The sequence below is a fragment of the Lissotriton helveticus genome, chromosome 2_1 (genome assembly GCF_964261635.1).
Source record: "Lissotriton helveticus chromosome 2_1, aLisHel1.1, whole genome shotgun sequence".
NCBI classification, from domain to species: domain Eukaryota; kingdom Metazoa; phylum Chordata; class Amphibia; order Caudata; family Salamandridae; genus Lissotriton; species Lissotriton helveticus.
In genome coordinates this window covers 2034975761-2035047849 of record NC_136059.1, presented here as the reverse complement: position 1 = coordinate 2035047849, position 72089 = coordinate 2034975761, and positions in this window count along the sequence as shown.

Sequence of the window (72089 nt, the reverse complement as noted above, 5' to 3'; positions counted from 1 at the left end):
GTAAGAAACTAGATAAAAGGCACCTTGCAAACTTACTGAAATGAGGTTGCATTTGAGAAACGGAACTCCATTTGCTTATGACTTTCAAAGCACCTCTTTGGTGAGTCTTCTGTGTCACCTCAAGCAGCTTTCCACAGCCCTCTGAGAAGACGTGGAAGGCAATGCCATGCTGCGATGGAAGCACAACTGGGGTGACATTGACACTGGGGAGGCCCATGTTCTGGCGTAACGAAAAGTGAGGGGCCCCCCCTGCGCGGTACTTAGAGGGGCCCCCTCCGGCTCAATCAGGAGCTCTACGGCCACAGTGCAGTGCCTAGGGGGCCCCTTGGAGCTAGAGGCCCCCCAGCACTGCGGGGGCTGCGTGGGCCTGTGTTACGCCCCGATGTTGCACCTGCGCTGGTCAGTCTACATATGGAAAGACTGCACGTGAGGGCGTGGTGGGCTAACGAGCCCCACAGTGCCTCATGTAGCACCTCCAAGAAGCATTGAAGTGGGGTTGTAGAGTTGTTTGGGGGAACCCTCCTTTGCCATTGGATGCTTCTGATTCTGGGCAACCCCATATATATTTAGTTGTACCACTGAAATGGCAACATGCCTGTGAAGAGGAACAGCTCTATACATGATGGAGTTATAAAACAGCAAAGATCAGAAATGTTAATGGCACACTGAAAAAAACAATGTACAAAGACAGATGTGCTATTGCCCTCCTCTCACTTGTGTGTATTAAAGGTAAAAAAAAAAAGAAAACCTCTGGGAAGCCGGAAATCTAATGGAAATACGGGAGGACATGGCCTGGCAGTTCGGGCTGGACTGTTCTCATTGGGCGCAGAGTCAAGACTGATTTACATATGGCTGGGTCCAGACTCAAATGGCATGGTGAGCAAAAAAACAATGGATTTAGGCCCAGATCTCTGTACTGGGGTGAATGTATGACAATGTTCTGCATTCTGTCCATTCATTGTTCTTTTTGCATTTGTCATCCCGAGTGGGACGGGTATGCCCAGACGTGGTTCCCGTGCTCTCCATACCACTGGAGTAAAGCTATCCTGGCTGATGAGGGCTGAAAGCCCAAAACGGTCCTAGGATGCTTTTTTCCAGTCCAGGGAAGACCTGGCCAGGCAGTTTGGCTGGACTGTTCCCATTGGGCGCAGGGTCAAGACTGATTTGAATATGGCTGGGTCCAAACTGGAATGGCATAGTGAGCAAAGAAACAATGGATTTATGCCCCTGTACTGGGATGAATGTATGACACTGTTCGGCATTCTGTCCATCAATCTTTTTGCATTTCGATATATTACAGCTGCTGGGAGCATGTGTCAAATAGCAAAACCTAGAGAAATGTACTTGGGCACAAGTCACGTTGAATAACATAGTTATGGTCACCATGAGCATAACAGTGTGAAGGCAGCCACTGAAAAGTTAGTATATATATATATATATATATATATATATATATATATATATATATATATATATATATATATATATATATTCACAGAAAAAACCATAGGTTATAGACCATATATAGTTAGGAATTAGCATTTACAAAACCTTGAAAATTCACTGAAAAAACCATAGGTTATAGACCATATATAGTTAGGAATTAGCATTTAGAAAACCTTATTTTACTCACACAAAACCATTGAAATTCCATATATAGTTAGTTGCACTAACTATATATCGCGCACCCGCAATCCACTGCTGATGATGTCACATATTACATCATTCATGACATGGTCAGTGACATCACTGATGACATCACTGATGACATCTCAAATGACATCACTGATGACAACATCCAGTGACTGTATGTTTCTGTAAAGTTAAAATATGTCTTAGATATTGAAGAATGAGTGGATGTATAAGTGTCTGGATGAAGGATTTAGTAGGTGCGTGACTGACTGTATGAGTGAGTGATTAAATGTGTCTCACTGAATGCATGGGTTAGTGACTAAACTGTCTTAATTTGTGCATCATTATGTCTGTTGTGATGTAAACTGCTGCATGTGTTGATCATTAGCTATACGAGAGGCTATATGTGTTATTAATTGGTTGCCCAAGTATTTCTATGGGAGATTGAGTTTGTGTGGGGGTGGCTGGAAGGTGTGTGACTCTGTGCATAGATGTGTGAGCAGTTTATTCACTAGGTGTATGAGTTCAAGAGTGCATGTGGAAACAGCTACATGGGCAGTTGACTGTGTGCATGAGTGTATTGATGAGTGAATGGATATCTCAATGCTACATGTCATAGTAAGTACATATGTAAAACACAGTACATGTGAGAGTTGGCATATATAAATAACTGTGCATGAGAGCCACTGAGTGAGTGGTTGTATCGATCATTGTGAACTTGTATCAGGGATTGTATAAGAGAGTAAATATGTGTTAGTATATGTTTCAATAAGTAAGGTGTGTATAACTGTATAGTTGAAGAAATGGAGGTGAGATTGTTTCTTTGCATGACTGACTGGGTGTGTGAGTAACTCCATGGATGAGTGGCAGTGTGTGAGTGTCTGTATACACTGAGTGTATCTAAGGTTATATTAGAGTCTGAAGAGGTTTATCGTATTAGCACAAGAATGATGCCAAATGAGACGTCATCAGTGATGTCATCAGTGATGTCATTTGAGATGTCATCAGTGATGTCATCAGTGATGTCACTGACCATGTCATGAATGATGTAATATGTGACATCATCAGCAGTGGATTGCGGGTGCGCGATATATAGTTAGTGCAACTAACTATATATGGAATTTCAATGGTTTTGTGTGAGTAAAATAAGGTTTTCTAAATGCTAATTCCTAACTATATATGGTCTATAACCTATGGTTTTTTCAGTGAATTTTCAAGGTTTTGTAAATGCTAATTCCTAACTATATATGGTCTATAACCTATGGTTTTTTCTGTGAATTTCATTGGTTTTTTAACAGCTAATATCTGTAGCTGTAAAATGTATTCTTCTTTAAATCCAAAAATATATTTTATATGTTTATGAATAATTTTTTTTTTAAATATTTTTTTTTCTTCGTTCCCGCTTCGCGAATCGGGAAGCTTCCCGTTAGCTGACCTTGATGCCGCGAAATAGACCGCGAGCCGGTAAACGTTTCTTTGCCGCGTTAGAAAACAACATCGTGACGCCTCCCGTCCGCATGACGTTTCACGTTGTCGCGTGATACGTCATATGACGTGCTACGTTAGCGAACTGGTACGCGAAGCGAGTCGCAAAGCGCAGGTTTCTGGAAGCAAACCGGGAGGCCCTGCAAAGCGCTTAACGTAAACACAGCAAGTCATGTGACTTGGTAATAACACTTTTCATTGGTTCATTTCACTTTTGGTTTCCTAATGATGTAAGACTAGGTCATATAATCTAAAATGAACACTTTTGATTGGTTGAGAACTCTTGTTTTTCCCAAATGATGAAAATCCCTCCTTCTTTCCTCACTCTGACTTTCATCATTGTGAGAGAAAGACCCTTTGTGATCACTGAGCAATGGCTTCTTTAGTAGCTTCAGCTGGTGCTTCCCCACCACCTCCACCACATCCAAGGAAGAGTGGACCACCTGCTCAAGTTGTAATTCAACAAGAAGAAGAAGAAGAGGAACAGGAGGACGAGCACGAAGAGAGGCAGTTTTTGCCTGAGCAGCCCAGGACGTCTCACCGGAAAGAAAACTTCATTTGGCAATTTTTTAAAATTCCCAAAGGTCAGAAAAAAGTAAATGCAAGATACGTAACTTGCCTTATATGTCAAGATAGACTGTCCAGAGGGACCGACAAAAAATACAGTTTCGGAAACTACACAATGCATCGCCATATGACTAGATGGCATCCTAACAACTACAGTGCTGCACAGTTTCGGAACGACCTAGATAATCTCCCTATTATGGCCAGAAGATCTGTTGTACCGGAAGTAACGGGACCAGAGGGCAGGGAGATGGTGCCAAATATACAAATGAGATTCGGTGATGTAAAACACATCTGCGCATTTTGCGATGGATTCATTTCCTACGGAGAAAAAAGCATCACTCTGATCAACAGAGCTATTGACTATCATATGCAAGTTTGTCCGAAACGCCCAAAATAATAAATACTTCTTTTTTTTGTTTTGTTGCTCCTGTTGAGCCCTTTACAATGAATCGTTTTCATTGCCCCCTCCAAGAAAAACCCCAAAAAATATAAAACTGTTCCGAAAAATTCAAAAACAGTAAAAAAATGTTCAGAAAAATAAAAAAAAAAGTTCTTTTCAGAACTACCTCCCCGTTATTAAAAAATTGGTACAATATTTGGAACTGTGCCAACCTCTATTTCTCTTAGTTCGCTTCCTAGTTCGCTCGCCGGTACGCGAACCGGAAGCGAACCAAAAACAGTAAGTATAAGGGAAGGAAACAGACACTTATGTTAAAAGAAACACAGCTATAAGGGAGTAAACTAGAGATACCATTACCCGTAATCCACTGCTGATGATGTCACATATTACATCATTCATGACATGCTCAGTGACATCATCAGCAGAGGATTGCGGGTTTTTTGGCAACATGCCTTATCCACGGTTTAATAACGCTGCCTTTTGCTTTATATAAGTTTTCAAATTGTATGAAATATATACCAATAGGTCGTTATGAACCTTTAGGTAGTGCTTTTCTTCATGAGGTCTGGTCGCTTCCATACACATACAGATGTTTCAAAGATGATCAAGAAGTTTATCTGAATGGAGAGGAATGCACTGAGACGCCAGATCATTCACTAATGTGTAGGCACATACAGTTACACGGTTCATGCAACAAACACCGACCAAATATGGCTTGCGTGTTGCAAGGCACGCCAGTTCCTGCTATCATCCCCACGTTCAAGTTGTTGGAAAATGGTAGTTATTTGATGCTCAATAATGAAGATTGTTCTGAGTTAATTAAAAGTATTCCTTTTATCGTAACAGTAAGTGAACGGGTTATTTGCTGCAGAAATGTTCTATTTCCTCCCACACATGAACATAGGGAGTTTTCAATCTGGCCACAAATACCAACCTTGGGACACGTTTCAACGGCATGGCAAGAATAAGAGCTCTTTTGTCTCAGAGAGAGGTGGCCTTGAGTTCGGCCCGTGAAACTTTCGTACTTCACATAGCGAACACCCATACAGAGGTGCACACCCTTTTCAATTAAGATTTGCCTTTCAATTTCAGCAACATGTTTCCGACTATCTTTAACGCATCCTCCACAAAGTCCCTGGCACACTTTTTTAAAGTTGTTACCAGTGGTCTCGTGACTTCATTTGAGAAAATCTTTGGAGTCATCCCTGCTTCCTTTCATTGTATTTTCTGCACTCTGGTTCGTAGATTGGCATTTTTACTTGCATTACCAGCGGACGCTCTTGTGCTTTTTTACATTTTTAAATATGGATGTCCCTCCTATGCAACCTCCGACCCTGCAGCTGCTGACACTGTTCCGCAATCGCATGCTAGAATATTATGGCACAATGCCGTTGGCGATATTAAGCACGGCATATGGATTATCTTTTCGGTTCTCCTACTTCACCTGTGTCCAGCCTGTATTTCACTGCCTGACCTGTGATTTCGATTGGGCCATTGATTTGTGTCTCTGCGGACCGGTTTCTCCTGACGTCGACTTTAATCAGCTGATGACTCCTATCATTACTCACGAGTTGGTTTGTCCTGGCGAAAGGATTATGGCTGTGGCATTGATGCATGGACTACTTGGTCCCTGGAATTTACTGGCGGCAGCACAGTCTTTCTTGGAACAGAGCTTTCTTGAAAACCCACCGAGCTGTCCTCTGATGGTGATAGAGGATCCGGTGCTGGGAGAGCACGTATGTTCTTTTCCGCTTTTAAATTGGATGGCTGAACTGTTTTCGGATGAAGACGGTGACTTCCTATTGGAGGCTGTTGCAGCTTATTTTGCATACACAGTTATGTCATAGACCTTTTTCATGTTTGATATGCTGAGTACTAGCATTTCATTGACAATTCATTGACTTATTTGTCAAGTTTTTATTATTTACCTTGCCTATTGGCTTAAGACTCGATAAAGTACTTGGCTGTTTTATTTTTCTTTAGCATTAAATTTTCCTAGTTTTTAATGCTTTACCTTGCGTACCGTCCACATATAAACTTGCAATCTGCTCTCATGAGATGGCACTTCTATTATCTTATTCAGTTCGTTTCCGGATCATGAGGAGGTGTCATCTAGGTCCTGGATATCTTTACACCGTGTTAAGTTAGCATGGGCTCATTACCGGTTTAAACGCCATTTTTCCTTTTTTGCAACTTCTGCACACAACACTTAGTTGTTGCTTTAGCTTTCCACCTAGTAGTTCATCGTGGTTTACATGAGAATAATATGTTATTGGTCTACTATCTGCTTTACTTGTTAAACTATATCTGTACAGCGAGTGCTAAAGTTTCAAGAACAACACGATACAGAATTGTTATGAGGTCTGATCTCCACGACTTCATACTCATAACATAAGTGCAACTTCTGCCAATTCTGGGCATGAGGCGGGTTTTATATTGCTTTGCCGAACACACATACACAACAGTTGATGCGGTTCACATGAAGAGAGAGCTGGTGTATGCTGATGTGATTCCTTCAAATCTAAGACACTAAAGTATGGGCACGCCCTAAACCAACACAAAGAGACCTTCTTAGCAAATAATATAATATGTGTATTAGGGAGGGTGAGATATAAGCAGCCGCGGGCCGTGGAGGGAGTTACGATGGGGCAGGGAGGCGGGGAGGGGGAGAAGCAGGGTGGAGCCCTCTCTACCTTGCCCCTCCCCCTCCCCGCCTCCCTGCCCCACCGTAACTCCCTCCACGGCCCGCGGCTGCTTATAAGTGTTGCTAACTCTTATTCATTTACAGCATGTTAACATACTGTCACCATTCGCTTTTTATGTACTAGTAACTATGCTGGTAATTTTGCTACTGATAATATGTGTACTTGTATTCTCCACCCTGCTTCTCCCCCTCCCCGCCTCCCTGCCTCACCGTAACTCCCTCCACGGCCCGCGGCTGCTTATAAGTGTTGCTAACTCTTATTCATTTACAGCATGTTAACATACTATCACCATTCACTTTTTATGTACTAGTAACTATGCTGGTAATTTTGCTACTGATAATATGTGTACTTTTATTATCTAAGGTACTACGCCTGAGAAGACGGCATTAGTAAATAAACATTTCAAATACACATCTGTTCTTCTTAACTCCATGTTCTGGTTTCTAAGAAATCTATAACGACCGACTGTTCATGAGTTCCACGTATCCTGAGGTACTATAAGTTCATATTCTGGATTGTCTAAACATTGAGAGTTTGTTATATCCAATGTGACACTGTACCTAGCTTGCTAAGGAGTTTTTGATTACTAACGTGAGTTTTGGGACACCCTAATTCGCCGAGGTTCCAATCCTCTGTCCACAGTTCTGTGTGAGAACAGAAACCCTGCGACAGGGGCACCCCCGACCCTTGCTGGAGCTTCATCACACTTGCGATACAACTCCAGCAATGCGCCACCTTTACGGCACAGATACATCACGCATCTGTGCTGTTTTTGCCCCATGATGCGCCGCATTGTAAATGCAGCACACCATAGGTGACGGAACAGCGGCACAGAATGACTAACACATCCCTGGTGATGCGCCAGTCATCATAAATGTATCCCTATGCTTCTTATCTTGTTAGAGATGAACCGCCATATGTATCATCAAAGTTATTTGCATTTCCTAAATAGCGAACTTTAAGGAATAAATAGCGATTCTTTACCATTCCTAGTTTGCGATGAGCTATTTGCTAATTAGCCGAATGTAGCCCAATGAAGCCCAATGTAGCCCAATGTAGCCCAAAGATGGCCGCCAGACACACAAAAAAACAAATGTAGCCCAAATATCAGCCAGATGTAGCCCAACTATAGCCCAGTGACAGAATGACCAATCAGCTTCGCAAACCTCCGTTACGCGAGGCGGAGCGCTGTTACAGATATATATCTTTTTTTGAACGTTAATTTCTCAAAATCCACTGGAGCACATATATTGAGACCTAGCAAAGGCACATCGGGCTACCAGTCCCTAATATTTTGCCAAGTTTCGTGCAAATCCATTCAGCCGTTCAATTATTATTATTATTATTTTTTTTTGCCCCGCGGGGCCCTTTTAAAACCTCCACATCAAACCTAGGGGGTCAGCGAGGATCTACTATGCCCCCTTATAGTTATTTCCCCCTTTGTTTTGACCTCCTCTTGTCTCTCGATCCTACCGAGAGACAAGATGGCGGCCGCTACGGACTGTTTGGAATGTTGACAGACGCCGGAGAACCAATCAGCTTCGCTTCACAAAGCTCCGTTGCGCGAAAAGTCCGCGAACCAGTGCGCTGCCCGGTCCGCTGTTACAGATATATATCTTTTTTTAAACGTTAATTTCTCAAAATCCACTGGAGCACATATATTGAGACCTACAAAAGGCACATCGGGCTACCAGTCCCTACAATTTTGCCAAGTTTCGTGCAAATCCATTCAGCCGTTCGGGCTAAAAGTGAGGCCAACCGCCCTATGGAAAACTCAATGTTAAAAACACGTTTTGGGACCCCCCTTTTTTCTCGGCCCCCACTGGACGAACCCCCCCCAAATTTTCAAGGGCTGCTCAGAAACAAAATGTGCCATTTTCCTGAAAATTTCAGCCAATTCCGTCCACAAACGCCAAAGTTATTAGACATAGAATTTTCAAAAAACCCATAGAGAAAAAATCCTAACTATATATACCTACTGGCGACCGCCAGTAGGTAATATATATATATATATATATATATATATATATATATATATATATATATATATATATATATATATATATTATAAATATATTTTATATTCATCCAATCATGTTTACCACCATGCAAACACAGGCACCGACTCCGTGGGATGAGTTTTCAAGGATAATCTTTATTCCATACGATTAGACGCGTTTCGGCGGACACAGCCGCCTTGGTCACTTCATCTACCTTCACCGAGGTCAAGAACCTTTTTATAGTGATGGGTTTATACACGTGGCACAATGAAAACGAAAAAAAATTGGAAAGTGTTGTCATAGTGACGGGCAGGTTAGTTATGGACATAGTAAAGTTAATTACAATAAGAAATGCAAGTCATCTAACTAAAAATGTATAAGTTGAATCACTTATAGCACAGAACAGCCTGTAAATAAAATACATTCATTGATGGTCATTGTTTTCAGACATCCATGAGTACTTTACAATTATTTGCACTTGTTGCTCGATTTACGATGTTAGTAGGTCATATGCAGCTCCCTTCATTTGGTAGCTCAAAGAACATGGAGGAAATACTCAGTTTTCGTGATTACAAAGGTATGCTTTGCGTGCGCATTCTGTAATCACGGAAGTGTTGTGAAGCGCGCCTTAGCCTGTGTGTCTGTTCGGCATATGGGCTATTCATGGTTTAGCTGCCTGTTTCCAAGTTATGTCTCCTTTGTGCTTCTTGAAGTACATGTAAGTACGGACCCGGTTGGGGTTGTGTTTGTGCAGCTGGGTCAGTTGCAGACATGTCATGCAGTCCTTCTTTGAGTTAAATTAAAATGCCAAGTTCTTAATCTTCCTGTTGTACCCCAGTGGGCGGACGTTAACTCACATCGTTCCTGGACCTTTCTAATCTGTTTGGCCCGAGAATTGGGAAAGGGATCATGTCATTAAGGTTTAACCGGCCTGAAAAGTCATTGATTGGTGGGGGCGCGCCATGTGAACTATCATCTCCAAGAGTAGGTGCAGGAATCGGGGATTAAAAGATGACTTGCATGTAATTTAGTACATCGTTGTGTACAATGTATACATTATTATGTGTAGTTTGTCATTATGTGTGCAAAGTGTAATTGTGTGCGTATTTACAAGGGATGGTGAGTGAAGATGTTTGAAGAGGGGTGGGATCATTTTACTGGAGCACGAGAAGGTTGCAGTTTCCGTGTATATTATAGTTACATGGTATTTGTTAGAGATGGACGCTCAGCGCTTCATCTGCGTTCAGCCCGTTTGGTATCTTACAGTTTAGCATTAATATACATTTAGATTCCAGTCTCCTCAGGGTTAGCAGTCGGTTACCTCCTCTGGGGTGTTTTTTGACACTGTCTATAACGAAGTAACTGAGTTCCTCCGCCTTGCTATTGTGATGCATGTTTATGTGACGTGCCACCGGGTATGAGCGGTCGTCGTTTGAAATGGCTCTTAGGTGTTGCAGAATTCTTACATACATGGGTGCAGTGTGCTTCCCACGTACAGTTTGTTGCATATACATCGTAACACGTAAACTGTGAAATCTGTCTTGCAGTTGTAGTGGTCTTTTATTAGGAATGGGCTTTTCCTGAGTGGTGTATTGACTACTTTTGTGTTAGTTGCATGTTTGCAAGCTTTGCATCTTGTGCATTTGAAGGATCCTGCCTGCGCTTTTAGCCAATTCCCCCCTCTGTTCTGTGCTGGTGCATTGTTGACCAGTACCTCCCTCATTGATTTTGCCCGCCTGAAAGTTAGTTGCGGTAGTTTGGCACAAGTGGGGCCTAGAGTAGGGTCACTGCGGATAATCGGCCAGTGCCGGTACAGGATTTTGCGGAGGTTGTTGTGGTACTTATTAAACCCTGTGATGAGTCTGGGGGTATTAGTGCTCTCCTGCTTGGATACTATTTTGCTGGATGTGTTGGTTTTGAGTAGGTCATGTCTGGTGTGCAGTTCGCTTTTTCTTCTGGCCTTTTCTAGTGTGGTGTTTTTGTAACCTCTCTGACTCAATCTGTTAAAGAGGCTGGATGTGCATGCTTGTAGGTCGTTGTTGGTACTGCAGTTTTTCTTCATTCTTAGGCACTCTGCATAGGGAATGCTTTCTATCAGACTGGTTGGGTGAAAGCTTTGTGCATGCAGGATGGCATTTCCTGCTGTTTCCTTCCTATGTGTGCGTGTTTGGACTCTGGTGTTGTGTTGGTAAATTACTAGATCTAAGAATACAATTTTCTCCTTGCTGGTGGTGCATATACATTTTAGATTAAGTGTGTTCCTGTTGATGCTGTTTGTGAAGTCCAACGCACTCTGTTCAGAGCCGCGCCAGAGGATAAAGATGTCGTCTATGTAGCGACGGTAGATCACCACACTGTCTGACATCTCGGCCTAGTGTTGTGTCATGAGTATTTGCTCCTCCCACCAGCCCATATGCAAATTAGCATAGCTGGGGGCGAAGCAAGTACCCATGGCTGTGCCTTGAGTCTGTTTGTAAAGGAGTTTGTCGAATAGGAAGGTGTTGTTTTCCAAGCACCATTCTGTCATGTGCAAGTGCATCATGGTGTTGGTGGAGTTTGATGTCTCTTGTGCCTAGATAGTGTTGTAATGCCATATGCTTGTGTATAAACTCTGCACATCCAGTGTTACAAATACATAGTCATTTTGCCGCATGCACTCAGAAATAAACGATAAGAAATGTCCAGTATCTCTTGTGAAAGCAGGTAAGGATTTGACAAAAGGTTGGAGGAAATGATCTACAAATCTGCTAGTGTTCTCAAACAAGCTGCCGATGGCCGATATTATGGGTCTGCCTGGTGGGCATTTGATGTCCTTGTGTATCTTTGGGATCAAATATAGTTGAGGGATCACTGGGTAGTCATTCCTTAGAAAATCCATTTCAATTTTTGTGATCAGGCCTTGTCCTCTCCATTCGTAGAGGCTTGCGTGATGTCTCTCCTGAATGTTGGTTATGTTTGTGAATTGGTCCTTATGTAACAGTCTTTGTCCTGTAGCTGGGTCATGGCTTCCCTGTTGTACATGCCCAAAGGCCAGAGTACCACGTTACCACGTTTCCAACCTTGTCCGCACAGCGCACTACGATGTCTGGTCTCAATTTGATTTTTTAGAATATTTCAATTTCTGATTCTGTGATCCTGTGTTGAAATCCTTACTGCTAGTTTGTGCTAGGATTTTGAGGTCTTGTATAACTTTGTCCGAAAAAATGTCTATGTTGTCCTTACTTAGGCATGAGTGGGTTGAAAACTGATTTGGGTTTGAAAGGTGTTTTAATAGTGGCAGTGATGGATATTTCTGACATAGCTGCTGCCTGGGTGTTACTAATAGTCTCTTTTTCAATTGCTTCGTCCAATTCTGTAATTTTCCTTAGGAAGTCCAGGTCTGCCACACACAGAGTGTCGGTTCCTGCTCTGGTCATCGTTACCTGTTGTTCATTGTGTGCTTTTTCTTTTATGTTCGAAATGTATTTGTGCAGTTTTAATTTTAGGGTGAAGTGGTACAGATCAATCCTTGTTTCAGTGTAATTAAAATTGTCTCTTTGCAGAATGATAAGCCAAGGGCTAGTGTCTTTTGTTCCTCATTAGTTAGTGCCATATTGGTTAGGTTAATGACTGTGTTGGATGTTTCTTTTGTGTCTTTCACCTCCTCTTGTTCCTTTTGTATGTTGGCTTTGGTCTTTGAGCTCTTTCTGCACCATCGTCTGTTTTTCCTCCTTCTGGTCTTTGAGGTTGTGTGTTCCATGGCATTTGATCTTGCCTTGGCGTTCTTGACCGGAGACTCATGAGGCGCTCCACCCGTAAAAAAGCAAATTCGTCCACTGGTGTTGGTATTTTTGGTCGTTGGTCACCACTTCTCCCTATGTCTGGCTCAGATTCTGCTCCTGAGCTGATTTCGGATTCGCTCAGTTCTGGGGGCATGGGAGTGTATTTTTGTTGAGGATAGTTGCTGGCGGCGGATGTTTTCAAATTTACGCGAGAATGTGTAGATTTTTGCCTGGAGGTAGTCGTTTCTGTCTCGCTGGAATTTTCCCGCCTTCCTTTCTTTGATTGTTTGTTCGTGTTTTTGTACCCTTAGTTTGATATCAGCTATGCCTTTCTACACGGAATCTTGGTCTATTATTTTCTCCAATTCTTTTAGTAGCTGATCAATTTTTTCAAGTAGTTTTTCTCTGTTAGAAGTTGCGAATTGGACCAGTATTCTGAGCATGTTCCCTCCGGACTCAGCACTGTTGTCTGCCTACGCCTGCAGCATGGCCGGATCCAGGTTCTCATATGTGGGTGCCACGAGAATTCTCAAGCCTCTAGGTATATATATATATATATATATATATATATATATATATAGGACAGAGGCAACACATGCGGGCTCCCTCAAAAAGTTAAATCGTCCACACACACCTGCTCCTAAAAATAAATGATAATTTCAATGCCACCCTCTGAAAAGTCCAGACCATTAAAACTGTTCTGACCTCGACTTTTCCCAAAGTCCCCTTGACATCCTAGTCATCTTGTAATATGAAAATAATGAATGATATGAAAAATTCTAGGATATTAATTATCAAACAATGCCTGTATACAGTGCTTAATTTTGAGCTGGTAATGCATGTTTTTCCAACCAGCACTTATTTTTCTGGACTGGCACTTATTTTTCCTCACCAGACTTTCAACTAGAGCAAGAAAGAGAAAAACATGTGAATGGTAAAGAAAGAAGAAGACAGGAAAAATGGGATAAAGGGAGAAATCAATGATGGAAAAGAATCTGATAGAGTGAGATAAAGGGACATAGATCGTCTGGTGGTGGATTAAAGAAGTATGAGGTGGAATCGAGACTGTGAAGCCTTGGTATTCTGCACACTGATATTCGTACCAAGTTTAGGCACCAGCACTATTATTTTTTTTACAAATTAAACACTGCAAATGTGCATTCAGCATTAGACTTTAATCTATTCAGTTTTACTGTATTGCAGTAAACAAAATACAGTGTCCGTGCAAGACAGAAAAGTGGGGAAATAAAATAAATGTTATCTGTTACATTCCTTTAAGACACCAGAGACATTTTCCAGGGTTGTTCAGATTTTATTTAGTCATGTACAGCTGAGAACAATCAGGAAATTCCAGCCCATGAATATTAAGCAGGGCATCTCAATTTTTCTACAACTACTTGCGGCATACTTAAGAAATGGTCCTGCTGGCTCTCCTTTGCACCTCTCGGTGCACTATGCTGGGAACAGATTACCTCTGTCAATGCTCATAATTTCCTACTTTTTAGAATATCCATTCAGCCTACTTGTAGATGATTCAAAAATGATATGTACAGGTTGTATAGAACCTAAATGAGATGTAGTTTTACAGAGTTAACTTTACCAAAGACAGTCCTCTGGGTGCACATTATCTTTGGTCAATAGCTCCTTCAGATTCCAGAACCGTGTCAATTATTTAGTGCACAGATTCTCAGAAGTAAACTTATAAGGAGACAGGTTTCTCTGGAAAACCATGCCTCAATGCCTTTGTGCACCCATATCCTTTCCCCTAGCACTGGTGCTGTTTTGGCAGTCGAGCTCCAATGCAGGCATCCTTGCACCGTGGCTCATAGAAAGAGGAAAATACTAGGAGAAATAAACCTATTTCTCCTCATTATGCCTCTCCCAGAGAGGCCTATCTTTTTGGCGCATTCCCAGGTTTACCAGCTTTAGTAGTTCTGGAAATGCATCAAGAACCATGGGAGTAGCAGAGGAACACTCATACAAATGCCCTTGGAATGCCTGCCTGGTGCAGAGTAATGCAACGCAGTGATTTGCACGGCATTGCATTACTCAGAGTTATGAAGTAATTTAAAGCTATGCAGAGTGGCACCGTGTGGCCTCATAAATTCGACTTAGATGTTTGAGGCACGCATGTACCATGTTGCATGGTGCAAGCATGGCGCAAACCTCTCATAAATATGCCCCTAGGTTTATCTAAATCCTGTTTTGAATGAATTAACTTGATACCGCTCACAAATCACCCCAACCGGGGTTTCACGGCACAGTCAGTACAAAAAGGCAAAAGCTAAATTTAAAGCAGTACCGTTATCAGTGCTTTTCTAAATTTGCTATAGTCAGTACAAGTTCTAACAGAAAATGGCTATTTGTTCCAGTGGGTGGGTGCCAAACAGGAGCAAGATCTTCCGCCATATCTAGCTCATCGAATTTGAGGGATTGTCAGTAACTCCTTCTCACTGGAACACAAATTCCTTGCAGGATGATATCGTTAAATTCTCTGACACAGATACTCAGGACCTTTGCCCAGCTTGGCTTTGTGGGTTAAGCAGTACATTTTGAATACTATCCTATTCTTTACTGGCAACCAGTGAAGCGATTTTAAAAGGGGAGCAGAGGCTGTTCTAGGTGGTCGATTGCAAATCAGTCGTTCTGATGTGTTTTGCACAACATGCAATTTCGACAATAATGACTAATTGGTCGGGGTCAATAGTGCATTGCTGTAATCCATTCAGCTCACAAAAAGAGCCTGTACCAAGGTCTTCCTGGCAGGTAAGGAAGAAATGGTAATGCTTTTTTTAGTAAATTTAGCATTTGAAAGCAAGTGTGCGGTGTACAAATAATTTGCAGGAACCAATCTTGTAAGAAGGTAAGATCAAGTTCATTACAAGTCACTTCATCCAACGGTGAGTCACATCCAAATGCCGTCACTATCAGCTCAACAAACCTCCCTATCATTCCTTTCCAAAGATTCCGTGGCTGACCTCATACTGACGAGGCTCAATGCTACACTTCTCCCCCCATATAAACAAAAGAATGAAGATGAAAACAAAACCCTAAATTCAATCCTGGTGATAAATACAAAGTCAAAGAACTACAAGAGCAAAAAACAGAGGAAAAACAAGGTACCAAAAGGTGAGAACACGCCTGAAAAAACCGCACGTCAAACAACAAAATCATTAACATAATCAGGCTTCCTGATCACTCTAGTACTCCTCCTGTGAGTTGCAGGAGAACAGCCAAAATCAACCTTTGGGTCAGGACTGCCAAACCCACTTCCAACCAAATGTGAATTAGGGGAGACAGAAAGTAAGGGTGAAAGTGGCTGCTTAAAAACAGCAACCCTGGACTTGTTCCATATGCGACCATCATGGGTTTTTACAGCATTGTTTAAACATTTGATCACTTGCAACTTTCTTGTGAACCTAGGCCAATTTGAGCACCCTTTTGGTGCTCTAAATTTCACAAAATCACCCATCTTAACCACAACATTTCTCAGGTGTTTGCTATTGTCAAAATACGCTTTTCTCTTATGTTGAGCCAAAATCTCTTTCTCTCTCTCCATTCACCTGGCATATTATCAACACAGCCTTTGTTCCAGAACATCCAACCAAGACACATGCGCGTTGAGGGTGTATTTCCTTTGAATAATTCAAAATGAGATTTACCAGTGGAACCGTGCGGAGCAAACCAATAGCCAGCCAACCTCTTGGACAATTCTTTCTTCCAATCTAGATTATTAAGTCTCGCCAGCTGTATACCTTCTTTCAATGTCTTAGTCACCCTCTCAATGGCACCATTGGATACAGGACGATACAAAGCAGCCTTTTTATGCACAATTCCACACTACTACAGGTAGGATTCAGTCTCATGCAAGCAAAATTGAACACCATTATCAGTGAGTAGATCCCTGGGAAAACTCTCTCTCTTGAACACTCCCTCGAGGAATCTGATCACTGCAGAAGAAGAAATGTCTTGTACACATGGTACCTCCAACCACCAGGATTACAAGTCCATTAAAACCATACTAAAGGGAGTGGCATGTTTGCCCTTAATGAATCCCAAAATGTCCATCGCGACCTCCTTTCAGGGGTATTTCGGAAGAACACTACAAACCATGGGTAACTGATTAGTTTTGAGACCTTTGTCACAAGTAACACATTCTATACAATCTCTTACCATACACTTAGTGTTATGATCATCAGACGGCCACCAGAAGTCTCTCCGAAAGCCTTGCTTTGGTTTTCACAATGCCCATGTGACTCTCATGAGCAAGTTGTAAAACTCTCTTTCCTAAATTACTGGGCGGAATTAACCTTGTGCCTTTCAACAAAAATCCTCTGTCAACAGTTAGTTCCTCAAGAATTTTTTCCCACCTACCCAAACTCACAAACCTCATAACTTGGGTCAACTCTTCATCCGGAAGCAACTTGTACAACCACTGTTTTTCAGAAATAGTTCCATCAGAAACCTCACATACACACTCACAACTTCATCTTCATCTGAGTCATCTCTCTTGCACACATCAGAAATGGTGCCATTCACCAATCTGGACAAACGATCAGGAGAGTTAATTCTCGCACCTCTAACATACAGTACATTGAAACTGAACTCTTACAAGCTGACTACCCATCTCCTGATACGTGCGGAGATGGAGTTAAGTCCTTTCTTTGAGAATATCTCAAATAAAGACTTGTGGTCAGTATGGACAGTAAATCTGGTACTCCACAGAAATAGTTTGAACCTGTCAGCAGCCCAATGAACTGCCAGAGATTCCCTCTCAATGACAGAATAGTTGCATTCTGCATCTCTCAATGTACGTGACATGCAGGCTATCAAATTCTCCTTACCATCCTTGACTTGAATCAATAGAGCCCTCAAAGCCTTGGAACTGGCAGCACACACTATACGTGTGCCACCCAGGGCATCATAGGCTTGCAAACAAGGAGCATCACTTAACTCTCGTTTCACAACAGAGAACTCTTGGCATACTGAGAGTCCCACATAAATTCCACATGTTTCCTTAACAATTTCCTCTTACAAAATGTCTTGCTTTTAAAATCTGTAATACATTTGCTGTAATATTCAACCATCCCAAGGAAAGAAGCCAACTCTTCCCTTGACTTAGGAGCCTCTAACAATTTAATAGTCTCTACAAGTTCCGAACATGGTTTATTGCCAGACTCTGAGATTTTGCTTCCCAGATAGCCGACCTCTGAAATGCAAAATCTGCACTTTTCGGCCTTGAGGGTTAAACCAGCTTCCTGCAACTTCCCCAAAACATTTCTGACACAGTGATCATGTTCAACCACAGATGCCCCAAAAATGATAATGTCATCCTGATAACATTTGACTCAAGGTAAATCTTTCAGAACCCTTCCCATAATCCTTCGAAACACTGCTGCGGCTGAAATCAGTCCAAAAGGCATCCTTTTGAACCTATAAGTTCCAGAATGGGTAATAGACCCTGTAGGATTTTGAGAATCTTCATGAAGTTCAATCTGGTGGTAGGCTTACACTAAATCAAGGGATGTGAATATCCGTGCTCCGATGAAAGTGGATACCATTTCCTCAATGTTGGGTAAAGGAAACTTATCAACAATAACTTACTTTTTGAGAGTTTGCAAGTCCACACAAAGGTTAATGTCACAGTTGTTCTTGCGTGCCAAAACAATGGGAGCCAACCACTCAGTTGCTTCCACTGGTTCAATCACACCACAGTCACACAACCTCCCCAATTCTTCTACAACGGCTGCTTGCATGTGGAGGGGAACTCTCCAAACTTTAGCCACAGTGGAGCAAGCATCTGTTCTAAGCTTGAATTTATGTTTATAACCCAGAAAATTCCCTAAGCTGTTCTGAAATAGACTACCACAATCCTTTACAAATTTATCATTGCCAGCACAAACTTCACCAATTTGAACCTGGGTAACTCTGTTAGGATGCAAACCTATTCCCAGTTCACTCTGGTAATCCTCCCCAAAAGGTTATCACCATGACCTGAGACATATATCTTGCCTGGTATTACTTTGGTAATAAGACTAATGTGAGCCTCAATATATCCAAGCATCTCTATCCTAGAACCTCCAAAACCTCCAGGCTGTTTGTCCATTGGTAATAAATCCTTACCTCCTTCAATCACGTCAAACAAAGTTTGGAGCCCATTAGGATCGCAGACGGACTTGAGTCTGTCCGCGACCCTTGATGAGGAGGGAACGTCCGCATGGGCTGCGGCGTTCCCTCCTCTGCAATTAGGATGTGACCACCACCCTGGCGGTCACATCCTCTATTTTTAACATTGCGACGGGTGCGGCTTCAAGCTGCACCCGCCGCAATGGTAAAAAAGCACGCATTGTTTTCACATGCAGAAAGCTGCAGGCACCGCGCGGTGCTTGCTGCTGTCTGCATGTAAATGCAGGGGGGTACCATAAACCCCCCATGTGCACCCCCCACCCCCCCTTCACCCAGGGGGCCCGCAACGGGCCCCCAAAGTGCACATCCGTATGCTTTTCCACGGCGGAGAACCCGCAGCGGAAAAGCATATCTGACACGCAATCCTAATATGGCTGGCGGTGTCTGAGAGACACCGCCACCATATAAGAGCTTTTCCGCCGCGGTTGTAAGCCGACCGCGGCGGAAAAGCGGCGGACATAAACCAAGACCCACCAGCCATCCTAATTTGGCGGTGGGTCTTTGGAGGCTCCGCTGCGGTTTTTCCGCATCCTCTGGGCTGGCGGTGGCTTCCGCCGGCCCGGAGGATGCGGGAAAACCACGATCGTAATGTGCCCCATTGTTTGGAGTTATTGGTAATACGAGAACAAGAGTCGAACTTCATGTACAAGCAAAGTTCAGTACAACTTTCCCTTCAATATGCAGAACAGTGTCACAAGTAAACAAAAAAAATGAAGAGCCACAAAGCTATACTGTGTGCTGAGCCATAACAGGAATGTGCAAGTATAGAAGAGCGAGAATAACGTTCCTCTGTAAAACCACACAAATGTTCATGAACAAGGTGTGATCAGAGACAGAAGGGCAAAATGTTCTGTTCCGCCGTGAATCGCACACCATCAAATGAGCCATAATGTTGAGCATGAAAAGGCACAGGCTGACGGTCTAGTTGATGCAAATCACAACCGTAAGATTCAGCACATGCGCACTGCAAGGAAAGTCATGAGCACTAGAGAGAGAAAGGATGTTCCTCTAAACTCCAGCAAGCACTCGGTCAACACAACACGGCAATAGGTGCTAGAGCGCAAAGAAGACGTTCCTCTGAGCACCAGCCCAAGCACTAGCCCACTGCACTGATATACCTTGAAAAAGATGTGCACTCAAACACCCATAATCAACTCACTGTATACGCTGCACACTTCCACGAATCTCAAACGATTTCCGAAGAAGTTTACGGCGGAGCCCGCCAATATGGCTTCATTGATGAATCAGTAAACACTAAGAAAACGACATTGGGTTACACACCGGTTCGAGCTACATGCCTTGTTGAGGTGAAATCAGAGAGATCCCATCCTCGTCACCAAAATTTGGTGTACAAATAATTTGGAGGAACCACTCTTGTAAGAAGGTAAGATCAAGTTTATTACAAGTCACCTCATCCAAAGGTTAGTCATATCCAACTGCTGTCGCTATCGGATCAACAAACCTCCCAAACATTCCTTCCGAAAGATTCCGTGGCTGACCTCATACTCACCAGGCTTAATGCCACATAGTGCCCATTGTAGATAGGACTTGGTCTTTCACATTAAGAGCCTATCTTGACAACTAGATTTTTTACTACCTGGCTGTGGATAGGTCTAAGAGCAAGAGCATGACATGTGTACAAATGTCCAGGCAGCACCTAATGATGTCTGTCACTGCAAACAAGGCAATTTGGTGCTATGCTCTGCTCTAAAACCGAATTTGAAGGATCCAATATTCTATTAACTTCAAGGTAATCAGTTAGTTGTTTGTTAATAAGGCCTTTCAGCAGCTTGCCCCAAAGTAGTAGTAATGAGGTGGGTCTGTAGTTTGAGAGAGTAGAAGGATCCAAATTGCTCTTTTTGTGGATAGCCATGACCTGTACCTTTTTCCAGGCTGAGGGGATCTTGCCTCACTCAATAGATAAGTTGAATGACGATCTTACTTTAGGTTTAGTTTGGTTAGCCAATAGATCTACAATCCTGAGTGGACAAGGGTCAATTGAAGAACCAGATTTTGCCTAAGGGTGGGCGTAGTTCGCGAAGTAGCGCTAAGCGAAGGCACTTCGCACTACGCGAATTTCACGTAGCACTACGCGAGCTGCGTAGTAGCATGTTCGCACTGTGCAAGATGCGTTTTCAATGATTGCACAGTGCGGACAAGCATCCAGCACTTTGCAAGCATTGAAAGCGGCATCTTGCACAGTGCGAGCTGTAGTCTTCTGGTGCTCGAGTAGATTATTACTCGAGCAGCAGCTTTCTCAACGCGAACAGGTAGTTTCTCATTGAGAGCGGTCACGAGCATGCGCAACCACTCACAATGAGAATCCTGACCTCCTCGCGTTGAGAATCTCGCCGGGATGTCATTTTGCTTGCTCGCGGTCGCGAACATGACGTTCAGGACTGCGAACAAGCAAAAAATGACCGCTGCACTACGCTATGCTGCACTACGCATGTTCGCACTGTGCTACATGCAGCTCGCGTAGTGCGAAGTTGCGAAAACTTCGCAAACTCCGCGAGCATAGCGTAGTGCTTCGCCCAGGGTTAATTTTGCCCTTTCAAGCCTCTTGTTGATTTTGCTTCAGAGTAAGGGTTTGGAGATTATCCATCCTGTATGCCCTAGAAAAAGAAGAAGGAGTGCACATTAAATCTTCACTGGATTGATGCAACTTATTTGTAAAGTTTTTACAGTTCATCTTAAACCTGTCTTCAAAGTAGTCAGCAAGAGAATGACATAATTCTTGAGTGGCCTGAAGTGGCTGTGTGCAAGCAGGAGGATGGGTAAAGAATATAAGAATTTTAAAAAGTTTCTTAGAGGAGTTGTCCGCTTGATCGATTTGGTTGAAAATGAACATTTTGTGGGCCTTTCTGATGTTGTAATGATATACAGAAAGTGCCTTCTTGAAGGCGACTTTGTCATCTAAATCATATTTGCGACACCAGCATCTCTCTAACTTCTTGCAAAGCTCTTTCCCAGCTTTTGGCTCTGCTGTATACCAGGGTGCAAAAGATTGCAGTGAGATATTAGACCAAATTCTTAATGGCGCAAAGCTATCAAAGGCAAAATTCATGACAGATTAGAATTCTGGCAACATTTGATTTACATCAGGGTCTTGCCTGATGGTGGGAGAATCAAAAATCTCTGAGAAGGAGTATGGAGAGACACGGTGCCAGCGTCTTGTATGACATTGTTGTCTATTTTTCTCGAGTTGGCAGTCTGGAAACCAATCAAATAATGATCGGTCCATGTGAGAGGAAGGGGAGCTCGCTGTGTGAATCTTTAGAATTTGTAAAAATCAGGTCTGGATGCGGCCAGCTGTGTGAGTGGGACCTATTATTTTTAATGGAGACCCAAAGTCTCTAAGTCAGCTAAAAGCCTGAATGTATCTGCGTCCGAAAGATCGTCAAAGTGGTAATTAAAATCACCTAATAATATAAAAGTTTGAGAAAACAGCACATGGGTGGCAATGTTTTCAATTAGATAATTACGGAAATATTTTTTTTAAGCTCCGGGGGCGAATAGAGCAAAGCACTTTCCAGTGATTGTTCAGGAAAAATTCTATTTTGAAGACACACATTTCTACCCACTCCATATTAAGGGAGTATATGAGAGAAACTTTCATCGTATCTATGAATAGAATGGCGATGTCACCGCCGGTCTCCCATCTCTGTCTACTTTAAACATTCGATAATTATCTTTGGGAGCCTGTGAAATAACAGGAATGGAGCTGCGGCTCAGAAGCCCCACATCAAGCCTAAGTTAAGAAAGGAGCTCACAACATTAAGTGGCATGTTTAGGTAGGGATCTTACATTGCATAAAAAAAATGAAAGCAAGTGTAAGACAATGAGGCCGAGATAACTTCGGTATACATAAGGGGCAGGTCCTCTCAGTTGAATGGGTATGGGTGTTAACAGACACTGTGTCTTTTTACCTTCTGTCCAGTAGATCATTGAGCTTACAACAATATTTACACATGAGGCAGCTCATGGGACCCCCTAACATTTAGGGGAAACAATTAGCACAACTTTGTAACAATAACTTTAAATGGGTGCATCATTTGTGTATGTTAATAAGAGTTTTAGTGGAATTGGTCATCCTAGCGAGACTAACCTTTGAGGACAAAGGAGCAGGAGTCCCGGCTCCTGGCGACAGTCGGGCGTGGGCAGGCGCAGACAGGCTTGCCGTTTGCTGTGTGTCCGGCAGGTCATCTGTTTTTAAAGCAGGAGGTGCAGCGCACTAGACTGCTACCCCCCTGATGACGGTATACAAGTGGAAGGGAGGACAATTAATTTGACTTCCTCCGCTCAGTCAGGCCAATCACGGCGGACCGGGAAGTGAGGCACCCGAACAAAGATTTGTTTTATACTAAAATTGGCAGTTAAAAGTAGCAATCTCCGCGTTGTGAATCCCTGTGGGGAAAAAGTTTTGGGGTAAATGTTGTTTACCATCCCGAATTTGTGTTGAAATCCCGCAGCCTTTTTCCCCGCAGGGAATCACAACGCAGTTGTTACAACAACTGCGTTGTGATTCCGCATACCATTACTCCGCAAGTCGGAACAGCGACTTGTGGAGGGGTGGTGCTGGATGTTGGAATAGAATAATTTACTATTCCAACTCCAGTCTGTGTGGACACTAGGAAAAGTGTTGGATTTTAAATCTGCAAGTCATTGTTCTGAATTGCGGAGAAATGGTATGCGGATTCACAACGCGGTCGTTATAACGACCGTGTTGTGAATCCCTGCGGGGAAAAAGTTTTGGACTAAACATTGTTTAACGCCACTGCTGACTTGGGATAGTGTTCTATGTATAGCTTTCTGGCACTCTTGAGCCTTTCATCTGCTATACAAAATAACCCCATAAATTGTGACAGTAATGTTAATGGTTTATAAAGTGCAAAGGTTATCCCAAGGATGTTGAAAAGTTTTCTAGATTTTCTGGAAATACAGATTTTGTTTTTCAAACCCCTTGGCACCAGTGACTCTGTCAGTGTGCCAACCCGAATCACAAAAAAAAGTTCTACTCCAACGACTTCACAACCCAATGAGCATTAGTTGAGTGAGAACTGCTTCAGAAATAGCTATTTCTCCCAAATAAATAAATGATTACAACGCTCATAGCATCAGTTACCAACTTTAACTGACTGCTGTGCACCCAGTCCACCATCTGTTTTTAAAGAAGGAGGTGCAGCCAACTAGATTGCTAACCCCTGATCAGGGTATGCATCTGGAAATGAGGACAATTAATTTGCCTTCCTTTGCCCAATCGGGCCAACCAGCCAGCGGCAGCCCAGAAAGTCAGGCAACCAAAAAAAGATACGTTTCCTTTTAAAATTGGCAGGTAAAAAGTAACGAATCTATGACAAAATATCGAAATTAAAAAAATCAACATACAAAATTATCGTGTAGTAAATATCGATGACAAATACATCGACTCTCTATATTTATCTAAGAAACAACATAAATATCGAGGAAACAATATCGTTAAACAGAAACATCGACCACACAAAAATTGTAAGCACACATATCGAAATCAAAAACATCGTCAATCTTAAATAAACATAGCACATATCAAAAATATCGTAAACAAAAATATAGACATCAATATTGTCGACAATACCTAAATATCGACAGCTCAAAAATACAAATAAATTCTTAGTTTACACACTATAATTAACATTTTTAAAATATACACTCATGAAAAATGTCATATACATAACAAACACAACTAAAACGATACATTCTAAATAAAAATAATTACCCATACTAAATAAACGAAAACATTTTAAACAAACACACTAAAAAATTATAAACAATATTATACTTTTTATAAAACAATATACCTTCAAAATACCCTTCATAAAATGAGAAAAACACAGGTCGACGTTAGAATTTCACATACAGGTAACATAATTAACAAACTTAAAAAAATTCAAACTAACCAATAGAAACACATTTAAATATAACTAACCAATAAACAACAAACAACAACTAATTAAATACTCAATCTATAAAGAAGTAAACTGAAAACTCTCACACCTTCAAGGAAAAATCAGCAACTAGAAACTCTACCAAATTTACTACAACTTTAAACACTAATCTGAAAAAAAACAACTACAAATAACAAAAAGTAAGTAAATAAAACTTTTTAAATAAACTGTCAAATTAAATGTAACCTCCCTTTTATCATCAAAACACAACCGATCCAACTATAACAAAAAAAGAACATTCTCTACCTACAAAAACAATAAACCAAAAAAGGAAGTATACTATTGTAATTTTTTAACACTAAGTAAAAGACAACTAAACAGCTAAAATGTTCTAACCATCAAACAAACTCCATTCTCACTTTTAATGTTTTCTAAAATTGTTAACACATTTTTTAAACACAGATAATATAAACATAAGGGCCCATTATGATGTCGGGCGGATTGCCCCCGCCAGGCTGGCGGTAGCCACAGCCAGCCTGGCGTCGGCAATCCACCAGACATCCACACTCGTTTTCCCCACCGCCATATTAGTATGGCGGGGGGGACCTCGGAGGACGGAAAGACCGCCCGACGCTTTTCCGCTCTGGTCGCCTTGCGGCCAGGGCGGAAAAGGAACAATATGGTGGCGGTGTCTATCAGACACCTTGTCAATTAAGAATTCCCTTTTGGGTACAACTTTTTATACTACACACACTATCTGATCATACAACCCGTTCATACAAGAGCAAAAAGGAATAATAATAATTAAAAAAGACAATTTATTGAATCACAAATTAAAAGATGCTTATCTTCTCTTGACATCAAATACACTAAAATATTGAACAAATTATTTCATCAACAATAATTAATACATATTAAAAATCCTAACAGTACACAAGTGGGAAACAATGGCCAAAGGAATTGATTGATCCAATTGGCATGAGATAAGTACAATAGTGACATATATACTCATACTCTGATATTCAATTTGATTTTCCACCAGAGTTGTTATTGTTAACACTTTAGGTACTTAAACTCAAACACAAAAATCAGACACCGCCAGCCATATTATGATGGGCGTCTGTAGGTGCCTTTCCGCGGCAGCCATGCCACCACGGAAAGGCATGCGGTCTTCACTCTGGGGGCCCCCTGCGGGCCCCCAGAGTGAAGGAGAGGTGGAGGGTGCACACGGGGGGGTACTCATTTGCATAAACAAAACGGCAGGCACCGCGCGGTGCCTGCCGCTTTGTTTAAGCAAATGCATCAATGCATTTTTAGCATTGTGGCGGGCGGTGCAGAGAGCACCGCCCGCCACAATGCTAAAAATGCAGGATGGGCCCGCCACTGTGGCGGGCACATCCTAATACCCCCACGGGACCCCCGCTCTTATGGCGGGCAGTCCCAAATTCCCGTCACCCTAATGAGCCCCATAGTCTTTAAAAAAAGCCAAATTCACATATAAAGAAAACTCATTTCATAAAATACACTTTACTTTCTTTCCACAGCCAACTTAATAAAGAAAAGCAGCAAAATATTGAAAGAACATCAACCTTGTACTGCAAAAAAACAACACTTGGTAAGTATATAATAAAAAACACATGTACTAATATTAAAGTTTACTATTTAAAAATGTCCAAAGTTAACTTCATTAAATAACTTTTCTATTTTTTAAATACTTGTATTAAATGCTTATAAAATAAATGTAATATGTTAGTCATAAAACGTTGTATCATACAAAATGCTAACACCAAATATACATTTAAACATGCACTAAAATGTAATTCACTTTTATTCCACAGACCACTAAAATACAAAACAGCATCGACCAAACAACACCAAAACTACATCCAAATTCTACTAAATTATAATTGGTAAGTATATATTAAAAATGCATAAATTATTACTGATGCCTAAAATATAAAAAAAATTCTTATAATGTTTTATACATTTTTTCTAGAATTAGGAAATCCACAATGACTGAAGATGCAAAATGTATTACATCTCAAAAAGGGAAATTTCTGTTGTGCTATATGGGGTATATTTATACTCAAGAGAAACAAAAAGACCTTAAAGTAAACTGGAAATGTTCAAAGTATTACTCTAACAAATGTTATGGGCGTTCAACAACCAGGGAAACAAGTGTAATAAATACAACTAAACACAACCATCCATCTAATCTCTCAGAAATAGAGGTTAAATCGATTCTAGAAAATATTAAAGAATTAAGCAGCACCTCAGCACTACCAACAAGTGCAATACTTAAAGAAATACTACCTAAAGTACCTAGAGAAGCTAGAGGTCAACTACCAACAATAGCCTATAGAACTAGAACTAAAAAATCTACAAGACCAACAATACCAACACCTAAAGCATTTGAAGAGGTAATAATTCCCCCTGACCTTACCATAACTCATAATGATGAACCTTTTATCTTCTATGATAACAACAATAAAGATAAAAGAATAATTATGTTTTCTACAGTAAACAATATAAAAAAAATTAAAGAAAGCCAAACATGGATGATGGATGGCACTTTTAGTATATGTCCTAAACCATTCTACCAAATATATATTTTACATTGACAATATCATAAAACTTGCATTCCGTTTATCTATTGTTTTGTTACCAAACAAACAAACTTCAACATACACAGAAATGTTAAACAAAATAAAAGAAGAAACAACAGAATTCTTTCCCCTAAAAATAGTCATTGACTTTGAACAAGCCGTTATAAATACCATCCTTAAAATATACCCTCACACATCCATAAAGGGATGTTACTTCCACTTCAACCAATGTCTATGGAGACATTTACAAAAATCAACACTAAGGGGCCCATTATGATGTCGGGCGGATTGCCCCTGCCAGGCTGGCGGTGGCCACCGCCAGCCTGGCGGTGGCAATCCGCCCGACATCCACAGTCGTTTTCCCCCGGGCCTCGGAGGACGGAAAGACCGTCCACCGCTTTTCCGTCCCGGTCGCCTTGCGGCCGGGGCGGAAAAGGAATAATATGGTGGCGGTGTCTATCAGACACCGCCAGCCATATTATGATGGGCATTTTCCAATGCCGCCACGAAAGGCATGCGGAGACTCCCTGAGAGGGCCCGTTGCGGGCCCCATGGGAGTCCGGGGGGTGGGGGGTGCACATGGGGGTACCTATGTTACCTTCCCCACATTTCAAAGTGCAACATGGCAGGCACCGCGCGGTGCCTGTCATGTTGAGCTTTGAAATGCCCAACGTGCATTTTTACCATTGCGGCCGGCGGCGTTTTCTGCACCGCCCGCCGCAATGGTAAAAATACAGGATGATCCCACCACTGTGGCGGGCGCATCCTAATTGTCAAGGCGGGACCGCCGCACCTGTTACACCGGGATGGCGGGCGGACTAAGTCCGCCCGCCATCCTAATGGACCCCTAAGTGTTGAATATGCAACCAACATAACATTTGCATACCAAATAAAACACCTAGTAGCCCTAGTATACGTGCCAGTCACAGACGTCGCTGAGCACTACAACATTTTAATAGAGACTCCATTCTACACCAAAAATGAAAAAAAACTAGCTCCCTTTTATACTATTTCGAGGACACCCGGGTGGGGAGACTATACAGATCAGGCCATAGACGACAACCAAAATTCCAAATCCCTTGGTGGAACGTATATCTATCAACCCTAAACCAAGAAGTCAAAACAAACAATGCAGTTGAGGGTCGGCATAATGCCTTCCGGTCTTCAACAGGTCGAATTACTCCTACCCTACACAAACTCCTAATAGCAATCCAAAAACAACAACGTTTTCAAGAACTAAGAATGGACAAATCTGTCTTACAATTAAAACCTAAACTATCACGACAAACTGCCCAAATGTACCAATATTTACAACAACAAGTACAACTTTATCCAACAACAAAAGGACTAGAATACTTAAAAATGATTGCCAAAACCCTAATCTAAATATAAAAACTATATAAACTAAAAACAAGCCAAAATATCTCTAAAATACAAACAAACACTTTTCCTTTAAAAAAATAAATAATTATTTTGTCTAATATATATAACATTTTTTTAAATATATAGACAAAATAATTATATAAAAAACAACAACAATCTAAAAATAACACATTTCCACACCCACAATTAAATATATTTAAAAACAAATACCTTTTGCAGAGATGTAAATCGACAATCCAACTTCTCCAAAATAATCCAGGTAATTATAAATCCATATTAAATAAAAATAAATCCCAACAAAATGCAAAAATATAACTGTTCCAAATCCATCGAAGATCCAGAAAAAAATCGATAACCCACAATCCATCAAAAACCCGAAAACGTAAAAAAATAATAAAAAACGCTCCAGGAAACACGAATAATGAATGAAGTGTAAAAAAACATTAGTTGAAACAACTAAAATACACTTCCTTTTACAAAAAAAACACAAAAACTTCCAGAAACTAAAACGCTTTCTCCAAAAACCAAGAATAGAAAAACAAACATTCCCACCCACATAAAATGTAAAACTAAACATTTTAAAACACCATTACATACATCATTAACACAAAAAGTAACTAAATACATACAAACACAATGATACTAACTACGCTGTAAATCCCAAAAACGCCAATAAAAATGAACACCTAAATAAACGACTACAAACATCACAACTTCTAAAACATAACTCCACACACCCTAAATATAAAACTACTACCTTCCAAACACACTTAAAAAATTAAAATATAAAGAAAATAACTCTTACCTTCTCAGACGCGAAGCAGCTTCCAACCGAGAGCATGAATCTTCCCAAATGACCCAAAAAGACAAAGAGAGGTTATAAAATAAAAGACCCAAATAATAATATCAACCCAAAAATAGTTAAATAAATGACTAAATAATTAATTTAACATAAAGTAATAATTTAAAAATTATAAAAACATTGTTCCAATTTTTTCAAATTGTATATGATGTATTAAAAAATGTTTTATTATCTTCATATATTGTAAAATTATAAAATTAAATATTATTACATTTTCATATTTAATATTATAATTATAAAAAAAATTATGTAAAAGAAAATGAGAAAACAATGTACACATTGGATTTATTTCAAAATACGTAACTTTGCAAACATTTACAAATTATTATTATTAATACAGCAATATTAATATTAATAATATTTAAAAATGTAATTCATATTAAAATACTAAAATGTTACTATGTAAAAACTGTATAGTATAATTTTTACAATATTTGATATAATTAATTTTCTTTAAATGTATATTAACATGTATACCATAATTTCAAGAAAAAAATAATATGCAAAACATATCAAAAAATATATACTAATACAAATTCTGAAAATGAAAAATTTAAATGCATCCAATATATGTACAAAATATATTCAAATGTAAAATGTATTTGCATTGACTATACTGTTTCAATGTTCCTATAATTTTAGATACTTAAATATATATATATTTTTTTTAATTACTAAATCATGACTCCCACTATAATATAAATTTATTTTACAGTAAATTCTACACAATAAAAATAATACATTTAAGATTCCCACTCCAATCTACATTTAATTGAAGTAGATACTGGACACTGAACCTAATTAATTTACTATTCCCACTCCAATCTACTTTTAATTGGGGTAGGTGCTGGACACTGAACTTAATTAATTTACTATTCTAATTCCAGTCTACATTTAATTGGAATATATGCTGGACGGATGGAGGATTTTCCGCATCCTTCGGGCCGGCTGAAGCCACCGCCGGCCCGGAGGATGCGGAAAATCCTCTGCGGACCCACCAAAGACCTACCGCCACATTAGGAGAGCTGGTGGGTCCTGGTTTCAGTCTGCTGCTTTTCCGCCACAGTTGGCTTACAACTGTGGCGGAAAAGGCCTAATATGGAGGCGTGTCTCTCAGACACCGCCAGACATATTAGGATGGCTGAGAAAACATGCTTCTCTGCCCAGGAAAAGCATGCAGATCTTCACCTCGAGGGCCCGTAGCGGGCCCCCTGGGTGAAGGGGGTGGGGGGTGCACATGGGGGGTACCTATGGTACCCCCCTGCATTTGTATGCAGAAATCGGCGGGCACCGCATGGTGCCTGCCGCTTTCTGCATACAAATGCAATGTATGCATTTTCAACAATGCGGCGGGTGCAGCTTGAAGCCGCACCCGCCGCAATGTTACAAATAGAGGATGTGACCGCCAGGGTGGCGGTCACATCCTAATTGGACAGGAGGGAACTCCGCATGCCCATGCGGAGGTTCCCTCCTCCTCGGTGATCGCAGACGGACTCAAGTCCGTCCGCGATCATAATGGGCACCTATTTTACTATTCCCACAGCAGTCTACATTTAATTGGGGTAGGTGCTGGGCACTAAACTTAATTAATGTACTATTCCCACTCCAATCTACATTTAAATGGGGTAGGTGCTGCACACTGAACCTAATTAATTTACTATTCCCACTCTAGTCTACATTTAATTGGGTTATGTGCTGGACACTAAACCTAATTAATTTTCTATTCCAACTCCAGTCTACATTTAATTAGGGTAGGTGATGGACACTGAACATAATTAATTTACTATTCCCACTCCAATCTACATTTAATTGGGGTAGTTGCTGGACACTAAATCTAATTAATTTACTATTCCCACACCAGTCTACATTTAATTGGGGGTAGTTGCTGGACACTAAATCTAATTAATTTACTATTCCCACACCAGTCTACATTTAATTGGGGTAGGTGCTGGGCACTAAACTTAATTAAATTACTATTCCCACTCCAATCTTCATTTAAATGGGGTAGGTAGGTGCTGCACACTGAACCTAATTAATTTACTATTCCCACTCCAGTCTACATTTAATTGGGGTAGGTGCTGGACACTGAACCTAATTAATTTACTATTCCCACTCCAGTCTACATTTAATTGGGGTAGGTGCGGGACACTAAACCTAATAAATTTACTATTCCCCCTCCAGTCTACATTTAATTGGGGTATGTGCTGGACACTGAACCTAATTAATTTACTATTCCCACTCCAGTCTACATTTAATTGGGGTAGTTGCTGGACACTAAATCTAATTAATTTACTATTCCCACACCAGTCTACATTTAATTGGGGTGGGTGCTGGACACTGAACCTAATTAATTTACTATTCCCACTCCAGTCTACATTTAATTGGGGTAAGTGCTGGACACTCAATCTAATTAATTTACTATTCCGACTCCAGTCTACATTTAATTGGGGTAGGTGCTGGACACTGAACCTAATTAATTTACTATTCCCACTCCAGACTACATTTAATTGAGGTAGGTGCTGGACACTAAACCTAATTAATTTTCTATTCCAACTACAGTCTACATTTAATTAGGGTAGGCGATGGACACTGAACATAATTAATTTACTATTCCCACTCCAGTCTACATTTAATTGAGGTAGGTGCTGGACACTAAACCTAATTAATGTACTATTCCCACTCCAGTCTACATTTAATTAGGGTAGGTTCTGGACACTGAAAATAATTAATTTACTATTCCCACTCCAATCTACATTTAATTGAGGTAGGTGCTGGACAATAAACCTAAATAATGTACTATTCCCACTCCAATCTACATTTAATTGAGGTAGGTGATGGACACTGAACCTAATTAATGTACTATTCCCACTTCAATCTACATTTAATTGAGGTAGGTGCTGGACACTGAACTTAATTAATTTAGTATTCCCTCTCCGGTCTACATTTAATTGGGGTAGGTGCTGAACACTGAACCTAATTAATTTACTATTCCCACTCCAGTCTACATTTAATTGGGGTAGGTGCTGGACACTAAACCTAATTAATTTACTATTCCCACTTCAGTCTACATTTAATTGGGGTATGTGCTGGACACTGAACCTAATTAATCTTCTATTCCCACTCCAGTCTACATTTAATTGGGGTAGTTGCTGGACACTGAATCTAATTAATTTACTATTCCCACACCAGTCTACATTTAATTGAGGTAGGTGCTGGACACTGAACCTAATTAATTTACTATTTCCACTCCAGTCTACATTTAATTGGGGTAGGTGCTGGACACTCAACCTAATTAATTTACTATTCCCACTCCAGGCTACATTTAATTGGGGTAGGTGCTGGACACTGAACCTAATTAATTTACTATTTCCACTCCATTCTACATTTAATCGAGGTAGGTGCTGAACACTAAACCTAAATAACTTACTGTTCCCACTCCAATCTACATTTAATTGGAGTAGGTGCTGGACACTAAACCTAAATAATTTACTATTCCCACTCCAGTCTATATTTAATTGGGGTAGGTGCTGGACACTGAACCTATTTAACTTACTATTCACACTCAAATCTAAAAGATATAATTAATTGATAAATTTTTAAAATACATTTTCCTATTTCAAAAATAAATCTGTAATATTTAAAATATTTTGTTTTAAAAAATCCCAACCATTATCCACTATAAACTCAACATCCCACTTCTAAAATGTTTGAATATTTGTAAAATTCAAAATTATATTTTTATCTTTCTAATTCATTTTAATATTAGTTAAATACTAATTTTTTAAACACTCCCCACCCTCATCCCCTATAAACCCAACATCCCGCTCCTAAAATAGAGCTGGGTGGGGATGCCAGCATAGAGCATGTTGGGGTAGTAGAGGCTGCTGGTGATGAGGACCTGAGTCTTTTCTGGTGTTGACTGGAATCCATCTGAAGATTTTGCAGAGCATGAGCAGGGTGACTTGTCATTTCATGGTCAGTTTGCAGTCGAGGATGATGCCTAGGTTTCTTATCCTTGCCAAGAAATAATCCGTTCAAGCCTCATTATGTCTTTCACACAATATGCCTTTCTTTAAACATAATATAATGCAACTGCACCTGTAAAGGAGAGAAAAAATTGCATGCAAAGCAAGCATTCATGTTAAAAAGTAAGCCCAGCCAAATCCAAAAGCTTAAGGCCTTTGGTCACTTTTAGTATGGCAAGAATTTCAATACGCATTTTACATGGATTATTACAAATGTCTAAAGTTATAATATAGATGTAAAGCACTATCAAAATGAATTCATCGTGGCTATTAGATGAATATTTCTTTAAGAAATACGTGAACATATTGTACTGTAGTTCCTATATTCCCAATAGGCTCTGCACATTGGAATATTATATCCTATAGATTTGACGTAGGACCAATGTCTACTAGGTCTCTATCGAATATAGTAGACTTAACTGTGAGTGCCAGCTAGCTCAGAGGTCACTAGAAACGTTCTCGAATAAACAAGAAGGGATTCGTTTCTGACAACCGCATAAACATGATAACTTTGTTTACCCAAGAATAAACGTATCTTCAGAGTCGTGGAAACAATAGATAGATATTTTATTTAGTCAATCGTGCATTCTTCGTTTCATCAGAGGTGCAGAGAAATAGAGAGATGGGCGTTTTCAATAAAAGGATTTATTGAACAGTCTTCTTTCTCATGCAAGTAAAGTGAACTGCTACAATCGTAAGACAGGCTATAAAATATAATGCATACAGCAAGAAGAGTATTATAAAATAATACTGTAAAAGCATTGTATGGTTTCTAAACCATATGTAAATACATACATAAATAACAAAGGCTAAAAGTACTCAACTGGTGCTTCTAAAATGCGCCTACCCCAATGTACCTAACCTAAGTCTAGTATAAGGGAAGAAGTAAGTGTGGTGTAGCATAGGTTTAGTTTTGTTTGCCAAGAATCTATCCAAGATTTCTCTCAGGGTCTAATCAGCTCCCTACTTTGGTTTTAGAATGAAGGAGGTCTGGTATCTCTGTCTTGGGACTCGATTTCCCAACACCCCGCGAGGGGAGCTTGGAAACACTGGAGCTGGATTCTCAGGAAGAGAAATGCAGCCTCACAGTCAGTGCGTCAGCTGGTGGGTCGGATTCCTTCGGCACTTGCTGTAGCGACCTGTGTCAGGCAAGTAGATAGTCGAGCTGCTCCGAACCAGGGTGTGTTTGCTAGGGCAAGTGTAGGCATATTTATACCTTGAAGGTGCCTATTTTGACATAAAGTTGGGCATAATAACGTCATCAAAGAACCCCAGGGGAATGGTAGTTCTTTGAAAACTCCATGAGTTCTTCGACAAATCAATAATCAAGCAAGGGGATGTCCCTAACTGCTGAAGCCTATTTTTCCAAGAAATTGTTGTGGCTTTTTGGAACGGGTGGAAGTAGCCGTGCCTGTATTTGGACTGCATGGGCTATGTCTAAATAAGGTTATGATTTCTATGCCTATATAAGGGCAATGTGAATTGTATCTATATAAGGGCATGGATCAGGAAATTTTGCTCGAATCCTAAAATGCCATACAACACCCACTCCACTTTATTATGTTCGACATTACTAAATTCAAAGTATTTAAAATATATCTAAAGCATGATGTGTAAAACCCCACCCAAAATACATAAAATGCATTCAAAATGGTTGTACATGAAAATGAGCATTTCTGCTGTAGGCATTTTAAAAGCAATGTTTTCGTTCAAGCATACAGTATGATATTGAAAAAGGCTATCCGAATGAATCATGAAAGTACATTTATGAAACGGCTCTTAAATACAGAAGAGAAAAGGTCGAGACCATTCCATGACAGAATATATAAATTGTTTTGGTTGTGGAGAAGGTCAAATATTGTGTTTTGGAAGTATTCAAATAAGTCTTGTTCTTTATGAATAGTTATACTTTAAGCAGATTACTTTGTGGCAAAAAACAAGTCATTTTTGGGAAAAAGTCAAATCGTAGAAAAAATAGAGTTCTAAAGTTGAACGCTTTGTTTTGAAAATTGAAGGTCGAATACAGAGTCTCATAGAACGCTGTGTGCTAATTTCAAAAGTAATTCTCGCTGTTTGGAGAAAACATTAAATCTTCTAAGCTGGCAAAGAATTCGTCTACCACAGTAGGTGAAAGTTGGACCACTTTGTTAAGTAGGCCGATTGCACAAAAATGTGAAGCATCGCCGTCAGCGTTAGACGGATTAGCAATGTTCAATGGAGATGGTACCTGTGTGCCTGTTGATCCACGTATCTCACCGTCAGCAGATTGCGTCTGTGAGACCTCAATGAATGCCGTCATCAGGATTGGCAGCCGCTGGGGACAACACAAAGCATGGGCTGTTACCGAACCAAGCAAAGTATCAACATCCGTTGGCAGGACTTATGGGAGTGTTAGACAGATGTCCAACACGGTATTCTTCTCCACATAGCAGGCATTGTAGAACAGGTAAGATGCAATCTTGTCAGATTCATCAGAATGATAGAAACCATGTGGTATTCAGATCTCTCAAGAATAGTATTCCTGCTACAAGTCCCAAAATGAGAGGCAGGCCGCCGAACACAGAGTGCACGAAGTTTTGAAATATGCTGAGGACTGCTTCAAAAGGTGGTAACATTCCCGAAAAAACTGTCTTAAATACATGTACAATACCACTGGTATCAGACATGTTTAAGATATGACCTAACATTTCTACGAAATGTACAGGGCAGTTTGTCGATAATAGGGCATGTATCTCTGCAGAGGACCTTGTAACTTGTAGTTCAAACGTCTCTTTGGACGAGATCAGTGGCACAGTTTTTTGTAAAAGAATGGCTTTCATTCTGCTTAAAGTATCAATTCGTATAGAAGAGATGTTTAGTGAAGGCCATAGCGGCAAATCCCCGTCTCTCTTAGTTTTAGGAAACAATACTTGCATACAACAAGTGACCCTGGCTGACACAGTTACGAGATAGGCTATTCCTGGCAACATGCTTCAGCAGCTGTGATCATTCAACATAATGTAACTTCCATTAGAAAGCTGCCTAAAAATTGAATATATCACTACAGCTGGAGAACCTTGCAGGTGGCAGGATAAGTTGGTTGAAGAACCGTCACAGGCTCCATGTAAATTAATACCCTGACATAAAAGTGTACCTCTAAGTGCGCTTTTGCAGTTTGTACCACTAAGAAATACTTCTTTTCCCCCACTCCGAATCTGTGTGTATATGGTAATTCCCAGGTTGACTTAATGTATACTTTACCCAACCTTTCATACATGCCAGCTGGTATGTTTCAGACAATGTTGAAAATGGAAAATTGTGACAGGCAGAGTGATTGTCCCATGTATTAGCCATTCTGGTGCAGGTTTTTCTTAAACAGTTAATGGAAATCTTCCCAGTTCCTCAATGCTCAGCACCGTATAGTCTGCTCCTATTTGTGCCAAAGTGATTTGTTTATCTGTAAGGTTTTATACATAAAACAATGACGTGGTGTTAATTAGACGCCATGGCACATATCCAGAACGAAGATTTTGTAACGTGCAGCCTAAACGCATTATAGAACGCAATTGTGACTGTCCATGCTGTAGCATGAGCAAGTCCTGTTCCATTATGTCTATGACAGAGGATACTATGCTGTCCAAAGAATAAATTCTGGATGACAGAGTCGTTAACCGATTGACAACTACAGAGAGAGCTTTCTCTAAATTAATACGATCAATTTTCCGTATTCGTTTTGCAGTCTCTGCTTGTGTCGCTTTCCGAGCTTCATTATAAATGGCATATATACCAGTGTATATAAAACGTTTATAATGCCGTTTCGCAGGTCCTTGTAAGATCCCTTAAATCAACACCATCTTTAAGTAAAGATAAGTGTTGTTTTACCTCTGTCAGTGTGGATGTTTGTAGCCAATCAAGGCACAGTTTCCCTACACTGTATGTTGTTACTATCCCTGGATGTTGTCTGTGGACATATGTTGGATCTGGCCTGGTGTATGTGAACCCTTGTGTCATGTTCAGGAATCTATCTTGACAGTTGTTTGCGTCTGTGGGCCAGATTAACCATTTTTCCCAATCAGGATCAGTTCTGTTTTTAAGTAAAATATTTTTTACGTCGACCCCTTCCTCTGTAGTGTTTTTACTATCAGGTGTAGCTGTAGGTATGGACGGTTTGTTCAAATCTTTTATCTTGGCTAGACCAACACAGGATGTCTGTTGCACAGTGTCGTTCAAAAACATTATTTGTTCTGGGATAATGCAGGCTCAAAATAAAGCTTCTATTCCCTGCACCTGCCAGTCTTTTGTGCCCCAGACAGTTTTTAATTCAATGTTGTCGCTGCAAAAGTCAAAAGCTAATAAGGACAGCTGGGCATAAAAGGCTGCAGAATAAATTTCCTTAGTATTAGTCAACATACTTTTCATTCCTGTATTATTAACATTTTTAAAGTAAAATGTTTCCGCATTTGAGACATTAAAACCTGAGAAGTATGGACATTTTTCATTGAATGTTTTTGAACTGCCTTTTGGTGGCGTAGGACAATGTTCCCATTGATTAAAAGTATAAACATTTCTATTTTTTCATAATCTGATGAACCTTCTAAGTATTCATGTTTTGTAAATTTTGCAGACATCTCTAAGTCTGACATCATATTATTAACATTCTCAAAGTCCCAATCATCAGAAAATGTGCTGGGTGAAACAAAGTCACTCAAGGAAACCTTGAATTGATGTGGAATCTTCAACAGCTCTGCAGGGCCAAAGATGGCATAATTAGTTCTGTCCCACACTATACCACCAGGTATAGGAACGTCTGTGATGTTCACTTACGTCAAGTCTCTTCGTTCACGATGAGATGATTTGTGTGGCTTGAGGAGTAAGTTGATGTTCTTACTTTCTGTGTCCATTTTACTATATCTTCCATTTATCAGCATTCCCAAACTTAATACAGGAATTAACCAAAGTAGGAGGTAAAGTACGCCTAGCACAATCCAAAGTCCAACTCATGGTGAAACAAGATACGTTTTTTCAAGATGCTGAAAAAGTTCTGTTACTTGTTCTTTAAAAGTTCTTTTTGCTGGCGTTGTTTCAGGCTCACTGGGATCCTCCGAATATGTCTCAAAGTTAATGAAATAGCCAGATGCAGTTCTGTCAATTGTACGTATTGGATCAGGATTACTTGAAATCACTGGAGCTACTGGATCCCTTGTCATGTTAGTATAGTCAGATAAAATATATAATTGTAGCGAGGTGTTTCTTGACAAACTGTTATTTGGGTCTCAAGAGGCACAAGTTCCATGGCTTTATTGCTTACTCCTTCTTTTCGCACTGCAGATTCCTCAAAGGTGATGAGTTTCTTAGTTTGAACCTCTTGGATAGTAGCAAGATTTGGTTGTCTGCTACATCATTGGAGTCCACTGAGCCTACAACTTATGATTGGCCACATGATGTGGTTTTACCAGGTCGATAGATACAAACCTGTTCTCCTTTCTTCCAGCAAGGGGCAGCAGTAACGCTGTTCTTGATCTGTGGATTGCTAGCACGGGTACTGGTTTTCTGTAAGAAGGCCCAAATTCCTTCATATCCGCCATCTTTTCCCTGACTAGATCCCCAATCTTTGGAATCCAGACAGGCCTTGCTGGGACGGGTGGTTCCCCTTCAGTGGTCGTGGCTTCTGTAATGTGTTGCTTTGACTTCTTCTTTCATTTAAGCCCTGCAAAACAGCCAAACAGTCTTTGATATCAAAGGGTTTTTGTTCTACCACTGAAGTGAGATGATCAAGGTCCCGGACAAGCATTCTAGTACCAAATAGGATTTCATATGGAGTGATTCCACCCAGAGAATTTCTTGGCAGATTATTTAGACTACATTGGACACTGATTAGATGTTTGACCCACCCGTCACCCGAGCCTAATACCCTAGCTGTTATAGATTTCTTTATGTCCCGGTTCTTTCTTTCCACTACAGAATTTCCCTCAGGATGAAATGGACTAGAATACCGCAATGCAGTGCCCATATGCATGGCTGCCTTGTAAGCTTTGGAGCTAAACGCAGGACCCTGGTCAGATGTAGCGTGCCGACTGTGTATGTGCCGATAAAGACTCGCAAATCTTTTATAACAGTTCGGGCATCAGCGGAGCGCTGAGGCCACATCCAAATGAATCTTGAGCATGAATCCACTGCGATTTATATTTGTATTTACCATCCCTCTGTAAGTGACCACAGTGGTCCAGGTAACTGCACTCTAATGGCTTATCTGAAATTAAAAGGGGCATCTGCGCCGGGCGTTTCACTGTTGAAACCTGCATTTTTTGCCAGATTTCACATTCCAAAACAGAATTTCTGGTCTGTTTCCCCATGCGTAGCCACCAGTATCTTTGTATGACACTGTGGCAGAAACAATTGCGTGTGCAGAGTCGAGTCATTCATGTGCTGCTAAGATTAGTCCTAATCTATGTTCCATGTTTGAAATTACTCTATCCCCCACTCCAGGGATTCGAGCAAAAGGAACATTATTCGCATCAGTTATATATGAGTATTTGAGTGGAAAGCCTTTTGGTAATGTTTTACCGCTGCCTTTGCTTGTCGCATTGAAAGCTAGCAATATTTTGCCACTATTTTTGTTTTAGAACGAGTGATTGCAGCTACGGAATCCATTTGCACAGATGCCTTTGCAGCTTCATCAGCCAATGAATTCCCTTCAACGTGAACGTCATCACGCTGATGACTCAGTGTATGGATCACATGAGTCTTTTGTAGTTCTTTCTGTAATTGAACTACTTGTTCCCAAAGCAACTTATGCTTGATTGTGCCACCTTTTGCGTCTTTGAAACCGTTTTGAATTCAGTTCTGCAAGTATTCATTGTAAGATTGAACACAGTAATACAAATCGCACACTATGAGTTCTTTAACATGCAGATACATGTCACCCTACAGATCACATCAGGTGATATCTGTGAACTAAGAAGTCTTTATTAAAAGTGCAGTTTTTAAACATGAATGGAGAAATATTCATGCCCCACCATGGTGACAATAATATTATTAGACTAATAGGTGTATGCAATAGCAAACAGCCTCTGTGTGGTGGTGTTTACATATATGTTTTCTTTCAAGTTTTTTGGTGAGCCCAGACAGTGGGACGAGGTGTTGGGGGAAGTGTGTAAGCAAGGAGGCCATTATAGCTTATATTCCAACAGCCTTTAATACCCCGCACCCACAGTTCCATGTAATGCCTTTTTGAGTCATTGGTTCAGACACAGGTTGTCAGGCTAGTGATGCTGGGGAAGAATCAGTCATATGTGCAATGGTTAGCACTCTGGTGTTTCAGTTTGCTGGCCAAAACTGTGCTCACGTCATCCGCAGGTCAGGCGTGGCCTGCTGGGTAATAATTAAAGGGGAGAGCCCCTACATGGGTTATCCCCCGGCACTGTTAAACTGAGTGTGCATGTCCCATTTATTCCTAGGCTATCCAGTATTAACTAATAGGCCTCACCCTAACCACAGTGTCCCCGAAGGTCAGTACATTGGGGATGGATGGGACCGGGACCCTCGTTTCAGCCAGCTGCCCCGATCTGCCTCAGCTACCGAAGTGCGCAACGACCGCAGTGCTGAGGAGCTGCGACCACAGTGTCATCAGGATCATCGACGAAGCGGCGTCAGAATCACAAGGGTAAGTGCTGCCTCACTCTGGTGCCCCGCATGCCCTGCTGCACTGGGGAGGTGCCCCAACGACATCCTGCATCTGTCCTGGTCCCTCGGCGAGCTGCACTGCTCGCTCAACTGCTGTGCACCTCGCAGGTCAAGCGCTGTCTCCGCTGGGGTGGTGCGTCTCAGCGTGAAGGCAGCCCTGTCACAGGAGACAAAGACAAGCCCCTACCTAGCATGCACGCGCGAGGAGTGTGTCTAAGTGAGGCGGAGGAGCACAGGGAGAGCGTGTAGGCCCTAGGACGTAAGAAGTGCTACCAGCGAGGAAGCTAGTGACCTGGAAGAAGGTCAAGGGCAGGACGGTGCACAGGGAAAAAATGAAAATCTAAATAAAATAAAAGGAAAAATTCACAGTGACAAAGTAGGGAGCCAGGAGCATACCTACAGACCAGGAAAAGTGAGGAAGCACTACCAACTGCTGTGGCTGCAAGGGGAGAAAGGCAGTGGAAGCACATGCAGCGTATCAGCAACAACGCACAGTGCTGCAAGAGTGCAAAGGCGGTGAGGAGACACAGCACACTAATGAAGAAGACAAGAGGGCAACTGACCAGAAAAGAGGCAACAGCAAAGAGTGTCATGACACAGATCACTGCACATATAGAGCGGAGAAGTACAGAAGGGAGAAAGAAAGGCACACACCCACAGAATATATGGGTGATGATGACCAAGGCAGACTCCAAAAGAACCCCAGTCCAACACGTACTTACCGGGGTATTGCCACCCTTCAGTGAACTGGAGGACCCGGCCACAGCATCCCGAGGTAAAAAATATGAATAGAGCGCCTGAACAACTATTTCGTAGCCACCAGGGAGACCGACTGGGCAGTGAAAAGGGCGCTACTTCTCCACTAGGCTGGAGACAAAATATTCAAGCTGTTTAATAACTTGCAGAATACAGCCCTTGCCATGGATTACGACGCTGCAGTGGCAGCATTAGACGCGCATTTCGACCCCCAACGTAAACCCGATATTGAACGATTCAAATTGCGCCAGGCCCACCAAAGGGAAGGGGAGTCAATTGATGCGTTTTACGCTCGCCTGCGCAAACTGGCCAGCACGTTCATGGAGGACAAGCGAGATAAGAGCCCAGCTCATCCAAGGGTGCTGGGATAAAATGCTCGGAGGCCTCATCCAGCGCCAACCGAAAACCACCTTGGAAGACATACTTATACTAGCAAGGACCCACAATCTCTCTGTGGCTCGGTCCGGGGATGTTTGTTTCCGGTCCAGGGAAGACATGGCTTGGCAGTTCGGGCTGGTCTGTTCCCATGAGGCACAGGGTCAAGACTGATTTGCCCATAGCTGTGTCTGACCTAGGGTGGTGAAGTGAGCTAAATCATGATGATGGATTCAACCCAGATCTGTGACTGGGGTGAGTGTCTGAAAAGTTTCAGCACTCCGTCCATCATCTCCTTGTGTTTGCTTTGTTCTCCCTAAATTGGCAGAGTATCGCCGGACGTAAGTCCCTTGCTCACTTTGCCACTGGATTCAAGCTAGCCTGGATGATGAGGGCTGTTAGCCATAACCGGTCTCAGGATGCTTGTTTCCGGTCCAGGGAAGACATGGTTTGGCAGTTCGGGCTGGACTGTTCCCATGAGGCACACGGTCAATACTGATTTGCATATAGCTGTGTCTGAACTGGGGTGGCGAAGTGAGCTAAAGAATGATGATAGATTCAAAGCAGATCTGTGACCAGGGTTGAGTGTCTGAAAAGTTTCAGCGCTCCGTCCATCATCTCCTTGTGTTTATTGGTCATTATGTAACGTAATTGGTGCTCATATAAAGTGCTCCAATACCTTTGGGATGAGTTTGTGCTGTGTAAAAATGACTTACCACATTTACTTTAAACCATGCGTATCTTACATCACTGAGATGTGTGATCTTAGTAGCAATGAGGTTGAACGCAATGAAAAATGAGCCTATTGCAATGTTGCATAAAAGTACTATCTACAAATAATTTCTGGATTAGATGCATTTAGCTTATTAAACCATGTTTCATCACGCACAAGTGCATCATTTGATCCCAATCCTTTAAGTAGGATATTACATTTGTAATGTTCTTAGTTCTTCATTTAGACTATGAAATCTTTAATGGTATGAACCTTTTTTTCTGTCATGCTTTACATATTTTTGGTGCTTTAGTACCAGGTAATTTTATAAACATATCGATACTCTTACAGACGTAAAATCGTTTCGGGAGAATTATACACCTTATCACATTGAAACTACCACTCTAATTTAGAATAAACCCATGCAACATTTGAAAGGTTGGTTGCTTCCCAACACCATATGTGTATGTGGTCTCTGAAGAATATTTTATGAAAACATTTTAAAGTGCCCATACTCCTCTCTTCTTTAAAGAAATATTATGTAATAACAAGTTTCTGCCTTTTTTCCATGCGTGAAACCTTATTTCGTTTCTATTCAGTGGAGCTATTTAAAAGTATTGGAAAGGAGAATGTTTTGAAAGATGACTTGACCTTTTCTGAAAAGGTCCCTGTGTTTCATGGAACTCAGAATAATTAGATCTCCCTGGTAATCTGACAGTGGTGCCCTGTACAAGCAGAAATGATGTTGTAATTTGCTTTGGGTTGCTGGTCCGACTGTCCCAGTGAAACAAGAGGTTGCGGGTTCTTGTTATATTTTTTTGCAAGCTATCACATCATTCCAATAACAGTCCTTATTCAAAGGCAGCACTTTAAATTGAGTTAGTAATTTTGTGTTAGTAGCTATGTTTCTGCTCAATGGTGCTGCTTGTAATGCACACAATGTTTTTTTCAATTCTTCCATTGCTAGTAAGTGCACATCCATGTCCTGATTCATACGAGATATTAATACTTACTCAAATGAATAAACAGTTGAATGATGAATAATAAGTATCTGAAAATGATGGTCTGGATCAAAAAAGTAACGAATTAGCATGTAAGGTCAGCAAATTTGACGTCTGTATCCCGCAATGATCGAGAAGACGAAATGTATTTAAAGTCCCCGAAAAAAGTACCGAAAGGCGACTAAATTCTGGCATTTAGCACAGCTGTCTACAAGAGTACATTGCCTAAGACGGTGACTCAAGGCTTCCAAATCAGTCCTTGTTAAATAAACTCAGTTTTAAAGGACGACCATTATTATGTCAGTCTGGTACATGAACTGTGTGCACAGTTTCTGTGCAGTTGTACAGATATGAAGATATGGAGCGCAGAACTCCCGGGAGCCGCCGGACATTAGGGCTGCCGAGCCCCGTGGAGAGTGTTCATGTTGGTGGTACCAGCACCCGGGCCCATTGTTGGGCATTCTGGCTTGGAGGATTGTAGCGTGAGACGTGGGTCCGGGCTTGTCTGCATGGGGACCACCAGCCCTTCTGGTCCCTCGGGGTACGCAGGTCTTACCCAAAGTGATGCTGGGCTTCTCTAGCCGGAGAGATGGCACAGGAGAGAAAGAGAGACTTCCCTCACAGTGGCTAACCAAGGGTTCCCTCCTCCCACAGGATGCTGCAGCCAGGAACGTGGGGCCGAGACAGCTCCAGCTTGGCCCACCTGAACTTCTGGGTCTGGTCAATGTGAATCCTGCCTGGTACCTCCCACAAACTGAACAAGGGAGAGGTTCTGAGGATGAGGAGAGTCCCTCCCTCTGTATGGGGACTAACTGGTCAGTCCGGTGACACCAAAGGGAACCCCTGATTCCTCATGCCACCTTCCCACTGCCACTTGTGGGTTGGGTGGGCCTGGGGTTAATTTCAGGACTTGATTCGCCCCCACAGATTTGATCTGCAGGATTACTGGACATTATCAACCACATCCTTCTCTCCTACCCACCTCAGAGGCTGCTATGGCTGTTTGTGCTGCATCACCAGGGACACTAGGGTAAGCGGACTGGACAAGGTAGACCACCCCTGTGAGATAACATTAGTTGGACTCGGGGAAAGACGTCCACAGACCCAGTGGGAGACACGCAGACCAGACCTTACTTGTACTTTGCTCCAATTCACTGAAGTTCCCTGGATGCTGCCAAAATCATGGAAAAGTAAACATTTTTTGAGGCTCTATACTAAACCAGGATGGACAAATTCATGGTGCTGTCTCCTCTGGGGGTTGACATCTCAAATAACGCCCAACAGACCCAGCAGCAGTGTCATCCCTGATGACTTAGAAAACAACCTGTAGTCATTCTAGGCCTCCAGTGAGGGAGCTGAGTCCAAGGTTGAAGAGGTGAGAATTGACTTCACCCTCCTCCACCAAGACCTATGCAACATGGCTAACATAGTGACCAAACAAGAGGTTCAGGGGAAGGATCACCTAAAATTATGCAATCCAGTACATTAATTTTGGGTGTACAAACAGTAGAGAGTAAGCAACAATAAATCATTAGAAAGAAAAAGGAGAAAGATAAAGAAGCCCTTCAGTTGAGAATCAATATTTTCATGTCAAAAAGTTATTATTTATTATACATAGTACAAAAAGGATTTTCTAAAAACAGCTGCGCTCAAGAAACAGTGCTGGTATACAAAACACATATCACAAACCAAACAAGTGGCAAACAAAAAAACGTTACATGTTACAGTAAAGGAACAACATAAACCAAAATAGTGTGTCCTTATTTAATTTGGCCACAAAAAGGCGTCGACGGCGTTTCGACCGCTGTATTAATGTGCGGTCATCTTCAGGACTCACAATTTTACTTGAGCGTTATATATATATAAAAGCGTATGGACAAATCATTCAATGATCGTCATCCCCCGGAGTTCTAAAAATTGTATTGCAAAGACGGATTTGGGACACACTGTATCCTAGATCTTAAGTAGTTTTTGTCCGTGGTGTCAGCGGGCTGAACCCCCATCCTGTGCGACTTCTTGAGGATATTGAATTGGAGCGGCCGATTGATTGGACGTACAAATTGGTGAACTTGTGACACCACGGACAAAAACTACTTAAGATCTAAGATACAGTGTGTCCCAAACCCGTCTTTGCGATAAATAACGACACATTATTTTTGTCTGCTGCATGTATGCCATTGGACTTAAGGAATTTGTTTTTGAAATATCACAAGTAGGTTGAAAAACTGGTGTATAAGGGTGTTGTTTGTGTTGTTTGTTTGATTGGGGGCAAGCCCTTGGAGTTATTTGTACATTTATTTGATTTTTATAATTTATTGTGGTGGGTGGGCTGCAGTTTTTGTAGGGGCCTAGTTATTTTTTGCCATTCAATTGTGGAAAAATTGTGAACAGTTTAATACATTTTCTCCCTGCTATTTAATACATTTGACTTGAATTATTTCACTTTGTTGTCTAGGCTTTACAGCCAGTAGGTCATGTACTGTTCATAGGAGCATGAAACAACTCTTTCTGTGGTGTCTGTTGAATTGAAACAACATTTAGGCCAGGGATGACATTGGATTAAAATTAGAAATATGAGGTATTTTTAGTGGTATCTCACTTTTTCCCCCCTGCAAACAGTGTATAGGTGTGGTAATGGATTTGGACGATGTGAGTTGTTGTATACATTTTTAGCCCTGTTTATTTAGATTTTTGGCATTGTTGAATTAATGCTGCGTTCTCTGTGTTACAAAGCCTCTTTTATCTGGTCAGTGTGTGTATGTGGGTTTGCCATAGGCCATCATTTGTCTTTGTTGTTCCCCATGCCATGTGGCTAGGGGTCATTTGGTATAGTCAGTGTTTACCGTAGGCCTGCATGTGTTCTTTGTTTTCCAGGCCTTGATCATGTGGCTGGTAGCCATTTTGTGTACCCAGCAAGTGTGCTTTGCTTTCTTCATAGGCCCGCATGTCATTTTTTTTTTGTGGCCGTGCCTCCTTTCTGGTTGTTGTTGTGTCCATGTGGCTGACGGCCATTTTATTTAGCTGGCCAGTGTGCTTTCCCAATAGACCTGCATGTCTTCTTTGTTTGTGCCATTGCCTTCTTGCTGGTTGTTGTTGTTTGGACCATGTACCTGGTGGCCCTTTTGTGTAGCCAGCCAGTGTGTTTTCCACATAGGCCTGCTTGTCTTCTCTGTTTGTGACCATGCCTTCTTCCTCAGAGTTAGCTGTTGTTGATGGCCATGTTGCACTGCCAGGCATCCATTTTGTGCGTCCAGACAGTGTGACCACTGGCCATAGGCTTGCATGGATGGTTGACAATGATAGCAATGTGCAGTTAATAAAAACCATTACAAAAATAAGTGCATCATTTGAAATTGATCAATGTGCATGCATAATTGAAAATTAAAACCATTTGTAAAAACATAATATGCATAGTCAATACTGTTACAGATCACATGATCATGATTTGTATTAGTCCTGTGCAAGAGTTCTTTTTTTTTTTCACAAGCTTTATGTCAAATTTAATCGATCTTCTATGAGTTGTGCAGGTCCATTGGCACTGGACGTGGGCTGATCCAAAATGGCAAGTACAACTTCTTACGTGATAGTAAAATCGAAATTATTTATTGGCTCTTTACGATGAGTCTCAGTTGTGGTTTCACTGTACACAGGACTTGTATTATTGCGGAACGGCAAGTAAGTGTTCCATGTTCATTGAACTTGGCCTTTAACCAGCTCCGACGTTCCTGCTTCAATGCTGGACAGATGCAGATCAGGTGGATAAAGTCTTGTTTTGCGGCACCACATAAGTCACACTCCTTGGAGCCTGGGGTCCTCCAGTCCGGTCGATCAGCATTTGTTGGAAGGCTGCCCATCCTTATGCTGAGGTATTTTAATTTGATGTATGACGGAAAGGCAAGCCCTAGATAGGCCACAGGTTTGGGCTTGTTATGCGATTGAAGTATCATCCAGGCATGTGAACGGTGGCTAAGGATTGACTTATCATTAATCAGGGAGTGACTGTTTGCCGCCTTTTTAACTACCAGCTTGAATGTCGGTACAGGTAGCTTGGTGTGCCACAATGATAGCAATGGAACAAATTAAAATGCTGGCAGATATTTTCCCTTATCTTTAATTGTTGTATTTAGATTTTTTGAATTTTAATTTTTTATTTTGAATTTCTTCTAAATTTAGTATTTAAATGTTTTCGAAAAAATATATATTTCTTATACAATCCAGTTTATTTTTTTATTTTTTGGGGCATTTTAATTAAAAAAAGTTATTTAATATATATATATATATATATATATTCAGAAATGATTTCTAATTTTATTAATTTGCATGTTTTAGTTTTAGATATTTAATTTAAAAATGTTATTTTTGTAAACCTTTTAAATGTATTGCTTTTTTAATTTACATTTTTTTTGTTGAGATCTAGATTTTTTCCCATTTTCCCAACATCTGGCATCAACCCATGACTGAAATAGGATTATTCCATTGTCACTTGCACCTCCCTGAGTGCCACATCCCTACGTGATGCACATAAAGCAAATACATACATATGTATGTTGTTGTTGTTGCTCTTTCTGATCCTTCCTGAGTGCACATCACATAATGAAAGTTTGTTGGTGTGGTTTTACGTATGGATAGTTAGACTGTATTATTGCTATGTCACGACACTAAATAATATTGTTTGTGTGTACTACTAATTGAACTGCAACAATGCTACGTTTCACTGATGTTCTTCTTGCTTGTTTGCTTTTAGGTGCACGAGAGAAGAGATATAACCCACAGTACTATCAGACAGAAGGCCTGTGCACGATGCGGGATGTGACTGACTACACAACTCAGTCATCTCTGCAGCTTGCTGTAAAGCTAACTGGCAGCTTCAAGATGGCCAGAAAGAAAGATGCTGCCAAGAAAATGGATATTGGGGAGGAGAAGAGGCAGATTTCCACCACTGGCGTGCCGCTTGCGACCTTTTTCAGGATAGATGTTTCTGCAACATTGGCTTCAGGCGAGCAAGGTGAGAGCAGCACTGCTGCATCAATAGTACATCCTTTCCCAACCTAAGCCCGGGACCATGTCTGTCAGTGAGGCAGCCAGTGCAATAATGTTGACGCCAACAAATAGTGATGATTAATTGGATTTGTCCCTTGCACAAAATAGTGCATAATCTTTTCAGGAAAAACAGCAAAGTGGACTGCAGCAGCATTGTACATTTGTCTGATAACAGAGCAGCACAGGAGGTTAAGCTTCCTTCCAAGCAAGAAGTTGAACATCCGCTTTTAGAATCATTGACTCCCAGATCTCCAGCAAGGAAAAGGGAGGGTACTACTGAATCATCTTCTCCAAGCACCACGTATGATGATGATGATGATGATGATGATAGGCGTTGGAGTACACTCCAACGGAGACCAGGAGACAACAGGAGAGGCAAGGAAAAAAAAAGCTCCAGAAAGACTTATACTTATGGAAGGGGATGAAGAGGAGGATGTCGATGGCAAGGTAGTCATGGTAAAATGTGACACAAAGGAATCTGACATTGCTATTCAACCAGATCCAAGGAATGTGGCACAGGTAGCACTGCCACCATCTCCCATATTTGCAAGCCCCAACTGAGACCTGCACCAACCCCTGCCTCAGGAGAAGCAGAGACGCAATCAGCCACATGCCCACCTACCATCAGTTCTTCTTCAGGCATTGGCTGTGGGCCAATAACAAGTATTCTTCACCAGTTTGTGACTTTTTTACAGTTAGCACCATTTGCCACACAAATGTTCATCTATGTAAGCCTGGTACAAATTATGGTACCGGAGGCCAGACAATCCACATTAAAAAACACAACACAGTCAAGTGGGAGGAGCACCTTAAAAATTAGCTGAACATGGTCATGGTGGTGGAGAGAGCTGGAAAATATCAGCTCCAAGTCCAATCATGGTGGAAGATGATGATGAGGAAAAAGAGGGTGGCATATTTATTGAAAGCAGCATTGTCCCCAGCATGTACCCGCAGATTCACCCACCTCAGCAACTTCACAATAGCACAAGAAGGCTCAGAAGGAGATGGAAATACCAAAGCATACATTTACTGACCCGCCGACACAATGTACATTGAGTCTACAACTAGCATCTACCTCTCAAAAGACGCCTGTGTCAGTGGCCCAAGAAAAGAAGAAAGTCCAACATTTGTACAATTGAAAGCTGGCAAAAATGGTGGCACTGAACCGCCTCCCTTTTCTTTTGTGGAAGGAGTTAGATTCTTAGAATTTGTGGCAGCTATCTGCCCAAAATGGAAGGGACCAAGTAGGACCTATGTTGCCATAGTGGCTGTTCTAGCGCTGACTTATGATGTGCTGCAGTTGGTTGGACAAGCTTTGCAGCAAAAGTGGATTGATTACATATACATCACTGTGCACTCGATCTCGTGTGCAGGGGTAAAGCACAAGATATCATCAGGTCTTCTCCCTGAAGAAAGTTTTAAGAGCATTCAGCGGCATGCAACAATGGCCATGCTTGCAATGAAGAAATCACATGCAGCTGCAAACATCTTGGAGGAATTTAACAGCAAGGTGTATGAATGGCTGTGACCGAGAGATCTTAGAATTAGATTTGTTGCCATGGACAATGACAGTAAAATAGTCAAGGCCATGCCAGACGGAGGCTATTTCAGGGTCCTATGTTTGGCCCATTGCATAAGCTTGGTGGTGCAAGACGTCCTCAAAAAGGAAGACATAGTCAGCAAAAGACTGACCACCTGCAGGAGAATGCACACTCATTTTAGCAATTATTTTAAAGCCTGAAAGCAGCTGAGGATTACTCAGCGTAATAGTAGAGCACCAGTTAAAGTCCTGATACAGGAGGTGCCAATATGTTGGCATTCCACCTTTTACATGTTGCAACGTCTGTTTGAGCATCAATAACAGTTCAATGACTATGTCATTCAAAGAGGAGGGGATGCGGTTGGGAAAGCTACGACCATGGATGCAGACAAATGGGATCTAGTCAAATGCCTGACAAATATGCTACTCTAATTTGATGTTTTCGCACCGAAAGTTAACAAGGAGGACAGTATGATGGGTTTAACTGTCTCGTTGTTTGCTCTCCTACGAGGCACAGGGTCAAGACTGATTTGCATAAGCCTAGGTCTGAACTGGGGTGGCGAACTGAGCTAAAGAATGATGATGGATTCAACCAGATCTATGACTGAGGTTGAGTGTCTGAAAAATGTCAGCGCTCTTTCCATCATTTCCTTGTGTTTGCTTTGTTCATCCTAAGTTGGCAGGCTATGCCCAGACCCAGGTTCCTTGCTCACTTTGCCACTGGATTCAAGCTAGCCTGGCTAATGAGAGGTGTTACCCTGAAACCGGTTCAAGGATGCTTGTGTCTGGTCCAGGGAGGTTCAGACTTGGCTGTTCAGGCTGGACTGTTCCCATGAGGCACAGAGTGAAGACTGATTTGCATAAGGCTGCGTCTGAACTGGGTTGGCGAAGTGAGCTAAAGAACAATGATGGATTCAACCCAGATCTGTGACTTGGCATGAGTGTCTGAAACATTTCAGCACTCCATCCATCATCTCCTTGTGTTTGCTTTGTTCACCCTAAGTTGTCAGGGTATGCCCAGACATGGGTCCTTTGCTAATTTTTCCACTGGATTTAAGCTAGCCTGGTTGATGAGGGTGCTAACCCGAAACTAGTGCCAGGATGCTAATTTCCGGTTCAAGGAGGACTTGGCATGGAAGTTCAGGCTGGACTGTTCCCATGAGGCACAAGGTCAAGACTTATTTGCATATGGCTGGGTCTGAATTGGGTTGGTGAAATGAGCTAAAGAGCTGTGATGGATTCAAACCACATCTGTGACTGGGGGTGAGTGTCTGAATAAATTGCAGTGCTCCGTCCATCATCTCCTTCTGTTTACTTGTATATTCAGGTTTGCAACTAGTATGGATGAAATTTAACTTAGTAAGAAATAAATTAACTGCTACTATTTTTTATCTAGACAGTTGTACACAATATAATTCATCATAACAGCATTTCCTATAAGGTTAAAAAAAGTTAGAGAAGTATAGGTCTAGAATCTATAACTAAGTGCTGGGCTGTTTCTTTAGTTATAAACACATAAACAGGTTAGCTCACTCCACCACCCCAGTTCAGACATGGCCATATGAAAATCAGTCTGACCTTGTGCCTCATGGGAACAGTCAAGCCCGAACTGCCAAGCCATGTCTTCCCTGGACCGGAAACAGGCATCCTGGGACCGGGTTTCGGATTAATAATCCTCATCAACCAGGCTAGCTTAAATCCAGCATAAGCAGGGAAAGTAAAGCCTTCTTAGCAAACATACATGAGGATTTTTATTTAAAATGCTAGCTTACTTGGGCCTGCTATCTGAATCTTCACGATAGACAGCCTCAACATTCCAATACCCCGAGATTCTACCCTATGAAGACCACGAAATCATGAAAGGACTTACTGGGATTAGCAGAGCCCTTGTCAGTGGCGCCGGTAGTTGGACCCAGATGACCAGCTTCTCCCGGGCCCTCAGAAAATGTCTCTCTTCTTGCCCATGGGTGCTGATGAAAGAAATTAAGAAAATAAATAAAAATAGATTAGTGATTCAGTTAATATTTTCCTATTTTTTTTTAATAAAAATCAAATGCAGTCACATACATTGCTAAAACAGATAACCTTATAGTACTGTTAGTTTCAAATCAATGCTGTCAACTGTAATTAAATCCATATTCCAAATTTCCTTAACAAAAACTATATTTGAAAGTAATGTATTGCAGTGAATGATCTTTGATTCTATTCCCATTTCTTTTCACCCTTGATGGACCAACTTAGTCTACCTTTTTTACAATTCAGAGATGCATTCTTCACATCACTGTGAATTCAATTAAATAACCTGTAACTGAACTTAAACAAAATCACACAGAGAGCGCACTACTCACTGATTTACTATAGTGACTGGAGAACAGTCTGCAATGGTTTCTTAATTAATCAGGCAAAGCGAGCGCCTGATGAGCGCATTAATGCGATAAGGTAGCAATGAGCACCTGCCTAGCAGAAACTAGAAACTGGATCTAACAAAAATATACCAGTGTAAACTAAACCTAACTTACCTCTGAGTGTGAGCAGCATGCTATTCGGAAAATATATGTTAGCATCCTAGAACGCAAACACAACAAATAATTAATACTCACGAGCCCCGGAATCTCGATGCCTAACATGTTGAGCAGGACCTGTTGCTGGTCCAGATTGTGTGCCCAGTGGTGCGTCAGCTGCTGGGTGGTGCGCCAAACCTGGCTGGTGCACCGCATGCATCAGTGTACCGTTTCCCACTGTCACCGATGCTCCCCCAGGGGGTAGCCACTACCGGGCCTGCTGCCTGCTGCCAGCATAGAGGGGAGGTGGCACTGCACAAAAAAACTTGTGCTGCCACCTCCTCCTCTCCAGAGGCTGCACACCTCTCTTCCAAGGCGAGGGCGTGGGATAGAAATAATAAGAAGGGAAAGTAAAGAAGAAAGATATAAGGAAAGATGGGGAAATAAAGTGAAAAATAATAAAAACAAAAACAAATACATCAATACAAAGACATACACTATTATAAAAAGAAAAGCATTAAGGGTAGAAAAGTAAGAGGATTACAAAGATTAAGGACCGATCAAATTTAGGACCAGCACCATAAGAGAGAGAAGAAAACCAAGATGGCAGTACCCATCCAGAGCGCATGGTGCTGTTCACGCATGATTTAGAATTCAAGAACACTCTTGAGAAGTGCATAGTGCGTTCACGCATGATTTTGGAGTGCATGAATGCAGTCTTCTTTCCCAATGCAGCACAGAAGGGTGCGCTGGCAAACTCTAAACACAAGCGGAGCTCCATTTAGCATGCAGGTTTTTTTTCAACTCCGTCTAATAGAACTACACAAACTCTGTCACCTCTAGTAACAAAATTGATTTTGGTTTAAAACCACTCACATTTGTCTGATCAACATCAAGTTTTTCATTAATCAAATTCAAAACTGGATTGTCAACCTAATTATCAGTGACTTTAAGTTCCCCCATAGTGTGTAAAAAGTCCATACCTTCTATAGATAAATTAGATGCTATGGGCCATATGTATGAAACTCAAATGGGTTCGCAAACGCCGAAATTCGCAGAATTTCGGCGTTTGCGAACTCATTTGAGCAAAATGGTATGTATGTAGCAAATTTCAGTGCAAAATAAGAATCGCAAATTTGCAATTCCTTATTGCTAATTGTCCCTAAGGAATCGCAAATTACCACCAACTTCAAGTTGGTGGTAATTTGCGAATTTCTTGAAAAATGCCCATTTTTGCATTTTTCAAAGTGCCATGTGATGCACATACATGCCCTTAGGGCATGTATGTGCACCACATGTGCACCCATGCTTATTTTAGGGGTGCAACAGGGTGTCCTTCGGACACCCCTGCACCCTTGAAATTATTCTCAATTTGCGATTAGCAAATTGAGAATCGCAAATTGAGAATAATTTCACATTTATTCCTATGGGCCTCCTGGCCCATAGAAATGAATGGGAAATTATTCCTTAATTGTGATTAGCAATTTGCTAATCGCAATTAAGGAATTTTAAGAAATCGCTAAAAAATTCGCGAATTTCTACATACATACCATTTTGCAATTCTCAAATTGCGATTCCTTAAAAATCGCTATTTGAGAATCGCAAAAGTGTATCTTGATACATCTGGCCCTATATCCCTTATGGACTGTACCAGAGATAGTCTTTTGGCATGCCAACATTTCAATTTTAATTTGCAGGTGTAATGAAATAAATCAATGCTACTGTTAGTATAATTGAATATGGCTATTTGACAAAAGGATAAAACCAAGGATAAGACTTAAATTTGGGGTTCAAAAAGTACTAAACTTGATAAATGTACCCATTTATTTTATGCAATGTATCCAATTACCATGTAGCCATCTAAATTGATTTGTATTTTTGCGCCTCTCTTGCTGCCTCCTCCGCTGCCTCGTCTTTGAATTCTTCATTTTGCCATCAGGTCAAAATCTTGAACATTTTTAGATTTTACTCCAACCACATCAAATTGCACTAATGCATAACTTTGACTAGCATTACTTACTGTTTTATTGGCTTTTCCTGTATTGGTAGTCACTGCCTCCTTTTGCCCTGTGTTGCTTATCATGGCAGAGGTGAAAGGTTGTACCAGTTGTGTTTTTTCCAGATAAGTTTCTTTCAAATTATCAAATTTGTGTCCAAAGTTTAAAACTTGTCTTTTATTCATAATCAACTAGCTTACCCGTCGCGCGTTGCTGTGATCTCAGAAGAAAGGAAATTTAAGGAAACTTGTTCTGATAACATTCAATTTACATTGTGTCATTTTTATTGAAACTTATTCATTTTAATATGGAAAACATTTTAAAGTGTTGTTTTAATTCTGTTTATTTATTCGGGTGCTTGTGGATACACGGTATTTTTTGTTTTTCCGTCTGGTGCGTACACGAATAAATCAGAAGGTTTTCCGACGCGTGAGCTGGCCACATACAGTTGTCCATGTGAGAAGCACAGATTCTCCAAATCTAGTCCACACACTTGCAGTGGTTGTCCTTGTGCTTTGATGATGGTCATTGCAAAAGCGAGTCGCACCGGAAACTGTAAACACTCGGTATTGGAAAGATTATGATGGCCCTGGGTGGCCGGGGGGCCGATATTTAACACATTTTTTAAAAAAAAGATTTTAGCCAGAAACCTTCGCGGGAGTGCACTCAACACTGTCCCAAAGTTTCATGCCGATTAGATGAATGGTGTAGTAATGCATAAAGGACAAACGGACATACTTTGGTTTTTATATATATAGATTTGAACTCTGTAAAATTTGCATTGTTTTTGACCTTTATCTCCTCTTCCACTATTTCCAATTGTATATTTGATTTATTCATTTCATGATCAAACTCATAGACACTGTATTTTTCTTTCAACGTACTGGTCAATTTATCTAAGTCCACTGATAGCCATTCCGTGTCCTTCATGACATATTTGATCAGCAATTTCAATATACTTGTAAAGCAGTTGTGATTGTTAGCAGCCCATTCCTCAATAATCTTGGGATCTGGATTGTTGAAGGTAGGGGTTATAAAAATCATGAGTCACCTAGGGGTTCTTTCACAATCCACATATTTCTGCAGGTGGTTGCCTCCCACCATTTTGCCTGTTCCTTCTTTGAGGCTTTCCATAGTTTATCCCATAATTACTTTCTGGTATGAAAATTATAAACATTAAAGCCATCTGTTTTATCACTTTCTATCCCATTCTTAGAAGGTTGAGTAAACAACTTTTCAGCTGCTTCTTTCCTGTGCAAATCTCTACTTGCTGCCATCATTCTGCACCCAAAATCCTTCTGTGCAAGAGTTTTAAAGGTGACTGGCTTCACCATCACACATCAACACGACTCTAGCCAGTAATTTAGCCCAACGTTGATTCCGTTAGCCTTCCTGCATACACATATTAATTGGGGTCTAGCCAAGTAATAGGAAATGACAGTTACTGCATTGGTGTGTAGATCGATTGATTGGCATCCTCCGACTCTACCGGTGCATCCTCACCTCCTCCGCGGGCACTGTCTTTCTCCAGTTTGTGCTGCCAACCCTAAATCCACGTCCAGATTAGGGGCGGACAGGGGAAAACTTCTCAATCCATCAACCAGTAAACTGCTGAATCCCTTGCCTCTTTTGATGGTGAGCCCGCAGTGGGGCCCGCGGTGGGGTAGTGAACCACTTAATTACTCCAACACACCCCTCCTCTGATACCGGAGTTACCCAAAAGAAGAGACAGGCCACAGCTCAATTCCTTTCAGCTTGATTAGTTTATTTAAAGCAGCAAAACTGCCCGACTCATTTCGGAGCCCATAGCTCCTTCATCATGGGTCAGTTACGTTCACACAATCGGTACGCAAATACCTGTGATTTCCACCACCAACAATAAAAGTTGAACTGCATGGGGCTTTTTCATTCAATGTGCCTATGGCAGCCATCTTATAACATTGTAAGAAAATGTTTCGTCACACATCCAGCTGAGCATTTGCTAACACAGGCTGCTACAACATAGTGGGGTTGTATAGTATGTACATCAAAACACTATTAATTGCAATGATGACAATAATGTAGTTGAACGCATAGCATTTACATATCACTTTTCTCCTTGCAAAAAAAGCTATTCATAAAGCATATTTACAGGTTTCTGCTTGTACCTCATGTCATAGAGATATTAGTTCAATACAATTCTTCCCCAGTGGGCTAAGATACTCATTAGAAAATCGAGTCCAATGCTCATGGTGTGGCATTATCTCACCGGTGCAAGGCTGGTGTAAACAATTGTAAGCAAATGCTATGCATTCAATGTTCTAAGATGGGCGGCACAGGCAACTTCAAGGAAAAATATCCGAAACTCTCCAATAGGCTCTATATGCTTATATAAAGAAACTAATCATGCTGAAAGGAATTGATCTGCATCTCTTCTCTTCTGCTGTTCGCGCTTTATAAATACTATTATTATTATTATTTTACTTAACTCCTGTATCGGTGGTCGCCAGTAGGTAGTTATAGTTAGGACCTAGTTACCATAGGAAAATCGCGACATTCTATTCCCAATAATTTCGCAAATTTTTTAAAACTTATGGCCCGCTTCAGGCCGCTCCTATCTTGAAAGTCTCCATGTGATTCAACAAGCAGGGCTGAGAAGAAAGGGGGGTCCCAAAACGTGTTTTCTCCATGCAATTATCCATAGGAAACTTGAGACACAGCTACAGTCCAAACTACTGAATGGAATTACATCAAATTTAGCAAAAAGGTAGCCCTTGGTACAGAAAGAGCCCTTTTTGTTAAATGGTGTAAATCCGTTCTGTAGTTTTTAAAATATTAATGGAAAAAGAAATATATATATATATATATACATATATATATATTACCTACTGGCGGTCGCCAGTAGGTATATATAGTTAGGATTTTTTCTCTATGGGATTTTTGAAAATTCTATGTCTAATAACTTTGCCGTTTGTGGACGGAATTGGCTGAAATTTTCAGGAAAATGGCACATTTTGTTTCTGAGCAGCCTTTGAAAATTTGGGGGGGGTTCGTCAAGGGGGGGCCGAGAAAAAAGGGGGGTCCCAAAACGCGTTTTTCCCATGTTAATTTCCATAGGGCGGTTGGCCTCACTTTTAGACCGAACGGCTGAATGGATTTGCACGAAACTTGGCAAAATTGTAGGGACTGGTAGCCCGATGTGCCTTTTGTAGGTCTCAATATATGTGCTCCAGTGGATTTTGAGAAATTAACGTTTAAAAAAAGATATATATCTGTAAGCGCGGACCGGGCAGCGGCCTAGGACGCGTACTTTTCGCGCAACGGAGCTTTGTGAAGCGAAGCTGATTGGTTCTCCGGCGTCTGTCAACATTCCAAACAGTCCGTAGTGGCCGCAAACAGTCCGTAGTGGCCGCCATCTTGTCTCTCGGTAGGATCGAGAGACAAGAGGAGGCCAAAGCGAAGGGGTAAATGACCATAAGGGGGAATAGTAGATCCTCGCTGACCCCCTAGGTTTGATGTGGAGGTTTTAAAAGGGCCCCGCGGGGCAAAAAAAAAAAATTATAATAATAATCTTACGGCTGAATGGATTTGCACGAAACTTGGCAAAATTGTAGGGACTGGTAGCCCGATGTGCCTTTGCTAGGTCTCAATATATGTGCTTCAGTGGATTTTGAGAAATTAACGTTCAAAAAAAGATATATATCTGTAACAGCGCACCGCTTCGCGTACTTTTCGCGTTACGGAGCTTTGCGAAGCGAAGCTGATTGGCTCTCCGGTGTCTGTAAACATTCCAAACAGTCCGTAGCGGCCGCCATCTTGTCTCTCGGTAGGATCGAGAGACAAGAGGAGGCCAAAGCGAAGGGGCAAATGACCATAAGGGGGCATAGTAGATCCTCGCTGATCCCCTAGGTTTGATGTGGAGGTTTTAAAAGGGCCCCGCGGGGCAAAAAAAATAAATAATAATAATAATCGAACGGCTGAATGGATTTGCACGAAACTTGGTAAAATATTAGGGACTGGTAGCCCGATGTGCCTTTGCTAGGTCTCAATATATGTGCTTCAGTGCATTTTGAGAAATTAACGTTCAAAAACAAGATATATATCTGTAACAGCGCTCCGCTTCGCGGAGATAAAATTATATCTGTATTACCTAGCTGTTGCTAACACCAGTTAGCGACGGCTAGTAGGAGATAGCGACCATCTTGGGCCCCACTTTGCATGTGAGTGATATTTATCACTAATGACATGCAAAGTGGGCATGCCAAGATGTTAGCGACTGGAAACAGTCGCTAACATCGCTATCTCCTATTATCAACTTTTGGAAATATTCGAGATAAGCGCGAATATCTCCAAAAAGTAACAGCTGCCCTGAGCAGTTCTTAGCCATGTTATCCTATGGGAGGTGGATAACATGGCTAAGAGGATTAGCTCGGTAATGCATGAATATCGCTGAGTTTTCAGCGATATTAATGCATTGCGGTCGGTTTTTATCGTATTTGCGATAAACTTTGATAATAGCAAGGTTTATCTGCGATAATTTCTGACGGTAAAAAAATCTTTGCAATGCATCGTTAGGGATAAATATCGCTTAACTTTGGTAATATGCCCCAACGTCTGTTAACGTTCGATTCGAAGGAAATCAGGAAGTGTTGAAAAACATTGTCTGCGCCATCTTGTCTTTTTTCAAATGCCACACTTTTGTCGTGCACGGCAGCCATTTTAGATGCCTTGACCAGACCCACTCTGTGCACGCTGTCGATCCTTAGCATGGCTCCCCACCCTCGCAAGCATCTCCCCCAGGCAGTGGTCACCCCCGCTCTCTGTCTTATGCATGGGTAATAAACCTCCCCCCATCTGCGCTGCTCTTTCCTGAGAATCACACCCTGTGCCCGCCCGACACCTCCCTTTCGCCCTATTCACTACTGCACCCTCTGACACTCCTTTTCCTCTGTGTCCGATTGTCCAGGCTGGTCCTAGGGTATCAGCTAGCCCTGCAGATGTAGTTTATGGCCACAGCTGTAAAGATTCACCCCTCTTCAAAGGAGTTATAGTAGATCAAGGCCCACACTCGATGAGATCCGTCACAGCAGAAGCGTTGCTATTATCTGAAAACCATCCTGTATTGTGATTGGGGAGGGGACCGAGCGTGAAGCGGAAGATTCCAGGGATGACTCTTTGTACATCAAAGTTTTTACAATTATGTGTCACATTAAAAATATATAGCACTCCGACAAAGTAGTAAGATTATAAAACTTTAATAATTTATAAATATATACAAGAAAACAAAAATAGTAATAACATATAAACATTTTTAGGGAAAAACAACGAAGTAGCGGTCGGCTGTGCGAATAGTCCCAACGCAGCACAACGTCCAGATTTCCGGCGTGGGGCGGGTCATCAGTAGCAAACTGTTGTGCGAATAGTTCCAAGGCAGCAGAACGCGCTGAAATCTAGATGACACGAAAGTGATGTCTAGTAAGTTGCCACCCAGCAAATAACGGCGTGGGGCGTCGCGGGGGGTGGGTCTTCAGTAGCAAACTGTTGTGCGAATAGTTCCAAGGCAGCAGAACGATGGCACCAAGGTGATGTCCAGTAAGTTGCCGCACTGGTTTTGGTATCCTACAATGCTGCTCCGAATAACGGCGTGGGGCGCCCCGGGGGAGGCGGCGTGAACGGGCCTCTCCAGGTGGAGTGTCATCTGTTGTAGTGGGGCGCCCCTTTACCGTTTCAGTTGCCATTCCGTCCGTTTTTGGTCCACTGTGTCAAAAGCCGCAATTCAGCTGAGTTGCGCCCACTCTTGCGGTGCAGCGATAGGCGGCTGTCACAGGACTCTCAAAATGGCGGCAGGCTCTTTCCTTTTTGGGCCTGGTCCACTGAAATGGCCCTGGGACACCTTGGAAATCGGACGCTTGTCTGCTAGGTCTTGGACCCCATTCTCGAAAGCGTCCCCTCCGCCTTGAGAATTCATCAAAAGTTTTGGGGGCCCCGACTCCTGCAGGCTTCTGGTGGGGAGCGGCTGCCATGATTGCTCGCGGAATGACTACGACGGAGCTACGAGATGGTGGTGCTCTCATGCTGACGCCAGCTTCAGTCTGAAACATCCAGAAACAAGGTGGGGCTTTCATCGTTTGGAAAAAAAAAAAGTTTTCATCCAATGAAAAGTGTTGTTTTTAGGTCATATGATCAAGCCTTCCATCATTAGGAAACCAAAAGTAAAATGAACCAATGAAAAGTTTTATAAACAAGTTACATGACCTGTTATGCGGCATAGGGTATAAAATGCGGAGAAAATACGTTGGCACGTGAGGCGGCGTCAGTAGCGGACCGATGTGCGAATAGGCCGAAGGCAGCACAACGCGCCAAGATCCGGATGACACCGAGGTGGTGTCCAGCAAGTTGCAGCACTGGTGTGGCCATCCTACAATGTTGAAAGTCGGCGTGGGGCGCCCCGTTGGCCTGTGAGTTTGCGTCAGTAGCGGACCGATGTGCGAATAGGCCGAAGGCAGCACAACGCGCCAAGATCCGGATGGCACCGAGGTGGTGTCTAGTAAGTTGCCGCACTGGTGTGGCCATCCTACAATGCTGAAAGTCGGCGTGGGGCGCCCTGTTGGCCTGTGAGATGGTGTCAGTAGCGGACTGATGTGCGAATGGGGCCAAAGGCAGCGCAACAATATTTTCTGACGAGAAGACACCACAAGGCGCTGAGATGCCAAGATCCGGATGGCACCGAGGTGATGTCTAAGTTGCGGACTGATGTGCGAATGGGGCCAAAGGTAGCGTAACAATATTTTCTGTATGGAAGATACCACTAGGCGTTGAGATGCCAAGATTCGGATGGCACCGAGGTGATGTCTAGCAAGTTGGTGTGGTCATCCTACAATGCTGAAACTCGGCGTGGGTCGCCCCATTAGCCTGTGAGATGGCGTCAGTAGCGGACCGATGTGTGAATAGGCCGGAACCAGCACAAGGCGCCAAGATCCGGATGGCACCGAGGTGGTGTCATAGTTGAGAGTTCTGAGCAGCGCTTGTAACACTGTCTGAAGCTTATTTGCACCTGCTGCAGCTTCACTATTGCCCTGGTGTGGCCTAAGATCGCCCATGACATAGGCGGCCACCTCCCGGGGTCCGGCGGAACTTTTTTCCTTTTCCTTTCTGCATCTTGTCCCAAATTCGTTTGACCTGAAGACACGACCAGGTCCCTGAATGTGTGCAGGGGGACGCTATTGATTGAATCAAAATGGCGGCTTCACACAAAGCTGACTCAAGCGTTTTCTGGTGGTTTCATAGTTGAGAGGCACTTCATCTGCAGTGGGGCGCCGAGATCCGGATGGCACCGAGGTGATGTCTAGCAAGTTGCTGTGCTTGTGTGGTCATCCTACAATGCTGAAACTCGGCGTGGGTCGCCCCATTAGCCTGTGAGATGGCGTCAGTAGCGGACTGATGTGCGAATAGGCCGAAGGCAGCACAACGCGCCAAGATCCGGATGGCACCGAGGTGGTGTCCAGCAACTTGCCGCACTGGTGTGGCCATCCTACAATGCTGCGCCGAAAGTCGGCGTGGGGCGCCCCGTTGGCCTGTGAGTTCGCGTCAGTCAGTGGGGGCTGTTTGAGGATCTGACTGCATTGGAAAGCAATGTGATGCTGTGCGTCGCCCCCAAGATGGAGGTTCCTCGGCTGCAGTGGGGCGCCCCTTGGTGTTTCACTCGCTATGCAGCTGAGTTGCGTGCGCACTTGTGGCGAATAGGCCGAAGGCAGCACAACGCGCCGAGATCTGGATGGCACCGAGGTGGTGTCCAGCAATTTGCCGCACTGGTGTGGCCATCCTACAATGCTGCGCCGAAAGTCGGCGTGGGGTGCCCCGTTGGCCTGTGAGGTGGCGTCAGTAGCGGACCGATGTGTGAATAGGCCGGAACCAGCACAAGGCGCCAAGATCCGGATGGCACCGAGGTGGTGTCATAGTTGAGAGTTCTGAGCAGCGCTTGTAACACTGTCTGAAGCTTATTTGCACCTGCTGCAGCTTCACTATTGCCCTGGTGTGGCCTAAGATCGCCCATGACATAGGCGGCCACCTCCCGGGGTCCGGCGGAACTTTTTTCCTTTTCCTTTCTGCATCTTGTCCCAAATTCGTTTGACCTGAAGACACGACCAGGTCCCTGAATGTGTGCAGGGGGACGCTATTGATTGAATCAAAATGGCGGCTTCACACAAAGCTGACTCAAGCGTTTTCTGGTGGTTTCATAGTTGAGAGGCACTTCATCTGCAGTGGGGCGCCGAGATCCGGATGGCACCGAGGTGATGTCTAGCAAGTTGCTGTGCTTGTGTGGTCATCCTACAATGCTGAAACTCGGCGTGGGTCGCCCCATTAGCCTGTGAGATAGCTGTTCTTTGGATTTGGGCCTGGTCCACTAAAATGGCCCTGGGACACCTAAGAACTCGAACGCTCGATTTTTTTTTCCTTTCCTGTACATGCAAAAAAAGGTAAATGCCCGGTATGTTACACGCTTCATCTGCCACGATGAACTCTCCAGAGGAAACGAAAAAATATATAGTTGTGGTAACTATACCATGCATCGTCATATGGAGAGGTGGCACCAATTAATTATAGTGCTGCATAAAAGAGAGATTTGGAGGAGAACCCCTGACCTGCTAGTACATTCATCAAAGAAGTGGCACTGAGAGCTTCAGAGGCAAGGGAAACGGTCCCAAATATTTAGAAGAACTTTGGAAAGATTAAAATGACATGTTTAGATTGTGGTAAATTAATTTCATGTGGGCAGATGAGTGTTACTCTAATAAATACAGCATATGAACATCATCATAGTCGATGGTTGGTAGAGACATTTTGACTATATCCTGGACCTGCCCGTCCTCGCCCAAAATGGCGCCGGAATAAATGGGACTCGTAACTCCTTGTTGTGTACTGGTTGCAGAACCTTGAAATCACGAGATACGTATGCAGTTTTGAAGCACATGGCGGGCGGGGACGAGAATTGATTGAATATTTTGACATCCCTATTGATATTAAGTTCTGATGTGTTATTGATTACTGTACTGTTGAAAGTTCGAATTAACGTCACCCATGGTACTTGCCCGCAAATGTATATCTAGATAATTTTATTGTAACTGGCTCTGTCGTATTTTAATTATAAAATGTACGTCCACCGATTCCATAACTGTTAGACACCTTAGTTCTTGCAACCTAATGGCCCGCCCGTTACGTTCCTCTACAGTGTAAATGTCTACTCATCACATACGATTACAATTTGCTCCGTGGCCGGCCCACGTGGTTATAGGCTCGTATTTGTATAATGAAATTTTCACAATAAAGGTTTTTAAAAGAAAACATGGTAGTAGTATATACATTGGTAAAGTTTGTAATAATAGTCACTGTTTTAGAATCATTAAAAGGCAAGTGAAATAAAGCAGACCAATTACATGAAGGGTAAAAGGTATAATACGAAGGAACGCAGTAAAGATAAATGGTCAAGGGCTGTTGTGTTTTCTATTCCTGCAACATAAAGTGATCGATAAGAATCTCATATTCAGGCGTATCGGCGACTAAGACAGCAGGTCGACCCTCTTTTGCTCAACGGCTCCATCATGGGACGAAGAAACGCTCTTTTTCTCGAAAAAAGAATATATTTTACTTGCAGGACAGTTGTAAAATTTCCGGGAAAGTACATTAGCCTGGAACATTATAACATATATTTAAGAAAAAATAATGTTCGGAAGTAATGAAAAGCGTAATTTTTAGGTCATATGAGCAAGCCTTTCATCATTACAATAAGAAAAGTAAAATGAACCAATGAAAAGTTTTATTAACAAGTCACATGACTTGTTATGCTTACGTTACGCGCTGCGCGCCCCGGATGACTTCCGGATGCGCTAACGCGGCGCGTCATATGACGCATTACGCGACAACGCAGGTCCAGAATATAGTCAAAATGTCTCCACCAACCAGCGGTCGGAACACAACCCCTTTCAGCAGGCTAAATAGTTCTGTTAAATGAGAACAGAAGGGACAGGCAACAAGAACCATCAGTGAAAGAGGGGAGGGCTAGTTCTTCTCTACCGGGTTACATTGGGGCGCTACCGGAACTGATCGAATTGGTAGTCTACAGTGTTTCTGGATGTTTCAGACTGAAGCTGGGGTTAGCATGAGAGCAGCATCATTTCGTAGCTCCGTCGTGGCCATTCCGCAACCAATCATGGCAGCCGCTCTTTATCGTTATTTTGGGCGGGGTGGGTGGCGGAGCCGAGCTGTTTTGCAGCCATCATTGTGTGGAGTTCAGTTCATCTCACTAGTTTTGTATTTGTCATGAGGGGTTGTTCCTAATGTTTCTATTTTAGCGAGGTCAAAAAGAGATCCCATTAGTGGCCTACTGATTTTGCTCGATTCCTTTTCTTTTTTTTTACACGATTTTTCGTTATCTGCAAAGACTAAACAGAGTATTGCGACTCTGTGTTTGTTTGTAAATAGAGAATGAACCAAAGAGAACTAATTCTAAAACAGTAAATACTTGGATAACAATCAATCAAATGGAGAGAGAAGCAGGCACGACGGATTACAACGGGGGCAAAGGCCTGCGTTAACTACCTTTCACTATCTGCAAAGAGAGAGTACTCCTAATAGAAATGAGGGGGGGGGGGCACCATTCAAAGCAGATCAGTGTGCATAAACACGAAAATGTTTTCACTTACCACGTACTTGACATTCGACAGCTTATGATATTTGCTATTAAAAAACCATTGAAATTCACTGAAAAAACCATAGGTTATAGACCATATATAGTTAGGAATTAGCATTTACAAAACCTTGAAAATTCACTGAAAAAACCATAGGTTATAGACCATATATAGTTAGGAATTAGCATTTAAAAACCTTATTTTACTCACACAAAACCATTGAAATTACATATATAGTTAGTTGCACTAACTATATATCGCGCACCTGCAATCCACTGCTGATGATGTCACATATTACATCATTCATGACATGGTCAGTGACATCACTGATGACATCACTGATGACATCTCAAATGACATCACTGATGACATCACTGATGACAACATCCAGTGACTGTATGTTTCTGTAAAGTTAAAATGTGTCTTACATATTGAAGAATGAGTGGAAGTATAAGTGTCTGGACAAAGGATTTAGTAGGTGCATGACTGAATGCATGAGTGAGTGATTAAATGTGTCTCACTGAGTGCATGGGTTAGTGACTAAAGTGTCTTAATTTGTGCATCATTATGTCTGTTGTTCTGTAAACTGCTGCATGTTTTGATCAGTAGCTATATAATTAACTATATGGGTTACTGATTGATTGTCCAAGTATTTGTATGGGAGACTGAGTGTGTGTGTGGCTGGCTGGGAGGTGTGTGACTCTGTGCAGATCAATGTGTACTTGTATCAATGATTGTATAACAAGGTAAGTATGTGTTAGTATATGTTTGAAAATGTAAGGTGCTCTATGTTTAACTGTATAGACAAGAAAATGGAAGTGTCATTGATTCTTTACAGGACTGACTAGGTGTGTGAGTAACTCCATGGATGAGTGGCAGACTGTGAGTGTCTGTATAGGTGTATGAGTGCATATGATAGTGTTGTAAAGATGAGTGATTGTATGTATGAATGATAGTATGGGTGAATGAGTGAAGGTGTGTGTAGACGTAGGAATCAGTGAGTGCGTATGTAGTAACTAGTATTGGTGTGTCAATGGTTTCAAAAATTATATTCTGTATTTAACACTGGGTGAAACAGAGGTTATATTAAAATGTGAGGAGATGCATTGTATTGTCATATGAATGATATCATCAGTGATGTGGTCATTGATGTCAAATGAGATGTCATCAGTGATGTCATCAGTGATGTCATTTGAGATGTCATCAGTGATGTCATCAGTGATGTCACTGACCATGTCATGAATGATGTAATATGTGACATCATCAGCAGTGGATTGCAGGTGCGCGATATATAGTTAGTGCAACTAACTATATATGTAATTTCAATGGTTTTGTGTGAGTAAAATAAGGTTTTTTAAATGCTAATTCCTAACTATATATGGTCTATAACCTATGGTTTTTTCAGTGAATATATATATATATATATATTCACTGAAAAAACAATAGGTTAGAGACCATATATAGTTAGCTGGACATTTTATTGACATAAAACCAATGAAATTCCATATATAGTTAGTTGCACTAACTATATATCGCGCACCCGCAATCCACTGCTGATGATGTCACATATTACATCATTCATGACATGGTCAGTGACATCACTGATGACATCACTGATGACATCTCAAATGACATCACTGATGACATCATCTAGTGTCTGTGTGTTTTTGTAAAGTTTAAATATGTTTTACATATTGAAGAATGAGTGGATGTATGGAAGACTGAGTGTGTGTGTGGCTGGCTGGGAGGTGTGTGACTGTGCATATCAATGTGTACTTGTATCAGTGATTGTATTAGAGAGTAAGTATGTATTAGTATATGTGTGAAAAGTATGGTGTTCTGTGTTTAACTGTATAGATGAGGAAATCGAAGTGGGATTGATTCTTCACAGGACTGACTAGGTGTATGAGTGCATATGATAGTGTTGTAATAATGAGTGACTGTATGTATGAGTGATTGTATGGGTGAATGAGTGAATGTGTGTGTAGACGTAGGAATCAGTGAGTGTGTATGTAGTAACTGGTATTGGTGTGTAAAGATGTCATCAGTGATGTCATTTGAGATGTCATCAGTGATGTCATTTGAGATGTCATCAGTGATGTCATCAGTGATGTCACTGAAGTATGGTGTTCTGTGTTTAACTGTATAGATGTGGAAATGGAAGTGTGATTGATTCTTTACAGGACTGACTAGGTGTGTGAGTAACTCCATGGATGAGTGGCAGTGTGTGAGTGTCTGCATAGGTGTATGAGTGCATATGATAGTGTTGTAATAATGAGTGACTGTATGTATGAGTGATTGTATGGGTGAATGAGTGAATGTGTGTGTAGACATAGGAATCAGTGAGTGCGTATGTAGTAACTGGTATTGGTGTGTCATGATGTCATCAGTGATGTCACTTGAGATGTCATCAGTGATGTCATCAGTGATGTCATTTGAGATGTCATCAGTGATGTCATCAGTGATGTCACTGACCATGTCATGAATGATGTAATATGTGACATCATCAGCAGTGGATTGCGGGTGCGCGATATATAGTTAGTGCAACTAACTATATATGGAATTTCATTGGTTTTATGTCAATAAAATGTCCAGCTAACTATATATGGTCTCTAACCTATGGTTTTTTCAGTGAATTTTCAAGGTTTTGTAAATGCAAATTCCTAACTATATATGGTCTATAACCTATGTTTTTTTCAGTGAATTTCATTGTTTTTTTAAAAGGCAATATCTATAGCTGTAAAATATATTCTTTATTACGTGACGTATCACGTAGCCACGTGAGACGCCTCATGACGCGTCGCATAACCGTGACGTATCGGCTCTGCAGCGCAAACAAAACCCGTAACGTAAGCGTGCCGGAGCACGCTTACAGATATATATATTTTTTTTAACCTTAATTAGACAAAATCCACACGTGCACATATCTTGAGGCCTTGCAAAGGCACATCAAACAAACAGTCCCTACAATTTTGCCAAGTTTGCTGGAAATCTATTCCCTTAATTTTTTTTTTACTGTTTCTCTTGGTTTTCCCCTTGTTACGCTTACCGGGACGCTACCCGGTACGCGAACCGGACGCTCCAAAAACACAAGATGGCGGACTCCCGTTACGCTGCCGGTTAGCTGCCCGGTTCGCGTACCGGGAAGCGCCTCTACCGCGAAAAATCGCGGGGGACTTTAATATCCCCCTCATCAATCCTAGGGGGTCAGGAGGGGTTTACCTTGCCCCCTTTCCTTCATTTCCCCCTTCTTTTTTCACCACATCTTGTCTCTCGAACCTACCGAGAGACAAGATGGCGGCCGCTCCGGACTGTTTACAATGTTGACAGCTACGCTGCCGGTTAGCTGCCCGGTTAGCTGCCCGGTTAGCTGCCCGGTGAGCTGCCCGGTGAGCTGCCCGGTTCGCGTACCGGGACGCGCCTCTACGGCGTAAAATCGCAAAAAAAATTTTTTTTTATTTTTTGCCCCGCGGGGCACTTTAATATCCCCCTCATCAATCCTAGGGGGTCAGGAGTGGTCTACCTTGCCCCCTTTCCTTCATTTCCCCCTTCGTTTTTCACCACATCTTGTCTCTCAATCGTACCGAGAGACAAGATGGCGGCCGCTCCGGACTGTTTAGAATGTTGACAGACACCGGAGAGCCAATCAGGGGCGCTAACCGGAGCGCTGTCACAGATATATATATTTTTTTAAACGTTAATTTCTCAAAATCCACTGGAGCACATATATTGAGGCATAGCAAAGGCACGTCTGGCAAACCATATCTACAATTTTGCCAAGTTTCATGTAAATCTATTCAGCCGTTCGAGCTAAAAGTGAGTCCAACCGCCCTATGGAAAAATGAATGGGAAAAACGCGTTTTGGGACCCCCCTTTTTTCTCGACCCCCCCTTGACGAAACCCCCCAAATTTTCAGGGGCTGCTCGGAAACAAAATGTGCCATTTTCCTGAAAATTTCAGCCAATTCCGTCCACAAACGCCAAAGTTATTAGACATAGAATTTTCAGAAATCCCATAGAGAAAAAATCCTAACTATATATACCCACTGGCTATCGCCAGTGGGTAATATACATATATAAACATATATAATCTGCATATCTATATAAATATAAATGCATGCATACATATACATATATGCATACATATGCATGTTATTTACATGAAAGTTTTAAAAACACTAATAAAAGCAAAGCTAAAAAGCCACCTCATTACAAACAGAATGGCTTTAACTTAAACGAGGGCGAGATCTATTGCATTTTCAATGCTTGTTTACTTTGGTTCTATCAAGAAGGCATTCAGATGTGTCACACATTTGCCATAAATTCTGAATGTTAGCACTCTAGTTGCTCATTAGATCACTGTAGTAAAGCTAGTGCTCACCAGGGAAGTCTGCTGCTAATCATGGTTTGCAGCCATTTTCCCGCATTTTTTATCCCGCAGACTTTCAGTCCGCATACCATTATCCCGCAAGGTCATTGACCTCGCATACCATTATCCCGCATTTTTTCAAAACGCATGTGCATTTATCGCGCATGCCTTTACAAAGAATTACGTTTTAAAGGCATGTATGGTAAATGCATTTGCGTTGTGAAAACCACGATGACGAGAGAGGTAAGTGGGTTTGTGTTAATTTTTTCGTGGGTTAGTGATTGTGTAGTGTAGTGTAGTGTAGTGTTGTGTAGTGTAGTGTTGTGTTAGTGTGGTGTAGAGTTGTGGTGGTTGTTTAGTGTAGGGTCGTGCTGGGGGTAGTGTTTTAGGGTTTAGGGTTGTTTTGTAGTGTTTGCGTAGTGTAGGGTCATGCTGGGGGTAGTGTTTTAGGGTTTAGGGTAGTGTTGTAGTGTTTGCGTAGTGTAGGGTCATGCTGGGGGTAGTGTTTTAGGGTTTAGGGTTGTGTTGTAGTGTTTGCGTAGTGTAGGGTCATGCTGGGGCTAGTGTTTTAGGGTTTAGGGTAGTGTTGTAGTGTTTGCGTAGTGTAGGGTCATGCTGGGCGTAGTGTTTTAGGGTTTAGGATAGTGTTGTAGTGTGTGCGTAGTGTAGGGTCATGCTGGGGGTAGTGTTTTAGGGTTTTGGGTAGTGTTGTAGTGTTTGCGTGATGTAGGGTCATGCTGGGGTGTAGTATTTTAGGGTTTAGGGTAGTGTTGTAGTGTTTGCGTAGTGTAGGGTCATGCTGGGGGTAGTGTTTTAGGGTTTTGGGTAGTGTTGTAGTGTTTGCGTAGTGTAGGGTCATGCTGGGGGTAGTGTTTTAGGGTTTTGGGTAGTGTTGTAGTGTTTGCGTAGTGTAGGGTCATGCTGGGGTGTAGTGTTTTAGGGTTTTGGGTAGTGTTGTAGTGTTTGCGTAGTGTAGGGTCATGCTGGGGTGTAGTGTTTTAGGGTTTTGGGTAGTGTTGTAGTGTTTGCGTAGTGTAGGGTCATGCTGGGGGTAGTGTTTTAGGGTTTTGGGTAGTGTTGTAGTGTTTGCGTAGTGTAGGGTCATGCTGGGGTTAGTGTTTTAGGGTTTTGGGTAGTGTTGTAGTGTTTGCGTAGTGTAGGGTCATGCTGGGGGGTAGTGTTTTAGGGTTTTGGGTAGTGTTGTAGTGTTTGCGTAGTGTAGGGTCATGCTGGGGGTAGTGTTTTAGGGTTTTGGGTAGTGTTGTAGTGTTTGCGTAGTGTAGGGTCATGCTGGGGGTAGTGTTTTAGGGTTTAGGGTAGTGTTGTAGTGTTTGCGTAGTGTAGGGTCATGCTGGGGGTAGTGTTTTAGGGTTTAGGGTAGTGTTGTAGTGTTTGCGTAGTGTAGGGTCATGCTGGGGTAGTGTTTTAGGGTTTAGGGTAGTGTTGTAGTGTTTGCGTAGTGTATGGTCATGCTAGGGGTAGTGTTTTAGGGTTTAGGGTAGTGTTGTAGTGTTTGCGTAGTGCAGGGTCATGCTGGGGGTAGTGTTTTAGGGTTTAGGGTAGTGTTGTAGTGTTTGCGTAGTGCAGGGTCATGCTGGGGTGTAGTGTTTTAGGGTTTTGGGTAGTGTTGTAGTGTTTGCGTAGTGTAGGGTCATGCTGGGGGTAGTGTTTTAGGGTTTAGGGTAGTGTTGTAGTGTTTGCGTAGTGTAGGGTCATGCTGGGGTGTAGTGTTTTAGGGTTTTGGGTAGTGTTGTAGTGTTTGCGTAGTGTAGGGTCATGCTGGGGGTAGTGTCTTAGGGTTTAGGGTAGTGTTGTAGTGTTTGCATAGTGTAGGGTCATGCTGGGGGTAGTGTTTTAGGGTTTAGGGTTGTGTTGTAGTGTTTGCGTAGTGTAGGGTCATGCTGGGGGTAGTGTTTTAGGGTTTAGGGTTGTGTTTT